The sequence below is a fragment of the Vombatus ursinus genome, unplaced genomic scaffold (assembly GCF_900497805.2).
Source record: "Vombatus ursinus unplaced genomic scaffold, bare-nosed wombat genome assembly UNPS02014794.1, whole genome shotgun sequence".
Lineage (NCBI taxonomy): Eukaryota > Metazoa > Chordata > Mammalia > Diprotodontia > Vombatidae > Vombatus > Vombatus ursinus.
This window is the reverse complement of record NW_020954572.1, coordinates 30,774,274-30,846,362: the sequence shown is the minus strand read 5'-3', so window position 1 is coordinate 30,846,362 and position 72,089 is coordinate 30,774,274. Positions and strand designations below refer to the sequence as shown.

The window sequence follows — 72,089 nt, the reverse complement described above, 5'->3', positions numbered from 1 at the left end:
AACTTGATCAAAGTTACATTCAACCGAAATGTTAACTAAGAGTAATTTAAGAAAATTGAAGCAAAATATATGATAGTTTTTTTCTGCGTATGTAAAGGAAAATATAGAATTGATGTAATTTGTCCACATATGGAGTATAAAGTGTTTTATTTTGAATTAGATACTATCTCACTTCACTTTTGTATGTATAGTTAGAGCCTAAAGTAATGTGAGGAAACAAGACAAATTATAAAAATAGTATGTGAAGTATTAAGTACCTAAAATTAACTGCCCAAAGCTGCAAGGGAAAGAGTAGGGACGTGAGACATTCCTTCCAGTTATGGCACTAGTGTGATCTAACAGCTGGACAACTTGTTGCAATCTGCCAAGGGCAAATGTCCCGAGACTCACAGAAAAGTGTGTGCATAGAAAGATTTTGTACTAAGACTCTTAGTACAGTTTCCAAAGGCCTCATCTCCCTGCAGGGAATAAAGGTAGAAAACTGCTGTGTTGTATGCAGAGTGTCCAGGAGTGGGAACCATTGCATTTCAGGGAAAATTGCTACCAAGGCTTTCTGTTTAGGAATAGGGGCCTAGGTTCCTTGAAGGAGCTTAGATGCCACATTAGAGGGCTTAAAAACGGACACCTTTAAAATAGAATAGATTGGGAGCTAGAGTGAACATTAGAGATCATCTAGTCAGATCCCCTCATGTTACAATTGAGAAAACTCAGTACTGAAAATGTTAAAGAATTTACCCAGAATCACACAGATACTCATCGGCAGAACTGGAATTTGAATTCAGAACATCAGACTACAAATCCAGCCCTCTTACCACTGTGCCAGAAAGCATCAAGATGAAACATTAACGTTCTTCCTCAAAACAGGTTCTAGAAGAAGTGTTTACCTAGATCCCCTCTCCCCTTCTTTTCCAACTAGTCCTGTCAGTGGTCCCTTCACAATGACTATAATTCATTTTCTCAGTCATCCAGGTTTGAAAAACATAGTTTAACTGTTCCCTTTCTCACCCTCAAATACTCAGGGTTTTTGTTTCTTCACAATTTCACCAGCTACTCTAGTTTGGTCCCTTTTCACCTTAGAATATTTCACCTGGAATATTTAGGAAAACTCTCAGCATAATTGACCATATAAATAACAAATCTAGCAGAAATTGTATGATTATCTCAAGAGATGCAGAAAAAGTTTTTGACAAAATGCAACACCCATTCCCATTTAAAACAGTGGAGAGCATAGGAATAAATGGAGCTTTCCTTAAAATCCTAAGTACTGTCTATCTAAAACCATCAGCAAGCATTATCTAATGGGGACAAATTAAAAACCTTCCCAATGAGATCAGGGGTGGAACAAGGATGCCCATTATCACCCCTATTATTCAGTATTGCACTAGAAATACTAACTAGCAGTAAGAGAAAAAAAGGAATGGAAGGAATTAGAATAGGCAAGAGGAAGCAAAACTATCACTTTTTGCAGATGATATGGTGGTATACTAAAGAATCAACTAAAAAACTAGTTAAAATAATTAAAAACTTTAACAAAGTTGCAAGATGTAAAAACAAACCCACATAAATCATCAGCATTTCTATATATTTCCAACAAAGTTCAGCAGCAAGAGATAGAGAAATTCCTTTTAAAATAACTATAGACAATATAAAATACTTGGGAGTCCACCTGCCAAGACAGACCCAGGAACTATATGAACACAATTACAAAACACTTCACACAAAGTCAGATTTAAACAGTTGGAAAAATATGAATTGCTCATGGGTAGACTGAGCCAATATAATAAAAATTCTACCTAAATTAATTTATTCAGTGACATACGAATCAAACTACCAAAAATTATTTTATAGAGCTAGAAAAAAATAAAATTCATCTGGAAGAGGAAAAAGTAAATGTCAAGGGAATTAATGAAAACATGTAAAGGAAGGTGACCTAGCCATACCAGTTCTCAAGCTATATTTTAAAGTGGTAATCATCAACACTATCTGGCACTGGTGAGGGAAGAGAATGGTGAATTAGTGGAATAGATTAAGTACACAAGACTCAGTAAATGGCCATATCAGTCTAGTATTTTGTAAACCCAAAGACCCAAGCTTTTGGAACAAGAACTCACTATTTGACAAAAACTGCTGGGGAAACTGCAAAACAGTATGGCAGAACTTAGGTATAGCCCAATATCTTACACCGTATACCAAGATAAGATCAAAATCAGTACATGATTTAAACATAAAGGGTGATACTATAAAGAAATTAGGAGAGTATGGAATAGTTTACCTGTTAGGCATATGGAGAAAGGAAGAATTTGTGACCAAATTATATGAAGAGCATTACTGGGTGCAAAATGGACAATTTTGATTATATTAAATTAAAAAGAGTTTGCACAAACAAAACCAATGCAACCAAGATTAGATGGAAAGCAGAAAGCTGGGACACAATTTTTATACCAAGTGTCTCTGATAAAAGCCTCATTTCTCAAATATATAGAGAAGTTAGTCAAGTTTAGAAGAATACAAGTCATTCCCCAGTCAATAAATGGTCAAAGGATATGAACAGTTTTCAGATGAAGAAATCAAAGCCATATAAAGAAATATGTTATATGAAAGTTATAAAGTTATATGAAGAAATGCTCTAAATCACTATTGAGTATAGAAATGCAAATTAAAACAGCTTTGAGGTACCACCTCACACCTATTAGGTTGGCTAATATTACACAGAAAAGGAAAATAAATGTTGGAGAGGATGTGGAAAATTTGGGATGCTAAGTGGAATTGTGAACTGATCCAACCATTCTGGAGAGCAATTTGAAACTATCCCCAAAGGGCTATAAAACTGTGTATACCCTTTATCCAGCAATACCACTACTAGGTCTGTATCCCAACAAGATCCAAAAAAGGGATAAAGGGGTGGAGGAGACCTATTTGTACAAAAATATTCCTAGTAGCTCCTTCTGTAGTAGCAAAGAATTGGAAATTGAACGGATGCCCATCAATTGAGGGATGGCTGAACAAATTATGGCATATAATTGTAACAGAATATTACTTTGCTATAAGAAGTGATAAACAGGATGCTTTCAGAAAAACATGGAAAGAATTGATGCAAAGTGAAGTGAGCAGAACCATGAAGACATACACAGTAATAGCAATACTATATGATGATCATTTGTGAATGACTTAGCTATTCTCAGCAATACAATGATCCAAGACAATTTCAAAGGACTCATGATGAAAAATGGTATCTGCCTCCAGAGGAAGGAGTCTGAATGCAGACTTTATTTTTTTTTCATGATTTTTTTCCCTTTGGGTCTGTGTCTTCTTTCACAACATGATTACCATGGTAATAATGTGTTTTGCATGGTTATACATGTATAACTTGTATCAAATTGCTTACTCTTCTTGGGAGAAGGGGGGTGAGGGAGGGAGAGAGAAAATTTGGAACTCAAAATTTAGAAAAATTGTTAAGAATTGTCTTTACATGTAATTGGGGGAAAATAAAATATTATTCAAATTCCAAAAAAAAAAATCCCTGGAATATTGTAATAGCTTCTTCCTAACTGGTCTCTCCAAGTCTCCCCTCTCAACCTTTCTGCACTCTGCTTGCCAGATTAACATTACTAAAACATTTCTTTCATTATGTAACTCTTTTGATTAAAAATCCTAAAAGGCTCCCTGAGGCATAAAGGATAAAGTTCAGCCATGGCATTCTATGTCCTTAAATCTGTCCATGTCTCTAACCCTATAGGGATATTGCACCAGTCAATTGCATAGAGAATGCCTTCTACCTTACTACATCCTTGCCCTTTTTTATGCCATTCTTTTCACAGGAGAAGTCCTGCTATTTTCCAAGACACAGGCCAAAATCTGACTCTTGACCATTCCGATTGAAAGTGATTTCTCTTCTAACCCTCAGTAGATAACATTTTTGGTGCCACTCATTTGATATTCATTTACTTCTTTCTATTATCTTAAAGTACATTTATCTTCTCTCTCAATTAGATTCAGGAGTTCTTGAAATTAAGAACCTTGTGACCTGCACAATACCTATTGCACATAGGAGATGCTTGGGTATTATTTTTGGTTACTTGTATATTCTAAGATAGCTTCATAGTCAATGTTGAATCGGTCTCAAAGAGTTGCAAAGGGTCTTTCTAATGTGGCTTTGTCTGATACCTAGAGGATGAAGTTAAGGTTAACCAGTGAAAAGGTGCCACAGTTTATCTTGTATCTCATTCTAATAAGTATTTTTGTTTTCTTTTGTTCAACCTTTGTGAGAAAAGTAGTATAAGATGCCCCCTCTGCTAAAGCTCAGTCTGTTTGTGACTGGTTGAATTTTGAGATATTAGGATCAGAGTGGGTCAGGCACTTAACGTGTCTCATTCTGCTAAATACAAATATAGATATTCTCAGCACTTAATGCTTAGCAGTTCAAGGATACATGATTTCATCGGAATGTATCTACCTCCATTAAGACTGTGACTCCTCTGTGCTTTAGTAAGTTTTCATGAATCACTGTGGTCAAAAATAAAATACCTAGTGACTAGCTTTCTGGTGATGAGCCTTGGAATTTAGGCTATCAGTCCTCCTACTGTAGATACAAAATTTGTTGCCCAGCAGTACTTGATGCCTGTCCAACTTGGTTCCAACTTTACGGGTTTTGTGTTCCATTGGCACTAACCTTTGAGAACCCAAGGTCTCATGAAGAGCCTTCACAGCACAACGAGGCATCAGAGGAGGACCTTAGTGGAGGGTTATTATCCCCTAGAAAAGAAGTTGGGCGGTACAACATGGGTCAAATATCTCAGACTCCAGGGAGTGTGGCCATGCCTTTAATGAGCACACCTCCCCAGCTTTCTTATATATTCCCTTACCTTGAGTTATCCTTGCAGTGTGGTATTTGTGACATGCCCCATATATGTGGATGTTTTGTGCCTGGGTGTGGGAGCACACTGAGGAGGAACCCGGTAACAGATGGTTTGAACTTAAAAGTTGTAGTCTCTATACATGAAACCTTTTAAAGGGCTTGGTAGGGTAAAGGGTAGGGGAGAGCAGAGAGCCCCATAGTCAAGTCCCTTGCCAGTCTTTTGTTTTCACACACTTGGAAAATGATATTGAGGGTCAAAGGCTTTGGGCTGATCTATTTGAAAGTTCCTGCTAGCCCTAAAACTTGAATCTCTTGAATCAGGCAATCTAATATTCAAGTGTACACCATGTGGTCAGCCCTATGCTACAAAAATGATCTCTGAGGCTGGAATGGAAATTGGTCCCTGCCTTTAAGCAGCTAAGGAGGGGAGAAGGGGAATGATGACAAATTCATCTGGATAAAAAAAAAAAACAACAATTCAAGGCAGTGAATGAGTGCTAAATGAGGGTTACATGTGATCATTGCTTGGGGAGGAGCGTTCACTCTTACCTGGAATAGTCATAGCAGGCTTCATCAAGCTGAGACCTGATCTGGGCTTTAAAGTTCAGGGAGAATTTGAATTTGGGGATGATGGGGAGCCATGGGAAACCTCCATGGGTTACTTAAATATTTTAAATAACAGATTGTATGTTTACCCTGACACAACACTACTTAAAAAAGAAACTAAAATTGTCAGTTTGCTGAGTGCAAGGGTATATGAAAAGGAGGGATAATAATATTTGTTGTATCTACCTCACAGGGTGATCGTGAGGAAAGCATTTTAGCAAATTATTTGCATTTAAATACTTCCTCAAAATGGTTTTAATAAAATCTTCAATTTCTTCCCCCTGGTCCAGTTCACACTGGGCCCAAATCTTAATATCTCCTGGAAGGAATTCAGAGGATGGAACTAATGAGGCAGCTGGAATGCTTTAAAAAAAAAAAACAACCAAAACTTTTATGATCTCCTTTTACTTTGTTTTAAAATTTAACCTTAATTTTTTTCAAATTCCTTGCCTTCTGTTTTCCCTTTAGAATAGTTCTGCTTCTGATATCCACGTTTAGGCAAAACTTTTGTGTTCTTTATTAGATTGGACTTAACTAGTTAAGTCTGAGGGAGGAATCATTAAAGAGTACTAACTTCTCCAAAGAAAGAGCCTACACTTATCACACTTGGCTCATATCAGCTCATTTAATGATTCGTAGCTCTCTACTCTCTACTACCAGTAACCTATGAGCAGCTTCCTGCCATCTTAGTATAACTATAAAGTATAGAAATGTAAGCTCGTTGAGAGCAAGGGCTGTTGAGCATATATCTTTGTTTTTACAGTTCCTGGTATGTGTTTAATAAATATTGTTTGCTGATGGATGGATGGATGGATGGAAAATGAAATTTTTGGATGCAGAAAAATTTACAGAACCAATTAGGTTGTCTTTGAGTATGACTTAAAGAGGACTTCCTTTTCTTCTTGCACCTCACCCAACCATGACAGAAAACTGATTAAAATATAGTTGTTTATAACAGTTCCAGTGTGTTTGTAACTGCTAGAAAGCTGTGCAGACCAGGGATGTGTGTGGTTGTCAGTAATATCATCCTGGGCTGTGGTCCTTTTGACAGAAGCACTCAACAAAATATCAGCATTTCTTCTACTGTGTGACGATCATAGTGACAAGATTTTCATGCAATCAAAATCACTACAAAATGTATTACTGCTTTTGGAGATTAGTTGTTGCAAGCATGGGTCATTGTAAAAGTAAATATTTTGGTGAAAAAAAATAATATAAGCTGCTTACCTTCTATGTATACCTAGTACAATGCTCTCTGTGTAGTAAATGAGTGCTCAATAAAAGTGGGTTAATGGTAGAAATACAGGTCAAACAAGGTCAGGGACTTGAAACTGGGTGCTGCAGTCACACAACTTTCCAGGGTTTGCTGGGATTTCTATTGGGAGAGGAAAGCACTCATAGACTTTACTGTTAGGACCTCTAATCCCCTGACCCCACATTGTCACCCTTGGTGGTCTCAAGACATTAGGGAAATTAAAATTTTCTCAAAAAGTTGATAGTTTTAATGTGATAAAATATTTTACATCATTTTTTGATTCTCATATCCAAGTCTTATCTGACTGATTTAAAATCCTATTCTTACATTCAAATCAAAGTCAAGCACTCAATCCATTATGCTACCTTGCCTGTTTTTTCCCTGATCTTTCAAAGAAAGTATTCTCTTCTCTTTTCAACTACTCTGTCTTCCCCCTTTGTTCTCTATCCCATTCCTGCTTTATACGTAGTCCAGTCAATATCCAATTGCTTTATCAGTTTCTCTTAAATGTTTAATTTCTCTCTCATTACTGGCTGCTTCCCTTGCAGCTACAAATATGCCCAAACTTCCTCTATTTTATGCCCAAGTCTACCCTAATTCTCCTGACTCCAAATCTAGTAATCTTCCCAATATACCATGTTGCCTCTTCTCTTAATTTATTCTTAAAAGGCAAACAAATCTCTTACCTATTACAACTTAAACTACTAACCTATCTCTCTCCTTTTCACAATGTTCTAGAAATAGTTATCCAAAAAGTTAGCCCCTATCAGTCTTATTCTAGCTATCACTGCTACACTGAAACTGCTTTCTTAAAGTCACCAAAGGTGTAGGTAACAATTCCAGTGTCCTTTGTCCTCATCTTCTTCAACCTCTGCAGTCTTCTAATGCCCCATTCTTCTTGAAACTCCCCTCTCTTGGCTTTTGTGACACAGTACTCCTTTCTCTTCTCCTGTTACCTTTGTTCTTTCTCTTTAGCTGTCTTCAATAAAAGGCTATTGGGGTGTTCCCCCAAGATTTGTTTCTCCACACTGTCTTCCTTTGGGATCTCATCTCCCATGGCTGGTTAGCCCTTCGTGGCCTCAAATATCACAGTGTATTAATAATTTCCACTTTATTATCTCCAGCCCTAATCTTTCCCAATCACTCCTGTTCCAACTGCTTGTTGGACACTTCCACCTAGTTGTTGGATAAGCAACTCAAAGATGGTGTGTCTCAAAATTTGTTTCTCTTGATTTCCCTTTTTCTGAGTAATCATAACACTATCTTAACATTTACTCAGGCTAAAAATATTGAAGTCATCTTTGACATTCCCTCTCTCTTATTCCCCATTGTCACACCAAATCATGTTGTTTTATTTCTGCAGGGTTTCACATCTGCCTTTGCTTCCATGGTCACCAATCCTAAAGATTGGGTGTTCATTAACTTTCACTTGGACTATCTCTAATAGACTTCTACTTTGCCACCCTGCCTTTAGTTTCTAATTTTCTAATATTCTAATCAGAATAAGAATATTCTTTCTAAAGTATAATATTGATCATATTAATACCCTGCTTGAAAGCAACCAGTGATTTCCTTAGCCACCAGGCTGCCTAAGGAGAAGGAGAACAGGAAAAGTGGCTCAAATTGAAAAAGAATGGGGCATTAGAAGACTGCAGAGGTTGAAGAAGATGAGGACAAAGGACACTGGAATTGTTACCTACACCTTTGGTGACTTTAAGAAAGCAGTTTCAGTGTAGCTCTCGTACTGATCAGTAGTGGAGTTAGGCTCAATGAAGGTCTGCTTCATCTTTGAGATCTACTCTCAAAAAAAGTAACAACAGCTATGAAGAAGGAGGAGGAGAAGAAGGAGAAGAAGTAGAAGGAGCAGTAATATTTTGAGACCCTGTTACTATTGGTATGGGTATTTTCTCTGCCACAAAATACTGTGACTTGCAGTGATCAAAAAATTCATCACACTGTGACCATCCTGGTAATAAACTTACTTCCAGAGCTTGCACTCAGGTGGTACAGTCTTTCAGTGCCTAGGGTCATGTACATGCTACAATGAGCCATCAGAAGACTCTAGTGGAAACTAAACGAGCAAAACAAATTAACTGGAGTGTGTTTAATGGAGATGCAGCTGTTTTTTTCCCTCCACTGAAACAAATGTACGGTAATGGGAGAGCTGGATTTAAATAGATTCCTTTTCATAATCCTACAGTAAAAATAACATAAAAAGGTCACATCAAGGCCATTTTGTGGTGCCATTTTTCTTGGGTTGAGAGGAAGGCATACTAGAAAAGGCATTGGGTTTTGAAGTCAAACAATCTGTACTGAAGTCTTAGCTCTGTCACTCCCTTTGTGATCCTGGGCAATTCACTTTATCTCTTGGATAGTTTCCTCCTTTGAAAAGCAAAGATTATGATCCTTGATGAGGCAGGATGGCGTAGTGGATAGAAAGCCTGAAAGCCAGGAATACCAGGGTTTCAGTCCTGCCTCTGATACATATTGGCTATGTGACCATGGGTAACTCTAATCAGCTCTGAGCTAACTTTCAGAGAAGGTGTCAACGTATTTGGTGGAGGGAGTTTCCTCACCTGGGAGTGATCTAAACCAATGAAAGCACAGGTCCAGGCCCTATCTTGCCCTATTTACTTCACAGGGCTGTGTGGAACAAGTATTTATAGGACCCTACAGTAGTTATATAAACATGAGTTGATATAAACCTTAGAAACATAATGGAAAATGGATAGGCTAGTCTTGGAATCAAGAAAACTTGTGTTCAAGTCCTTCCTTTGAATACTTACTGTGTGACTCTGGGTAAGTCACTTAGCTTTTTAGGTCTCTCAGCACTTCCAAAGGACTATAAATTGCCAATATTGATGAAATTACAGATCTAGACCAAAAGAACTACTGAACTTAAACTACAGAAAAATTCTTATGTTTTCTGTAATGTCCACATGTGGATATTTTAGTTTGTGTTCCTCGAAAGATACTAATGACCAGTTGCCATCCACAAAGCACTGAGTTCAATGATAATGCTCAGGTGCTTTATTAGGATCCTTCATTGTTTAATTTATGTGTTACTCATAGGAAAGAGATGAGTATAGGAACACTACCCTTAGGGAAAATGGAGGCTTGTGGTCACAGAGGAAGTTTGGGTCTGGGTAGGGTTAGATCTCAAAAATCTTGACTCATTGTCCTTTGCTCAAGTGGTAAAGAAATGACATGATTGTCATTTGGATACATACATTTAGAGATGCAAGGATCTTTGAATTCCAACTCTCTGGTTTTGCAGATGAGAATGCTGAGACTCAGAGAATTTAATTGACTTCCCCACGATCATAGAGACAACAGAAGGATACGCAGAAGTTGTTCCTGTAATGGCCTGTGGTTGGGTCCATTTACATCCCCAGAGGAAAAGAGAATGACTAATGTTAATTCAGGGTAGAATGTGCCAGTGCACTCTCCAGTCATGTTTATGAAATGGAGTGAGAAGTAGAACGCATATCCTTTGACTCCAAATCCAAGAGTCTCTGCTACATCATTCTGCCTCCAAGAGGAGTCTATAAAATAAGAAGACTGATTGTCTTTTTAATTATATTCAGAAGTATTTGCAATTTTCCCCTTTATATTCACTGGGGAAAAAAAACTAATGCAAAACACAATGATTTTTTCACATTGCACCTGAATAAAGATTTCTTTCTTTGTTATTGTTCAATAGATTATAAACTCCTTGAGGGCAAGGATTTTGGTTCTATGTATCCCCTGTAGGGCCTAGCACTGTGACTTAACCTAATAGATTTTTTTTTTTTTTTTTTTTTGCTTTTTGGTGAGGCAATCAGGGTTAAGTGACTTGCCCGGGGTCACACAGCTAGAAAGTGTCAAATGTCTGAGGCCACCTCATAGACATATAATAGATGTTTTCAAGTCATTGTCTTCTTCTGAGTTTGTGTCTTGAACTTCCCTGTCACCATAGTAACTTATTATGGTCAGGTTCTTTTTTGTTGTAGTTTGCCCATTTTCCCATATTTCTCAACTTTGGACTTTACATTAGAGTTGGGCTTTCCTCACCTCTGGGAAAGGGTAACTGGCCTGAGCTTCAAGCTTTTATGTCCTGCTGTTTTCACAGCTAGATCTAGGGGCCTGTAAGTTTTTAATGCTTCCAAAGTGGTATGATCCAGGCTTTGGTCTGGTCATTACCCTCCTGGTCTGTGGTCTAGCCATACCCATATAGGTCTCTTGGTTCTTTGTAATAACTGTACCTGCTTCTCTCCACCCTGAAACTGCAACTGGGAACTGAGTACTGGGTGATGGAGCTGCCAAATAGTAGGCAGTACTGTGTGTAGTACTAGCACAGGGGGTCTGCCTGTACTCTCTTTCTGACCAGATGTTCATTCTCTTTACTGACCCCTGGCATTAGATGCTATGTTGTGGCCACCTCCAAAGCCCATTGTTGTTACCATTTCTGCTATGCTGTGCCCTGGGCCAGCCCCCACCCGAGTGTCCACAGACCTCTCTTTCTGTTCTCCTAAGTTGCTGGACTGGGAAAAATAACTCAATGTGCCTTTTTGTTGGTTATGTTGCTCAGAATTAAGTTTGACATGCTTTTTAAAGTTATTTAGAGGAACAGGCTAGGAGAGCTCAGCAAATTTGCTTATTGCATTCAGGCATCTTGGTTCTGCCTCCCTCCACCAATGGGTCTTCAATAAATGTTTGAAGAATGAGTAAAGCAAAGAAAATTTACTGAATTGGTCATATCATTTGATCTAGAGATTCTGCTAGTGGGAACTTAATCTTGAGGTTATTGACAATAAGAAAAGATCCATATGTACAAAAATGTTTATAATAGCATCTAGACTAGATGGCTTCTAAGGATCCTTCTAGCTCTAAATCATTGATTCTATATGTGATAACAAAAAGCCAGAAACAAAATAATGTGCCCAATAAATGAGCAGATGGCAGAATGAATTCTGTTTTACCAATGTAATAGAGTATTATTACCACCCCATAAGGACAAAGATGAAGAACTCAGAAACTTGTGTGAAATAGTGAAGAAAATAGCTTCAAAAGAATAACATAATAATGGCCATGTAAATAAAACCAACATGGAGAGGCAACAAAACTCTGATCAAATGCATTGGTTAATAATAATTGTCTCTTGAAACTCCGAGCTTCCTTTAAGGATTTCTCAAATGCTATCTCCTTCAAGTGATTCCTGCTATCTCCTGATTCTGATGCTATCTCCTGATCACTCCAGTTCTTAAGTGTTGTGTTCACCCTACCTCAATCTTCTAGACAATTAATATGTATTTATGTTGTGTAAATCTTGTATTTACTTATCTGTGAACATACTGTTCCCTAAGGCAGAATATAAGTTCTTTGGCAGCAGAAGCTTTTATTTTTGTTTTTTTTTTTGTATCCCTAGTGCTTGATACATAATAAATGCATATTGACTGACTGGTCAATCAATGTTCATACCATCTTGCCAAAATCAAAAACACATTTCTAGTAGAAATCTACAATCTCTCCAAAGAAGAGATATGAAGGCACACCTCCCCCAACCTTCTTTGCATATGTGAGGGATTGTGAGTACAGAATATTGCCAATCACATTAAACTTTTTTCAATATTTTGGTTAATTTTGTTGAAATTTACTAAAAACAAAACCAAACAAAAAATCTCCTCCATAATCTGTGTTGTGGGGAATGCACTTTGTAAGGGTATTTGTTTAGGTATGCTTTGTGAAGAGTCTGTTGTGTGAAAACAAAATGTGTTATATAAATGTAGTTTTTTAAAAGAATGAGCAAAATTATTAGTTTTCTTCTTGGGCTCCATTTCTTACTCAGTTTGACCAAAGCCTTTGTTCAATAACATGACCAGAACACTTCAGATTTGTCTGCTTACTACTGCTGCATTCCAGAAGTCCACAGCTTCTGCCTCATTTTTTAAGTGGTCAAGGCTGTTTCATGTCCAGGTCACCTAGATGAGCTATTCCCTGGAATGATGTACATGCAATTACAGTTGGTACAAACAAAATGTCATGGTGAAGCATGTGTGTTATATATAGATTTGTAATGGGATGTGTAATCACAGAAGCAACACATAAAGATGAAAAGAGAACCGGAATCAAGTTCTATCAGGGCGTTTTACAACTAAGTGTTCCAATTATATCTATGGCCATGTAATTCACATGCTCTCATAATAGCTGAAGCATAAGATGGTGAGGAAGCAATCCAATCATGTTTAAAGTTTTAAGAAATATTTGTTTTTGTGATGAGTGGCTTCCAACTTCTTCAACAGTAAGTAAAATACAATGCAATAGCTACTGGTGCTTCCCTTGCTCCCCCTGCTGTCCATTCAGAGAAAAGCAGCATTCACGATCTTTCTGACTTACTGGTTCTGCCACCTGAGTCTAATTAAGACGTAGGCTTTTACAATTATTTTCACTTGCCTTTTGCAAAGAATAGACCTTTTGGAAGAAGTCACAGGTTATGCATATCAATCAATTGCTCAACTGCCATCAATGTTGTCCTTAATTATTCCTGGGCCAAAATATTCCTAAGACAGGAAGCATACCTGTTCCTTTGTTAATGGAAGGAATCTGAAAGGCACTTGTTTCGTTTTGGAAAAGCTATTAAGGACCACAGGTATTGTGCAATGAAATGTCTAAAGCTAGAGCTATTATTTTTTTCTTCTTTACTCCTCTACCTACAGTACTGAAGGATTTACAAAGCACTTTTCTCATGAGGTAGAAAGTGCTAGTATTATCTCCATTCTACAAATGAGGAAACAGAGACCCAAATTGAATGTTGTGTACAGAATCACACTGCTAATAAGAGTCTGTCAAGCCTTGAGAGAGTATGGCACAGTGATAAAAAATACAAGACTTGAAGCTAGATGATATAGGTTCAAATCATGGCTCTGTTACCTTCTTTTGCTGTGCTCTTAGACAAGTAACTTAATCTAGGTCTGTTACCCTATCTATTAAAACAAGGAAGCTGGACTAGATAACTCTCTAAGGTCCCAATCAGTTTAGCACTATGATGCTATCTATGACCTCTATTCTGTTGACTCTCAAGTTCAATGTTTTTCAATTTAATAAGTATTAATTGCCTACTATGTTCAATGTACAGTGCTAGATGCTAAGGAAATAAAGGGTTTTTTTTTAATCTTTTTTTTTTTAAAGAGGCAATCAGGGTTAAGTGACTTGCGCAGGGTCACACAGTTAGTAAGTGTCTAAATACAGATTAGAACTCAGATCCTCCTGACTCCAGGGCCAGTGCTGTATCCACTATACCACCTCACTGCCCCTGACATTAAGATTTTTTTAAAAGAGTCCCTACTCTCAAGGGGCTTACTATGTAGTGCTGCCTCTATTCTAAGTAATATCTCTCTAGAATAATAGTTTCCCCTATAATGGCATATTTGTTTTAGTGAAGGAATGAATGTACCTACAATTCCATTTAATGTAAGTAATTTTGAGTTCTAGTCAAGAAGCATTTATTAAGCCCTTACTATGTGCCAGGCACTGTGCTAAATGAGCGCTGGGGTCTAGTTCCTGTCCTACCATGAACCAAGTGTGGGACTTTGGATGAGTGATGGGCCTCAAGATTATCATTTGTAAAATAAGGGTGTCAAACTAGACCATCTCTAAATCTCCTTCCAGCTTTGACATAGTATACTTATCTCCATAAATGCTTTTACTTCACTGCTTTAAGATAGTGTTGCTTTGGACCATACTGAACTTAAAGGAGAGTTCCTACTAGACCTGTCTAGGAAGCCTTTCTCTGTGTGGAGACCTTTCTCGTAGGGTGCAAATTCTGTCTTTGCCAAAGGGGTTATATTTCTGTTACACCCTTCTTTGGCTAGCTAGTGTATGGCCTCTCCTGTTACTGCTCCCTTTTAAGCCTATTTACTGGTTCATTTTAGGCCAACAGGAACTCTAATCAGAGAACAGCTTTAATCTTTAGAGGCAAATAATCAGAAACAGAAAACTGAAAACAAACAAAAAAACACCTCAGCTCATAAAAACTCAGGATTTGGGGTGTTGAAAAACAAATCCTCTGGTATTCCAATAGGAGGGAGTTCCAGATTGCCTCATTAAAAGCAGGGTTCACGTCTTTCTAAATCCAGCACTTAGCACCATGCCTGGCACATAGGAGCTGCTTATTAAATGTGCTTTACTGTTTCTTTGTATTCTCAGCGCTTAATATAGTGCCTGGCACATAGTATGTGCTTGATAAATATTTATTGACTGACAATAAACCTCAGTAACATCCTCTGTGGTCTTCTTGTCCCTTGGGTTTTTATTCAGCATTGGGTAGTATTCTGCTTTCCTCAAAAGACAAGGTACACCCTATCAAAGAGACTCTTGACACTCGGAAACTAGTAATAATTCTGCTACTTATCTCCTGTGTGACAATGACCAAATAATTTCATCTGGGGAGTGGTGTTTTCTACCTATCACCGAGAAATTTTAAGAGGATTTAAGGAGGAGCATGTTCTAAGTTGCCCTATGTATACTCATACAAAATATTACTAAAGAGGAAGGAAAGCCCTTTGAAAGAACCTGCCTCCACAATAGAGCAGGGGAGTTCTGCAAGTATAGTGATAAGAATTTACTGAAATTCGTATTCTTTATAGTGAGGCTGTGTAGTCCATGTAAGTATCTAGCTTCAAACTAAGAGAAAGTCCTTTGTGTATATTCCTCTGGGAAAGGCAACAGGTCTCTACAAATGCCTAGGAGTCAGATGTGTGGGTGGCAGGGAGCAGAGGAAAATTTTCCATTCCTTTCTATTCCATATTCATGGGAAAGGGTTCATTCTTTCATTCAGGCACTGCTGTAACCATTATACTTCTAACCATAAGTGTCCCTGACAATGCAGCCCGAAAATATGAGACGGATCTTTTAGGTTTGTGGTGGTGGTGGTTTTTTTCCAATGACCCTGCTGGCCCTGATACCCGTTAAATGTTTCAAGAAATAACTATCGGAAGACCTGTAATATGCTGGCTATTTCCTTTAAGGAAGATTGATGGGGGGGGCATAAGCAATCTCAAAGGAACAAAAAGGGGAAGATGGGTTGCTGTCTGTATTTTCATGGGGAGGATCTTTGTGGATGAGATCACACATTCTTAAGTATATACCTTTTCCCAGCTGAGATAAAAAAAAAAAAATAAGTAGTGATGATAGGTATCAGATTAGAAATTAAAGAACCTTTCATATTGAACTTTCCTGGGTGAGCAGAAGCAAAAAAAATTTTTTTTCTTGAGAGCTTTATCTGGCTTAATACTGCTACCCATTATTTCTGACTTCCAAGGGAAATAAGTAAAACTGATCTACTTGAATTTTAATGTCAGAGCAACTACAGAAATGATATACTAACTATCATAGAAGAAACTCAATACTATGATTCATGTGACAATGGATAGGTAGTATGGAATGGTGGGAAAAGAACTGGACTTTGAGTCAAAAATCCTAGAATTTAGACATCCATGTCAGTTTCCTTATTTGTACAGTAGTAGGGATGATATTTGCATTACATTTACTTATGGGGTTGTTGTAGGGAAAACTGTAAAATCATGGACAAATTGTTTAACAGGTCACTCCCTATGTCACTCCCTAACTCAAAAAACTCCAGTAGCTCCCTATTACCTATAGGACCAAATATAAGCTTCTCTGTTTGGCATTTAAAGCTCTTCACAACCTGGCTTCCAAGCTGCTTTTATAAGCTTCTATTATACATTGCTTCTCATCATGTACCCTCTGATCCAATCAATCTGGTCTTCCTCCTATTCTTCAAACACAATACTCCATCTCCCTTTTCCTTTCCTTTGCATAGGCTGCATGTCCCCTATGCCTGGAATGCACCCACTTCTAACCTCTCCTCTTTGAATCTCTACTTCTCTTCTTTTAAAGTTCACTTCAAATGCCTGATTCCTTTAGCTTGTTAGTCCATCCTCCCAAATTATCTTGCACATATTTTACATATATTTATATATGCAAATATTTTCCTTCCCTACCCCCTTTTGAATATATGGCTCCTTGAAGATAAAGACTATTTAATTTTTTGTCTTTATGTCTTTAGCTCTTGATTGAATGATTTCTCAGTGCCCCAGGTAACTCTCTAAGAAATTAGTTCCAGGTGAATTGCTGATCTGCAGTGGAGGGAATTTCTATACTTCTCTAGGGAGTTTTCCCACATGGACCAAATCATAGGTCTAGGTCTTCATTTTCAAAACAAGAACATAAACAAAAAAAACCCTACATAGAATTATAAAGTATTAGAGTTGGTTAGCAATCTTAAAGGTCATTAAATCTAATCCATACCTGAAGCATGAATCACCTTTATATCATGCCCAGCAAAGACCATCTATAGCTTACGTTTAAAGATGTCTAGGGATGGGAAATTCATTACCTACTAAGGAGCCCATTTCATTACTACACAGTTCAAATTATTAAAAGGCTTTTCCACATATAAATTTGAGCTGTTATAATAGCAAGAAATAATTTTTAAGTTTTAAATGGTAACCAAATGAGTACTTCAGACATACTGGATACTCTAACAGATCAGTGATCTCATGTATTTGGATGATACCTCTAATTATGCAGGTTATGAATTTTGTTCACATAACAAATTCAGTTGTTTGAATTCAGTCAAAGGGCTGCACTTGAGGACCTAGAGGGCCACATGTGGCCTCAAGGCCGCAAGTTCCCCACCCCTGAGGCAAACTTTCAAATGGATATTATCTTCTCCAGGAGGCTTTGCAATATTCTGGTACTTGAAGCAACCAACACGATGCCAGGCACAAACACGAACATCTAGAAGATGATACCATCTATAGACAACCCCTCATGAATGAATGAAAGAAGCATTTATTAAGTGCTTACTATGCATCAGGCACTGTGCTAAGCACTGGGGATACAAATAAAAAAGCAAGACAATCCCTGCCCGCAAGAAACTTACATTTTAATATGGGAAGACAACACAAATAGAGGAGTAGTGGTCAGGGAGGAATCTGGGAATGCATAGGGATGGTGAATGGAGACAAAGGGCAACTCCCTAGCATATCCTTTCCCAGAGTGGTTATATTGATTTGATTACTGTACCCAGAACTAGAGGTGAAAAGCTGGGGTTAAGGGAAGTGGGAACATAGAACATGGGTGTGTGTGCACACAGTGTCATGGCATGAAAATGGTCAGAGAACAGCGTGCTGGGTCTGAGTCAGACTAGAGAATGCTTACCAATCAAGGATTTTGGGAGGGCTCAAGGCCAGGAGTTGAGCCTATGGCCTTGTAATTTTATGCCTTACCTGATACTAATGATCAGAGATCAGCAAACACATTTATTATATTGTCATAGTTTGTTTTTTTTTTTTTGGCTAGGCAATGGGGTTAAGTGACCTGCCCAGGGTCACACAGCAAGTGAGTATTTTGTGTCTGAGGCTGGATTTGAACTCAGGTGCTCCCGAGTCCAGGGCCGGTGCTCTATCCACTGTGCCACCTAGCTGCCCCCTATAGCTTTTAAATATATATTTTAAGTATATATATATTTAAGTATATATATAATATTAATAATAATAATATATAATATAAACACATATAAGGACTATATATATATAAGTATATATACAATTTTAAGTATATATTTGCTCCCTAGGTGGGAGGATGAGACAAAGTGAGCTCCATTCTTTGAGCATATGTAGTGTTCTGCATGTTGTATACCCATGTGGAGGTCTGGTGACCCTGTTTCTAGAAGTTCATGATGACATGGAATGGAGGGCCTTAGCCCTCCACTTCAGAGCATGGGAAAGTATGACTATATTTAGGTATTTTATGATTACATTTTAGTAATACATTATGACCCTTTCTACTAGAGGGTGAAGAAAAGGCCTTTTTGATTAGCTGCTGAGCCACAACTAAGTATGGATACAAAAGGCATTAATCAGTCATTTCAAGCTCTATTTGCCTGGTGGTGATCAAGTCCGTAAATGATATAAGCCTACAGGTGTGTGTGTGTGTGTGTGTGTGTGTGTGTGTGTGTGTGTGTGTGTGAAGATGAAATGGACTAGGCACTAGGCTATGATCTTCTGAGCTTTGAAAGGTCAAAAGAGCATGAGGAGCTCAGGACCTGTAGTCCATACCAGAATCAGCCAGGAGCTGAGCCTGGTGAGGAGTATAGTCCCAAGGACCAATCTGTGGGACTCAGCCTAGCAGCAGATTAACAGCAGCCAAGAAGCCATGTCCTACATACAGTAAGAGAGCAACTCATCCAGAAGCTATGCAGCATTCCAAACTGATCTTGCTGGGGCCAGTGCTTTGTTGCAATCTCTTTAAATCTGAGCCCAACATCCATGGGGACCAAGTTGGTAAAGGAGAGAGTGTGCCCCCAGTTTGGCGTGTGTATGTGTGTGTGTATTTCTCTCAGTAAATATTCCTTTGTAAAAAGCTAATTGAAGTTAATTGGTTAAATGATATTGGGGCATTAATTACTGGGTTAGTCAATTATATAGGAGAGGTACTAGCTGTAACAGGCAACTGCTACTGGGGAGAACACAACAGTATAGATAGCAATAAAAAGACAGTCCAAATCTACAGGGTTACCTCCAGGCCCCTGAGGGGGATATAGCCACCTGCCATCTTGGGGAACCAACCTCCTAGGGCACATGTAGGCTAGAAGAGCAAGTCTGGAATCTTTAAGTGCTATACATTCATGGAGATGAGTTTTTGAGAAGTCTTCATGATTGTGAGAGAGCTGGGATTAGAATCCAGTTATCCTACCACCCATTCCAGAGCTTGTTCTGTTAAATGATTCTGTTTTCATTATTAATAGAGTATATGAGGAGCCAAGAAGACCTGGATTCAAGTGCTGGCCCTGAAACATACTGTCTATGTGACCCTGGGCAAATCACTTAAATTCTCAACACCCTGCCACAGCTCTCTAAGAAGAAAAATTGCACAGTAAATGTTGGTCTACATTTGTAGAGGAAGTTTCCTCATGGGGAGTTCCAAATACCAATAAAATAACAGGTTAGGACCAAAACAAGGTGTTCATTTATTCCAAAAGCCATAAAATCCCAGAGTTCAAAGTGATCTTAGGAGGCATCTAACTCGTAGTCTCTTAATATCCCTAAAAACTTGACTATGTAACCTTTTCTTGATGACTCCCAGTGAATAGGAACTCACTACTGCCAGAGGCTGTCAATTCTACTTTTGGACAGCCCAAGTTCTTACGAAGTCTTTTCCTTGTGCTTAGCTGAAATCTGCCTCTGCAATTTCCATTAATTTCTGTTAATTCTCCCCTTGTGAGGCCGAATAGAACACATCTCATCCTTTCCCAACTTGATGACAACCCTTCACATTTTTTAATACAATGATCACATGTTCCTCCTCTTAGTCTTATTTTCTTTAAGCTTAATTTCCCTAGTTCCTTCAATGACATGGTTTTAGAGTCTCTCTACCATCTTGGATTCATATCTCTTGTCATATTCCAACTTATTACTATCCTTCCTAAAATAAGGCACCTAGAATTGTACACAATAATTTAGGCACAGATATAGTATAGCAAGAATATACCCTTCTTTGTTCTGAATACTATGATTGTATTGATTCATATTTGCATTAGTTTTTTAGGATGCCATGTCATACTGTAGACTTGTATTGAGCTTGCAATCCACTAATCCAGAGCCCTTATTATAGGATCCTTGGGTATTATATAGATCCTTATTACAGGATCATTGGATTTATAATTAAAAGAAACCTCAGAGATCATGAAGTCCAGCCCTCTACATGTACTACTTTACTGGCTATCTACTGTCTTGAGCTCTAAAAATTTGAGTCTCATTTTGATATTACAATTGTAACATTTTTTAAAAACTTCTATTTCATTAGTTCTGGGCCAGGTCTGACTCAGGCCAGTTTAGTGGTTCAGGCTTGGGAATGGAACACAATGAGACCATTTAACAACAGCAACAACAAAAAATTACTTAACAATAGCAAAGAGAAATATTCAGTAAGAATACAGCATTGAGTCAGTTGGGGGAAACTTTCCTGACTTACATTTGCTACAATGCTGTGCCTAGTCAGCAGGATGTGTCAAGGCTGAACAGCTCATGATTGCTTTTACACAATCAGAAAGCTAGTCCTTTTGAACAATTAAGTTTTGAAGACAGTTTCATTGACTCTAAGGGGAAAACTAGACTCGTCTGCATGGAATGATTGCTGCTCTTCCCATTCTATAGAGGTCATTCCATTCCATTCAAATTAAATAGGCATTTATTAAGCATCCACTGGGTGCTGTGCTAGGATGTGGGGAAGATAAAAAGCTTAAAGACAGTTCCTTCTTGGAGTCTTCATAAAGCTTTTCTGCCTCACAGCTGCTTCTGATGCTACCTCCTACAAATAAATATGCCACAGTTCTCTTTACCTCTCTAATGAACATTTATTTGGGTATCACCATGAGTGAATCATTTAATCTCTGAGTCTATTTTCTTATGTTTAAAATGGGGATAATGTGCACAGTACTTACCTAAAAGGGCTGTTGTAAGATAAATCGATTGATTCTCTAATTTCCATCTTCACCCACAAGTATTAGGTGACACAATGTAGAGTGCTGGGCCTGGAGTCAGAAAGATCAGAGTTTGAATCCTGCCTTAGACTCTATTAGTGAGTTAACTCTGGACAAGTCCCTTGACATCTTTGTGCTTCAATTTCCTCATTTGTAGATTGGGTATACTAATAGCACCTACCTCCCAGAGTTGTTGTGAGGATCAAATATGATAACATATGATATGTTTTACAAACCTTAAAGATGTAACATACAGGGCACATGCAAAACCAATTTACCATTACTTATGTTAACTAGTGCAATGTAATCACTAATAGGATTTATACTTCTCAATGCCAACAATCAAACTTTATTAATCAAATGCATACAAACATCAGTTAATATTTTCTATTAAGCAATACAAACATTAAGCCTACTAGGAACAAACTGCCAACCTAATTTTCCTAGAGTTAACCAGAAAGCATGCCTCATACTGGTAATCAATGACTAAGTTCCCTCTCCTCCCAGCCAGAAGCAGAGTTGATTCTCTCGGAAGTGGTTGCCTGGAAAATCAGCAAATCTGTCAATCAACACTGCACACAAAGGAATACTAACAGGGTTGATAGTTGTCAGCATATTTGAGTGAGGTGGGGATGGGCGTGGGGGAGGGACTGGGGGAGTGGGGGTGGTTAGAGACCCAAGGACAAACTGGAGGCTGAGGGTCTCTAATGGGTTTCTTATAGTTCTAGCTATGGGTGCTGGCTAGTTACACCCAAATTCTAATTGGTAAGTTAATGACCTAATTTGTTTACCAATTAATTTGACTGATGCTTGATGACATAAACTAAAGTTGATCGTTTACCAAATTTGTCATTGGTGGCAGTTATCTGGGGATCCCATATGTTTACTATTTGTTTATGAATACAAATAAGTTTTTTTTACTAACCTATACCACACAGATGCTTATCTTAATATTGAAAAACAAGTTATGAAAAACAAACATCAAAACATTGCACAAAAATAGTGGCCAAAAAGATAGAGTAATTTATTGCCAAGGTAGCAAACTTACTCTCACTACAAAAGGACTATATAAATGCTAGCTACAATTATGTGCTTTCAAAGTGCTTTACTCACAATAACTCTGTGAGGTAGAGATTGCAAGTAGTATTATTCCCATTCTATATATGAGGAAACTGAAGCCCACAGAAATTGTGCCTTACCCAGCATCAAATAACCAGGTTGTATCATATCTAGGATTTGAATTTAGCTCTCTCCTAACCCCCTAACTGGGGCAGCTAGGTGGTGAAAGTGGATGGGGCACTGGGCTTGGAATCAAGAAGACACATCTACCTGAATCCAAATCTGGCCTAACACACTTACTGGCTGTGTGACCCTAGGCAAGTCACTTAACCCTGTTGCCTCAGTTCCTTATCTGTAAAATGGGCTGAAGAAGGAAATAGCAAACCACTCCAGTATCTTGCCAAGAAAACAACTCAATGGGGCAGCTAGGTGGCGCAGTGGATAGAGTACCACCCCTGGAGTCAGTAGAACCTCAGTTCAAATTTGGCCTCAGACATGTTACTCACTAGCTGTGTGACCCTGGGCAAGTCACTTAACCCCAACTGCCTCACCAAAAAAAAAAACAAAAAAAGAAAACAACTCAATACTTCTCCTAATCTCAAATCTAGTATTCTTTTCACCAAATCTTTGTACTCCCATCTCCCTTTCCAAACTCTACTCTCTCTAAATATAATCTTAGCAGTAAACCTTTGCCCTTCAACTCTGCCTCACTGTTCCCCAACATATATAACATGTCCCCTGGTGACGAAGATCAGAGGTCTGTGTGAAGAACAGCATTCCCTTTAAATTATGTACTTAGAATTTACAAAATCTTAAATAATCCTTGCTCACCTTACAGGGCTATCTATGTAGTTTGACCTATGCTCCTGGCCATTTGCCAAATAGCTACTTCCTATAACAAGTGAGGTAGGTACAAAAAAAGGAATTTCTGTTGTGTGACCTAGGAATATTTGGAGGATGAAGGAGAGACATTTGTCTATTGCTCCTTTGACTTTTTCCTTTTTCAAAACTTCCTTTCACTGTTCTAAGGAAAAGTGTTTGGATTTAGTTAACTCCATGCTAGGATACAAACGATCCTTTCACTAGGACATATGCATTTTTCTTCTCTCTTTAATAAAATTATTTATCTTTTGTTTTTACAAAACCTGCATTTCACAATGTATCCCTCTTAATGCTCCAAGAGTCATCCCTTCTATAACAAAAAACAACAAAGAAAAAAGAAATAACTGTTCAGAAAAAGCAACCAAAGTGTCAGATAATTCTGATCTATGTAGTGTTCCACATCCACAGTCCCTCACCTAGCCAAAGAAGTGGGGAGGTAGAAAAATGCCTTCTCATATCTCACCTTTGGCCTAGTTGGTTTTTATAATTTCTCAATATAATTCAATGGACACCTCCATTTTCGAACAGGAATACTGTTGACCTGAGTGACTCTCTAATGTAAATTTATGTTTGTGTTGGAGGTGGAGCAAATACAGGAAGAAGCGAAGGAACTACTTATTGTCTTTTCCCTGACCAACTCAATCCTACCTATCCTTTTTTCCAGCTGAACTTCTCTGGGTCCTAATTTTCTGACCTCTAAAAGAAGGGAGTGAGCTTTAGATAACTCCCCAAGCTTCCTTCCAGTTCTATAGATATAATCCTGTGATTTCAGGCTTTGTTTCCTGGTCCGCTCCAACAGACCCTCAACCTCAAGAAGAGGTTTGTTCTCTTGTGTGTGTGTATGTGTTCTTGTTGTTGTTCATCCTTCATTTTCTTTTTTTAAATTAATTTATTTTGATTTATCAACAATCACTTCCATAAGCTTTTGAGTTTTAAATTTTTCTCCCCCTCTCTCCCCAAGACAGCAAGTAATCCGATAAAGGCTGTACATAAATACATTCCTATTAAAATATGTTTTCACATTAGTGATGTTGTAAGGAAGAATTAGAACTGATAGGAGAAACCACCAGAAAGAGGAAACAAAACACAACAGAAGAAAAAAAATAACAAATAGTATGCTTTAATCTGCATTCAAACTCCATGGTTCTTTCTTTGGATGTGGACAGCATTTTCCATCATGAGGACTTTGGAGATATCTTAGATCCTTGTATGGCTGAGAAGGGTTAAGTCTATCAATATTAGTCATCACACAATGTGGCTGTTACTGTGTACAACTTTCTCCAGGTTCTGCTCACTTCATTCACTTGTATGGTCTGATGGACCATACACGTCTTTCCAGGTATTTCTGAAGTCTGCCTGTTCATCATTTCTTATAGAACAATAGTATTATATTACATTTACATACCACAACTTGTTCAGCCATTCCCAATTGATGGGCATCCTCTCAATTTCCAATTCTTTGCCACCATTTGTATGATCTCTTTGGGATACAGCCCTAGAAGTGCTATTGCTGGGTCAAAGGGTATGTACATTTTTATAGCCCTTTGGGCATAGTTACAAATTGCTCTCCAAAATGGTTGGATCATTTCACAACTCCACCAACAATGCATTGGTGTCCCAATTTTTCCCATCTTCTCCAGCATTTATTATTTTCCTGTTTTGTCCTGTTGGCCAATCTGATAGGTGTGTGGTGGTACCTCAGAGTTGTTTTGATTTGCATTTCTCTAATCAATAGTGATTTAGAGCTTCTGGGATAAGAACTCACTCTTTGACAAAAACTGCTGGGAAAACTGGAAAAGAGTATGGCAGAAACTAGGCATAGACCAAAATCTCACACTGTATACCAAAATAAAGTCAAAATGGGTTCATGATTTAAAGGTTGATACTGTAAGCAAACTGGGAGAGCAAGGAATAGTTTACCTATCAGGTTTATGGAGAACAGAAGAACTCATGACCAAACAGGAGATAGAGAACATTACAAAATGCAAAATGGATCTTTGATTACATTAAATTGAAAAGTTTTTGCACAAAGCCAATGCAACCAAGATTAGAAGGAAAGTAGAGAATTGGGAAAGAATTTTTACAACCAGTCTCTCTGATAAGGGTCTTGTTTCTAAAATAGAGAATTAAGTCAAACTTATTAGAATACAAGTCATTCCCCAATTGATAAATGGTCAAAGGATATGAATAGGCAGTTCTCAGATGAAGAAATTAAAGCCATCTATAGGCTTGTTTTTTTATTGTAGGGATTCATAACCTGGGGTCCTGGCCAGCCAGTCAACAATAATAGTATTTATATAGCTTGGCGTTTTACAAATATCTCATTTGATCCTCATAGCTCTGGGAAGCAGGTGCTATTATTAGCCCTCATTTTACAGTTGAGGTAATTGAGGCAAACCGAGGTTAAGCAACTTGCTTAAGGACAACGGCTAGTCTCTGTGCACTGCGCCACCTAGCCGCCATTTATAGTAAGCACTTTCTAAGCAACTCTGTCAAGATCTGTGTTAAGTGCTGGGGACACAAAGAAAAGTTATCAAGAAGCTCACAGCCTAACTGGAGGAAACAGCTACGTACAAACCAAACCAAACAAACTCTCTCTGTCTGTCGATTAATCAGCAGAGGGAGCACTAGTATTAAGGGGGATTAGGGAAGACTTCTTGTAGACGGTGGTATTTTAGCTGGGACATGAATGAAGCCAGGGAGGCTAGGAGGCTGAGATGGGGAGTGGGGGTGGGGGGCATGCCAGGCATCCAGAACAGCCGGCGAAAATCCCCCCAGTCGGGAGACGGCGCTTCTAGAGGCAAGAGGCCAGTGTTGCTGTTTTGCTGAGAACCTGGGAGATAAGGTGTAACAAGATTGGAAAAAGAGGCTAAGAAAGACAGACTTTGACCTTGATTAAAAAAACAAACACGATGGTACTCTTATTTCAATGTAATTGGTTTTGTCTGTAATCCTGTGCATTTTATTTTACGCATTGGTAAAGATTATTCTGAGAAGGAAGCCACAGGCTTCAGCAGCCTCGCAAAAGGGACCAAGACATAAAAAGGGTAAAAGCCTCTCTGTTACCGGATGTAAAGCGCTCCGTGAACCTTACAGGGCTGTGTGTATGTAAGCTACGCTAAACTGGGAGCGCCAGGAGGCCTGCGCTGGGAGGACACGCCCCTGGTCCTCGACCAACGACCGCCTCCCTCCCGACCCCTGAGTACCGCGAACTCGGGGGCACCAGAACACCAGGACACCATCTTTACTTAATCCTTGAATCTTACTGCTAACAGAAACTGCCATTCCCGAGGCGCCGAAGCGTAAAAAGAAGCTCCGCTCTGGCCCGCCTCCCGTCCCACCCACAGGCCCTCCTGCACTACGTGACTCGCTCCCGCCGCTCGTCTTCCGGTACGATGGGAGGGAAAAAGGAAAAGAGGTCCTTTCCCCTTTTCCCCCACTTCTACTTCCGTCAGGTCAATCACAGGTCAATCTATTCTTTCCCCGCGCTGTTTGTTCTAGTAGCAGGACAACTTCCGGTGCAGGATGATGACATCAGTGAGCCGGCTGGCTGAGGCTGCCGGGACGCCGATAGGAGAGAGAGAGAGGCCGGTGCTTCCGGCGAGCCCACCCCCCGCCCCCAGGATGGTTGTCATGGCTGCCGTGCAGTGGGGTCTCGTCTCGGTCCTGCTGCTGTTGCTGCCCGCCTCTTCTCAGGGTTCGGAGGGGGCGGGGGCGGCCTCCGAGGGGCCGGGCGGGAGCGGGGGCGGTGTTGGGGAGCGCTTTAAAATCGAGGGGCGGGCGGTGGTGCCGGGAGTGAAGCCGCAGGACTGGATCGCCGGGGCCCGTGTGTTGGTGGACGGTGAGGAGCACGTCGGCTTTCTCAAGTGAGTGTCACGGCGGTGGGGAGGGGGACAGTGGGGGGCCAGGCCCCGAGCTGTGTCATGGCCGAGCCCCGTCCCGCAGCCCTCCCTAAGCGCTTGCGCCGTGCCAGGCGCTGCGCTAAGTGGGGTGGGGGGTCTCCAGGAGCTGAGCCGAACCCCTTGTCACAGGTAGGGGAAACCCCAAGGAGGGCGCGGGTGAAGCGGGCCTTCGGGCACAGCCTGACGGAAGCATCCCGAGGTGAGGCACACTAAGGGTTACCGCCTTTATCTGTCCTGTCCCCTAGGACAGGTATACTCGCCCCTGGGCTTAGCCAGTAGCGGATTAGTCCATATTTTTCACTCCATTCTCCCTCCCTTCTCCTGGTAAAACTGGCACCGTGTTAGGTTGGTCTGTATGCACAGGTCAACCTTAGATGCCACCTGCACTTCGTTTTTCTTAGGCTTTTTTAAATGGAGATTTTGCCTTCCATTCATGATATGCCTTCAAGCCCTCGTTGCAACTTTTCCATTTTCTCTGCTGAGAGATACTGAGCAAATGGGAATTATGAAGCTATTCCCAAGGGACATTTGTTGACTACACAGCTAGGCAGGCTAAGTACACTGCAGCAAAAATTAATGAGATCTCAAACCTCTAATCAAAACATCTTTTACTAGGAGCTGGGGGATGAGGGTTGGGAATGAATTGGCCTTTTTTCCACTTTTGAAACCGCAAGGGAAATTTACAGTAAAACCTGTCTCCTTGATTCTGGTCTTCTGAGTTTCTTCGATTTTATTTCACGGTTTTCCTTTTGTAGTGTTGGGATTTGAGGTCAAATCAGGAGGCTGCCTAAGATAATGGTAAATGAATGGCATGAGTACTCCTGTCAGATTTCTTAGTGCTCTGGTGCTTCAGTATCTTGCTTTTCCAGTATCATGAGGCAAGAAGGTAAAAAATAGATGTTTATGTCTCCTACTAAAAAAAAGAAAATACATAAGGTGAGAAAATTGGAAAACAAAATCTTCTGTAGAATTGCCTTTTTTTTTTTTAAACAGGCATGTAGTATAATATGAACAAAAAGGAGAAAAAAATCCTTATGCAGTGGAAAGCTAGCTCAGGAGTCAGCACCTGGATTCATATCCCTCCTTTGAGCTCTTCTGACTGTGTGACCTTTGGCAAATCACTTAACTTCCCTGGGCCCTAGTTTCCTCTTCTGGAAAATGAGAGCATTGCTAGAAGGCTTCTGAGTTGCCTTCCAGCTCTATTACTGTGGTCCTATGACCCTTTAACTAGACTTCAAAATATCTAGTTTTTGGCTGCTTTTCTCAGTGGATTTGACAACTCATTATTCTGCTGGAAGTCTGAAAGTGCCATTTTTTTTCCAGGATTAATTATAATTAGTAATTATTAGGTCAGGTTCTGGTGTAAGGTGCATTCTGACCTGGCCCAGGTGAGCCACCACCTAAGTGCCAACTGTCAGTGCTTTTTACAGGCTGTCACACATGTGTAGAAGCTGATTTTTTTTCTGACACATTTCTTTTCTATGCTCTGTACTTAAAAAGTAGGAAATAAATATAGGTGTTACTACTACTAGAGTTCTGTTTTGTTTTTTTAACCAGTTCATCATTAAATTTTTCCTCTCCTAGCAGAATCACCTTTGGCAGAGAGATTTGTTTCCTGTAGTACTTGATGGTTCTAATTTTCTTCTATTGTATTAATTTGCAGTTATTCTCCAGCTCTCTGCTAGATAGGTTAAACCTGAGAGAAATGTTTAAGAATGGGTGAAACTACTAGTATTCTGTTTTGATGTTTAGTTTGAAGTAGCAAGGAGAATACTTGTCCTGCCACTTATCAATGGATACTTTAGATATAGTTCATGCAAATATAGTATATGCAAATTGTTAAAATGTCAAATTTAATATGTAGTGATTAATCATATCCTAATACTTGGAGTCAATAAATATAGGCTGTATTTATTTTTTCAGCTCATAAAAACTTCCCCCCAATAGCTTTTTTTTAAATCCAGTTTTTATCATTTTTTGTTATTTTAAGATGAGTTCCATTCATCTTGTTATATTTAATTCACATCTGATTTTATATAGTTAACTACTGAACGTGTCCATTAATTATTTGACCTTTATATTTGTATAATGCTTTTTAGGTTTCTAAATACTTTTATCACACCATTTGAACCTTGAAACAACTCTATGAGGTAGGCAGAATGTATACTTTGTCCCCATTTTACAAATGAGAGAACTGAAGCTTAGAGTATTAAGTGATTTTCTCAAGGTCGGTCACTTAGCAAAGACATGGAGCTGAAACTAGAACTCAAATCTTAAGACTCCTTCCTGATCCAGCATTCATTTTACTATAACATGCTAAACACCACACAGGTCTAGTCTTCTGGAAGTTATGGATTTGAGAATATGAGGGCTAGTATGTGACAACAAGAGTTTTCTTGGTGCCCCTTGCTCTACAGAATAGGACTGTATCATTGCTTCTTTGGTAGATCCTCTCACTTCCCAGCTGCCAGAAGAAACAGGGCTGGTTTTCCCCTCTCTGCTGTATTTGGCTGTACTTCAGGGAATTCAACTTATTTTCGGGCCATGGCCCTCCTCTCTTTGACAAGATTCCCAGCTGCCACAGTGGCCCAAATCATTGGAATTATTTGTGATTTTCAGTTACCTATCCAGTAGAACAGATAACCATAGTTAACCAATCCCTTTCATGTGATAGGCATTTACAAAGTCCTTTCTGATACTTATCCTCCTGAGAAGTAGATGATATTATTTATTCTTATTTTGTAACTGGAGAAACTTGAATGGTTGAGCAGGTATGTTACTTGTTTTTGTCAGTTCATTTTGGTATGAGTTTTGAAATAGCTTTGAGATAGAAATTTTTTAAATGTTTCTGAGTTCAAGTAGAGAATAAGTTATTGAATAAAAGTAATTGAAGATGATTTTTATTTTTCCAGGACAGATGGAAGTTTTGTGGTTCATGACATACCTTCTGGTTCTTATGTTGTAGAAGTTATATCCCCAGCTTATAGGTTTGACCCTGTTCGGGTGGATATCACTTCAAAAGGAAAAATGAGGTGAGATTTCCTGGTATTATTTCTTCTAAGGGCTTTTGAACATTTCATTATATCCTTATAGGTTTTTATTAAGATCCATGCAATGTTCCCCATTCCTACTCTAGATTTTTGAAAACAAAAAAACCATGAAATTATAAAGTTGAACTATCTTCTATTTTGGTTTAAACTGAATTTTTGTGTGTGTATGTGTGTGTTCAAGTGTTATTTATCAGGTTAAAAAGCAGGGAAGATCTGAAGTTACTCAAAACTTATTTGTTGAACTTTTAGTTAGAATGTCGTTATTTCCTTTACACCTTCAATAACCACCTTTCTTTTTTAATCGTATGTTAATTTACTCCTTATTGTTGTGATGTTATTTGTTAAAATTGAAAATAAAAGATATACTTATTTGTACTTTGAAAATAATTATCAGCTGTTTGCAAGGGGCAAATACTACCAATGCCCATAGTGAGTATTTAATGTTTTGTTGCCTTAGAGATTACTCCAGCCCTTCCCTTAATCTGGACTATTTAATTGATGACAGAAATTTAAAGTTTCTGGGATAAGCTGGAAACCCTCACACAGTTAATTACCCAGCATTTTAAAAATAGATCTTAATTAGGGAACAAAAATAGGAGAAAGAAAAGTGTGATGGCTGAAGTGAGTAATACAGTGTTCCTAGGTATTGGACCTTGTTTGTAAGTTTAGGCTTTTGGTTTTCTTTGGTTTCACTTCTCTGACTAGCTGATTGTCTCATTTCTGACCAATAAACATATGGACAAGTTTCTAAATAACAGTATCTTATCTGAGAAGCAGCATAGTGTTGTGCACAGAAAACCTGCCTTAGGGTAAGAAAGACCTTGGTTCCAGCTGTGACTTTGGCACTTACTGACTGTGTCACGTTGGGCAAAAATCTCAGTTTTCTGACTGAAAAATCATTTGACTTCTCTGTCTCAGGCAACTCTTTAAGTTGCAAAATAGTTAAATATCTGCATTAATAAAGTAAGTATTCCAGCTGGAAGCTCCTTATCCTAATTAAATCATAAGTCTGGTCCAAAACAAAAAAGTTTTAACCGTTTTTGAGCTGCAATGCCGCATTAGTTTTTTATTGATGTATTTTTGGCACATCCCTTCCCAATAAATAACCTCCAGAACCTTACCATTTAAAAAAGACAGCTAAACAAAATAATCTAATATAGTTATTGTAGCTGACAGCACATGTAACTTTCCATTTTATACTTTATTGTTTCTTTTTAATAATTTTATTTTAATATTATCAGCATAAGGGTCTCTGAGTGGAGGAACTTCCTCTGCCATTGCAGATTGGCATGTGTTCGCCAGCTTATAGTATTAAATAGTTAATTTGGGCACTGAGAAAGTCGTGCTGTTTCTAGTGGGAAATGAAGGGTATGATTTCCATTTGGAACCAATTTTGTCCATTATATTTGGCCGTAGTTTAATTACCTCTGTCTTCATTTACATTTACTTCATTACTATGTAATGTAGCAATTGTGTATATTCTTTTGATTCTGATTTCTTTGTTCTGCATGAATTTGTTCGAATCTTACCATGGTTCTCTGAATTCATATTCGTTGTTCTTTACAGCACAGTGTATCTCATCGTACTTATATTATGTGTCAATATGTTAGTTACTTCCCAGTTGTTGAGCACATAATTTGTTTCCAGTTTTTTGGTATCAATCACAGATAGACAAAATTACTTTTTCTTTAAATATAAAGTACAGAGGCTGAAGAAAAAACTTTATGTACTGCTACTATACTTACCTGAATATTTTAGTATGATGTGAAATATTCTTAATACCATGTCTTTCAAAATAACTACATTGGTGATTTTAAGGGATTTTATCTATTTGAGAATTTGAAGAATGCTTCTTGAATTCTGAGGTTAGTAGTTGCACTGTTATTTCTGTCCTTGGACCTTGTTCTGGTGTTTAAGTGCCTTAATAAAAACCTTTAATTTTAGTGAAACATTAGTCCTTGGTAATGAGAGGAAAATTCCTGTAAGATGATATTTATTCCAGCCATTTCAAGGTAGACTCTTCTCTGGTAACAGGTTAGAAAATGTTGGGACTAATAATATGTTTATATCAGTAGTTTCAAGAGGCATCTAGAGGTTTTGGGGATAGATAAAGGGAGAGATGTCAAGTTTAAATTGAAAATGGAAGAGAAATCAGATTATGAATGGAGAAAGGAGGCGAAAGCAAGGACAGTCAGAAAAAAGATATTTGGAAAAGGTGACCAAATGTTCAGATTTTGAGTGGCCTGCATCTAGAAGAAACTGTTCTTATAAATTATCTAGGTGGACTCTAAAAGGTGCTACATGTAGCTACAGAAAAACTAAATTATATTAGTTGGTTTTTTAAAAAATTTCCATATTGAAGCTAAGTTTGTTCGGACTACTTCACTTTGCCTGTAGCTTGTGACCTTTCCTAGTAATTGGAGTTGTCCTGGGAACATATTATCTTATAGTTCCTCAAGCTTTAAAGAAGCTTTTGCAGCAGAAGCGTTTGAAGCCAAAGGATTCCCACCTTTGGTTGTCATTTCCTTGTGTTTTTTCCTCTTGGAGCAGATACTATGGTTATGTCATGGAAATCAGGTCTGAGGATAGCAGCTTCTACAAGGTCAACCCGTACTCATGTGAAATACTCATAACCAAAAAATCCTAACCTATAAACTCCTGTCAAATATTACTATCATAGCTTTTGCAAAACAAATCAGATTTAAATTTTTCAGCCATAGTTGATCTACAGCAAGGACATCTTTTAAAAATAATCTTATTGTTGCACCATTCTATGAGATTTCTTGATCAACGAAGTTAATTATATCCTCATTAGCAAAGCAGCCTTTACATGGATTGTTAGTTTTAGAGTATGGATTCTGTGGCTGTTGATTATTTTATCAAATATTGGCTAAAATGAAGGCTTATTGGTTGAGGCTTAGAAATCTTTTAGACTTTTTTTTATGTGTGTACATAATGGTATTTGTGTTAACAGTATTTTACCATGTCATTCGCTGCCTGTATTTTATGGTTCCATCACTGTGATAAATCTGAGGGGTTAAGCATATAGAAATGATTATATATTGTGTTGATTTGCATTAGAGTAAATGTTAACATATGCTTGAAATTTTGTTTACAAATGATGGCATCTGGGTAGAAATAAATAAACTTAATTTTCCCATTCCTGAATGTTCTTTCTTGGATTTTAAAGCTTTTTTGTAATATTGCATTGAAGATCAGGTACATCTATGATCTTACATGATGAGATAAATTACCTATGGTACTAAAATATTAAATATAAATATGGAATTATAAAACTTTAGAATTGGAAGGAACCCGAGAGATTTAGTTCAGTTTCTACATTTTATGTATGAGAAAAAGGTCCAAAAAGTTTAAATGACTTGCCAAGGGTACATAACTACTTACACTGTGGATTGTAAGCATTTGAAGAGACCCTAAAGTCCATGGAGAAAAAAACGTTACATTTTAAGATGAGGAATTTGAACACCAAAAATATGCTATAACTCACCTAAGATCACAAAGCTAATTAATTACGATTGAGACCAAAATCTATGTCTCCTAACTTGTTCCATTGTTCTTTACAATGTATGCTGAATGATTTGGTACTTTTAAAAAAGGTTGCTTTAATACAGATTTTAAAAATCAGAAGTGTGGGTGTGAAAACACTTGCAAAGAGTTTACTATATAAATGTAAGGCATTATTAATATCAATGCTTTTTGAACTAGTGATATTTTTGTAGAATTATTCAGTTGTTTCTTATTGTTGTTGTTTCACCAGAGCAAGATATGTTAATTACATTAAGACATCAGAAGTGGTCAGGTTACCCTATCCTCTTCAGATGAAATCTTCTGGTCCACCTTCCTACTTTATAAAAAGGGAGTCCTGGGGTTGGACGGATTTTCTGATGAATCCAATGGTATGTATTATGACAAAACTGAAACATCTTTATTAATTCTGAGCTAGTTTTTAGGTTACAATTTTCAGAAGTGAATGTTTCTCAGCAATCAGTTAGATAGACAACCAAGGTTAAATTTTTTGGAAGTAAGAGATGATTTCAAAGAGTGTTGACTGAGGAAAAACAGTGAGTTGGGGATGAGAAGTGAAAAGATTATGTTGAGAATTACTTTGCATGAAAAGTGGCATAGTGGTTGGAAATATGCTTGTTTTTGTAGAAGCTTAAGAGTTGGAAAGGGACCTTAGAGATAGGCTAGGCCAACCTTCTACACCATTCAGGAATCCCTTCTACAGCATTCCTGGCAGGTGGTCATCCGGCCTCTGATTGAATACTGCCAGTGAGGGGGAGCACACTGCTTCACAAGGCAATCTGTAACATTGTAAGAGAGCTCTGATTGTTAGTTTTTCATCTCACCAAACAGAAATCAGCTACCCTGTAACTCCTACCCTAGTTCTGCTTTTTCACATGACAGCATTCCACAATTTGAAGAGAGCTATCATCTTTCTCTTTAGTTGACTCTTTTCCAGGCCAAACTTCCTCAGTCATTTCTTCAGTCATTTTTTTCATACAGCACAGTTTCCTGATCCTTTATTATCCTGGTCACCTTCCTCTTCAGTTTTTGTCAGTGTCCTTCTTAAAATGTAGCAACAAAAATAAGACAGAAATACTCTGTGTGGTCTGATAAGCATATGGTGAAATTGGACCTATTTTGTGATACGATAGTATACTTTTATTAATTCAGCAAAAATTGCATCAGCTTTTCTCAGTTGAGGCCATCTCCAGTTGTCCTGATCTATATCTGGCCAGTGGATCCAGATGGCTTTGGAGGAGAAAGTGAGGCTGGTAACTTTGCACAGTCTTCCCTCACTTAAATCCAATTCACTTGTGTGTCATGGCATCACCTCCCTGATGTCGTGGTCCTCTTCGAGAATGAAGGACAAACAGCAGCAGCTTTTTTAGCAGCTGGATTGTACTGTTGGCTCATATTGAGCTTGTAGTCAACCAGACTCATGTCTTTTTTACATAAACTGTTGCCAGGTCAAATGTCCCTCATCCTGTACATAGGATCATAGATTTAGAGGCCATCTAGACTAACTCTCTCATTTTATGGATGAAGCACAAAGATCCAGAGAAGATAAATGACTAGCTAGTAACTGGAACAGAATTTGAACCCACCCCAGGTCTTTCTGACTGCAAGTCCAGCAATCTCTCCAGTACACTTTGTTGCCTTCTTATACATGTTGCTTATATATATATATATATATACACACACACATGTATATATATACATACATTATATATGTGTGTGTGAGTGTGTGTGTATACATATATATATGTATACACACACAGCAGTGCAAAGTTGGACTAGATGAGTTCAAAGGTCATTTCTAACTCTTAAGATGCTATGATTTTACATTTATCTCTGCCAAATTCATCTCACTGATTTTTTTTTTTATCCATCATTTAAGGGTTCAAGATAATTTTGATTATTGACTGTCTTATATGTAGTTTGAGGTATCCCTCTCAATTTTGTATCACTTGCAGATTTGATAAGCCTCTTTCTAAAGACCTTCTAATAAGAGGTAACCCGCTACTTCCATGAGGAACCCGTGTCCATACTTGGGACCAAACATAATAAATCTGGTCAGTCTTCTCCATAACAGCCTTTCACATACTTGGAGACTGTCATCATCTCCCTTGGCTTCCCACCTCTCCCCTGCCCCTTGGCTTTCCTCTGGGCTAACTGTTCTCATCTGCTTCAACGGATCCTGTGGTTTCCTCATTGCCCAGTCACTCTCTTATGTGGGAACTCCAGCTAGTCTCTGCCCTTCTTTAAATGTGACATCGAACACTGAGCGTGGTAGTCCAGATGTATGGAGTCATGGACAAAATAGAGCATAACCATTACTTACCTTATTTTGGGTGCTGTAGGATGTAGGATCAAGATGAGGGACACATGGGTGTGTTTGTGGGCAGTAAGGAATGAGCCAGTAGAGAGGGATAGATTGAAAATAAATGAGAGAGGTGTGGGCAAAACACAGAATCTTAGAGGCATTCCAAATTGCCATCAAGCCATTAACTCTTTTGGCCTTGCCATCCAACCGTTTCTAAGTCTATCATGTGTAACCAGCCTGCATTTTTCTATCTTGTGCACAGTGATAGCTTGAGTATTTTACTCAAATGCAGTGTTTCAATCTATGACTAGAGTGTTCTTTGAGCAGTCCACCTAAAAATGAAACAAAGTTAATGTGACATAACCTGCATTTTTTTTTGTAAATAAGTTTTATTGATATCTTTTGTTTTTACATCACAGTAATTTCTACATTGATTGTCCCCCTCCAATTAAACTCTCCCTCTTCTAACAAGAAAAATAGTTAAACAAAAAACTTGTACATTGACTACATATGACAGTGTGTGCAGTGTTTTCTTTTGTAATCCTCTGAATCCTGAGAGGAAAGATGTATTTTTTGTTCTCCAGAATTTTTATTGATATTTCAGTTACTCAGCTTGGTTTCCTCTAGTAATCTTTTCATGTACATTGTTATAGTCTTTGTTTTCTTGGTTCTGTTTATTTTATTTAATCTGTTTCAGTTCATAGAAATTTCTCCATGTTTCTCTGAATTTCATATATTTGCCATTTCTTACTCCACAATATTCCGTTACCATATTCATATACCATATGACTTCTATAGCCTTTCCTCAATCAACAGACCAACATTTTCTTTCCGTTTCTTTGTTATCATAAAAAGTACTTACTATAAATATTTTTATATATCCTGGACCTTTCTGTTTTGTCAGGTCTTTGGGCATATATGCCTCATGGTGAATTACTTGGTCAGAAAGCATCATGACTTGCTCTTTGCTTACTTTTTTCCTACATATATCTTAATATTTTCTTTAATAATAACCTTCTAGAATTTTGCTAAGAATTTAAATTAAGCTCATAGGCCTATGGTTTGCTTTCTCCCCATTCTTCTCTTTTGGGGAAAATGGGACAACATTGCTCCTTCCCTGTACTATAGCACATCTCACTGACAGGGGTTATCCTACTTATTGATGTTCTTTCAGCATCCTATAATGTAAGTTATTTTAAACCTTGGTGATTTGAATTCATTGAGGGCAGCTAGTTGCTCTCCAACTCCTTAATTATCTTGGATTTTTCCTCCCTGCAAACATTTTTGTTCCTTTCCAGTCCAAAGATCATCCTGAAAGAGAAAACAGAAGGAAAATCAGTTTGCATTTTCAGGGTGGATCATTATCATCATCTGTCTGCCTTGAATCATCCATTCTTTTAATTTCCTTTTGCCCCTCAAATAGTGAATAAACTTTTATTGTTGTCCTTGACATTGCATTCATTGCCACTCGAAGTTCATTTTTGGCTTTAAAGAATAGCTTCTAACTGCTGTTCTTATAGCAACATGCTACTCTTTGTATTCAGTATTAGTTACTTGTTCTTGCCTCTGTCTTCTGTGCATATCTTTTTAAAAATTTAGGTGGTGAAGCACTTGTGCAGCCACAACAGTTTTGGTTTTTTTGTGTGTTTTTAAAGCAGCTGCTTCTCTTTGTTTGCAGATTATTTTGTCTTGTGTGCCAGAATTTCAGTCTTGGGTTTCCTGTCCCTCTTGGGTCAGCCAGTTTTTTCTGTAAAATATTAAGCCACTGAATCTTGTTTGCTGTTTCTCTGAACTCATTTTGAATCTGCTCCTCTGAAATCTAGTATGCACATCCAACCCATATCTGGCTTTCTTCTCCTTTATATGTACTCTACAAAAAACTGTTCCCCTCCCTAAGTACACAGCATTTCTGCTTTAGTAATTAGTTCTTTCTTGTTAGAATTAGTCTCAGAATGGCAGTTCCCTTTATTTCTTCCTCCATAGGCTCATTCTCCCCTTAGTTGCTCTTTCATTTTTTATGAAGTGATATTGCTTGAAAAGTTTTATCTTTCTCATTGTACTTTCTTAGTCTGTGTTCATTAGATAACTTCCTTATTTAGCCACTCTTAGTTCTTTGGGTTTCTCCAATGTTTATTTTTTATTGGGATCATTTGCAAAGGTTTAATTAGAGTTCCCTGTCCCTCTTTAGTGTTTTTACACATAGGATTATAAATATTTTTTTTTCTCTGAACTTATTGAGTTTAGGGTACATGTCCAGCCTGTACTCAACATTTCATTCCTTTAATATTTTAAGTGTCAGGTATAGCCACTTTCCCCCAAGTTTCCATTAATTCCATGTCATCACTATGTTTTGCTTTTGTTGGAATTAAATCCTGAATAAAAATTCCTTGATGCTTTCTCCATTTTGTAAATTGGAATTTCTAGCAAGTTAAGAATTTTTTACATAGCATTTTAGATCTGGAGAGGTAACTAAGTGATCATATAGTACAGTCCTTTCATTTTACGGATGAGGAAGCTGAGGCCCTGTGAGTTGACCATGGTCACATAGCAAGTTACTGGTACATCCCAGACTAGACTCTGATTCTTTATATGACATCATGTTGCCTACAACCACTTTTTTTTTTAAAGCAGTATGAAACCAGTTACCAGGGTAGTTAAGGTTCCTCATCACAAGTAGATTGTCATTGCACCAGTTTTGCTTATCTTTTAATTTATATCCTAAGTATCTTTAATTTTATGAGGTTGTATATATTTCCCTTTCTCTCAGTGACACTAAATATCAAAACAAATCCAATGATGATGATTTTGGGGAAAGTCTTACTACATTTCAGAATATAACAAATTTAATTTTTTTGTTTTTATTTAAAACTTTTTGTTCTTTCAGTTTGCATAGAAAAAAGCACATTTACAAACTTTATTGAGTTATGGAATAGAATGAACTTGGAATTATATGTGTTGTAAAAGCAATCAGTTAAACATTAAGGCAGTCTGCTGTAGTTAGCTTTCTATTTTGGGACCATTCAGACACATCCCATGTGACTTATTACCTCTCTGTGGAACAGCCCTATGGGCCGGAGCTTTCTGTGTTCACTGAGCTGAGAGATTAAATCTAAGGTAGAGATAGCAGGTAGTGCTAATGATGAAGGGTTATTTCATAAGTTGTTCATTTTAATAACCTTCTTAGAGTGTTTGTGTAAGTAGAGTGTTGTCAAGTTTTCAGAGGAATGACCAAATAAATCCTAAGTGCTATTTGTTAACTTGGAACACAATAACAGGATATTGAAGCAGTAAAGTTGGGGTTTGGAAAATTAATTTCTAAGAGTCTCTGACATTGCATTAGTTCCCATAGGTCATAGATAAAATGGAAAGTACTCCTCTGTCAATATCATAGTCCATATCTTTACTCTTTCCACTGATCCATCCTCTTTTCCTGCCCCTTCACCCATTAGCAGATTTCAGGAGCCACTATATTGTAGGTTTTTCTTCTGTAGAGAAAATATTATTATCTGAGCCACCTTAATGAATTAGTCCATGTTTAATAGCATGCGCCATAATAAATTGATTTGTTTGTTTGTTTTAGGCAGTTAGGGTTAAGTGACTTGCCCAGGGTCACACAGCTAGTAAGTGTCAAGTGTTTGGTCTGAGGTCACATTTGAACTCAGTTCCTCCTGACTTCAGGGCTGGTGCTCTATCCACTGCGCCACCTAGCTGCCCCCACCATAATAAATTGAAATGGCCTTGCTATTAGTAAACAGAATTCTACTCTCTTTAGATCTAATACTACACTCAGCAACCCAGCTCACCTTTATACAAAGTGGAGAATTTGATTCATCAAATACTTTTTGCTATCACGTGAAGAATACTATGTTAGTACTAGGAAAGGTACAGAGATGAATAAAACAGTTCCTGGTGGGCATGGTGGTGCCCAGGTATTCTGCTACTGGGGGTTGCTGAGGCTGGTGGGTCACTTGAGTTTGGGAGTTCTGAGCTACAGTAGGACTAAAGTAGATCAGGTGTCCATGAGTCTGTCGCCGATATAATGAGTTTTGAGGAGTAGAGAATCATAAGGCTGCCAGAGGAGGAATGGAAAAATGAAGCAGGTTACAGCTTCTGTGCCAGCAAGTATTGAGATCCAGCCTGGGCTGTTGTGTAGTTGTAGTAGTAATGGCAGCAGTAGCAGTAGAAGAATAGCTGACATCAACATAGCCCTTTAGAGTTTTTGAAACATTGTACTTAACATTAACTCATTTGACCCTCACAATAACCCTATGAGGTATATACATGTGCCATAGGGGGACAAATAAATATGATATGAATTAAAATTTTACAAATGATGTAAGGTGAGGGATTCCACGTTGGGGAATTAGTGAGAGCTCCATGGTGCAGGCCTTTGCATTGGAGAGGAATAGTTAGGATGCCAAGCAAATAATATAAAATAGCCGGGTAGGAGTACAGTGATGTGTACAGTGATCAGGGGCCAGAAAGAAAAAATTAGAAGGGTCCATTGGAGGGAAAGTATGTATCCAGCAATGTCTTGCTTTCTTCCCCCATTATTTTCCATACCTTTAATTTGACGTCATAGGTAGAATAAATTGGAGAACTTGGGAGTATGGGCAGAGCCAGGGCCAAGCTCCCATGGATATTCTTTTGCTCTCAAGACTGTACTAGTGATTTCTACCTCTGTTTTTATTTGATATTATTTCAAGAAATGTCATAAAATTCTTAAAATTATTTTGAATAATCTAATAATTGCTGATGTTCATATTTTGTCTTAAACTTTAAAGCACATTACATATGTTATCTCATTTGATTGTGAAGTAGCTTCATAAGGTGGACCTCCATTTTACAGATGAGAAACCTGAAGCTCACAGAGGTTTAAGTGACTTGCAATAGTCAGGATATCTAGTATATCTCAAGGGTAATATTTGAACCCCAGTTTTCTCACTCCCATGTCTAATGATTTTCTACTATAACATGTTCCCACTAACATATAGGACTATTAGGAGGCAAAGTGTTCCCAACAATCTAAACACAAATTATTGACTAAAAGATTGTAGTCATCGCTCTACGACATGAGGCACCCACATATCAGTTACCAAATGTCAAAAGATATACTTTGTTATATCAGCAAAGGTATTTGGAAAAGTGCCTTGGAAAGAAATTTAATAATTATCCAAGTCAATTAGTTTTTGTCTTGAAAATAATCTTCTGAGAGGTTGTGGGCTGCTGGTTTTATTCTGTACATTTATGCTGTTTTGATTCCTATGTTACTTTATACATATAATTGTTAAGTTGCTTCAGTTAGAAGAATTTTATGAATTCTTTTTTTAATCTTCTCCAGGTTATGATGATGGTACTTCCATTACTGATATTTGTGCTTCTGCCGAAAGTTGTCAACACAAGTGATCCTGACATGAGACGGGTAAGGAAATTGCTCAGTTGAAACTCTTTGACTGTGTCCATTTATTCACATTTAGACCGCCAAAAAAGGATATTGGGTTTTTACTTCATCCTTACCTGCTCACAAATTAGCCTGACCTGTAGACCAGGCTTATACATTATTGTGTTCTTGGCAGGCAGGTAAAAAGGAACCAGAAAAGGAGAGTTAGAGATAGGAAGAAAACCAGGAAACTGTGATTGATCAGTTAGCAAATTTTAACTGCTTTCTGTGGGCCAGGTGTTGTGCTGGGACTGGGGATATAGATACAGAAAATAAAACATTTCTTACTCTCAAGGAGCTTACATTGTCAGATGACAACATGTGCATATATGAACCAGATACTTAAATTCAAGGTAGTTAGGGTCAGGGATGTCAGTAGTAATTGGGGAATCAGGAAAGGCTTCATGTAGAATGTGGTGTTTGTGCTATGTCTTGAAGAAAAAAAAGGGGTTCTGTGAGTCAGAGTTGCATTCCAGGCATGGGAGATAGCCAGTGCAAAGTCATGGAGAGGGAGAATTGAGTGCTATGTTTGAGGGTCGAAGAGCAGGCCAATTCAGCTAGACTTTTAGAGTACAGGAAGAGAAGTAATTATATAATGAGCCTGGAAAGATAGGTTGATGACCCGGTTGTAAAGGACTTTAAAAGCCAAAGAAAGTATGGTTATATTCATGTCATGAAAATCATGAGGAGGGAAGGGTAGTCATCAGTGTCAAGTGCTTGTGGAGAGGTCAGGGAAGTTGAGAACTGAGAACATGTTCATTGGTTTTTGGTGATTAAAAGGTTATTGGTGACCTTTTGAAGAGGCCATTTTCAGTATAGTACTGGAGGTGGAAGATAAGACTGGGGTAGGGATGGAGTGATGGAAAAGTGGAGATGTGGTAATGATACCAATTCACAGGGTTGTTGTGGGAACATTAAAGTGCCATCCACCTAAGAGGCTGCCCTGGATAGAGAAGAACTGAGTTCATATCCTCTCCCATATGCTTCCTTGCCCTTCGGTGAGCCGTCTGATCTCCATCAGCCTTAGTTTCCTCATGTATAAAAGTGAAGATAATAGCATTTACTTTACTGTGATGTGAGGAACACATACGAGGAGTGCTCTGCAAACCTTAAAGCATTATATAAATGGTAACTCTTGTGTAAATGTGAGCTGTAGTGGTTGTTAGTCCAGATAAGGCTGTAGGGGCAGACAGGTAAAACAAGAAGCAAGCAGCCATTTGCTTCTTGATATTTTAAGAGCTGGTGCTTCTGTCTTCTTATATATTCACACTGTCTTGTTTTTTAGTTTTCAGTCAGGTCTTTCTTCCCTCATCGGTATGATGCTTAATAGAAAAGGAAGAGATGCCATTTAACTGGAAGCTGCAAGTTAAAAGCAGACTCCTCTGTGGTCTGGGGAGTACCTCAGAGCTTTTTTTTTGAAGTACCCTTTGCTTTGGGGGCAGAGAGTCTGCCATTGAGCATTGAGAGTGTTCTTCTTACATGGTTAAGGTTTTTGTTTTTAAACAAAATTCAGTTGATTTAACCTTGGTTACTTGCTAAATGAAGACAGACTTTAAAAGAGCTAGGGTTTGTTGCTTAAAACCTTTTGGATCACTTTAAAAGGGAATTTATTGTAGCAAAAAGATTTTAAAATTGATTGGGCCATAATCTCATTTCTTGGGCAGTAATTAAGGTCATTTCCACACATATACATAATACTTCTGAATATTTATTACATTTCTGGCCTACTTTGTTGGATTTTGGTCATGCAACATATTGCAGTAATGATACGTCATGGTTCTGTTTTGTCATAGTTTTGTTTTATAATGAGCAAGCTTATTCCAAATTTGCACTATTAATTAGAATCTTATTTTTTAACATACTCTCCAAAAAAACTATGTAAAATTTAAATGAAGAAAAAATGACCTTTAGTAAGCAGTACATTAGATTAGAATAATGACTTAATATTTCCTAGATTACTAACTCAATGTAGGGGAAGAAGGGATGATTAAAGGATAACTATTTCCTATACTCCCTTATCCTGACTTGTTTCTATTACAGATTTCTTGATGCCTCTTTTTTCAAATGACCAAGATGAGGTCACTCAGAATGCAGGATTTTAGGATTTAAAGCTGGAAGGAACTTTAGAGATCCCCTCGTACATTCCTCTCATTTTAACGATGAAGAAGCTGAGATCCAGAGAAGCTCTACATAGTCATAAATTTCTTCCTTTCTTGTATGAAATTTGTAAAGAGATAACTTCCAAATACCAGTTACCTTTTTAGCATCAGATTTACATGTTAATAGATTTAAAATAATTATGTACATACAGAGAACACATAGTTAAAATACTAGTTGAATCAAATCAGCAGATATTTATTGTGTACCTACTATATGCTTAATGTTAGAGGGCCTAAAAGAAGCATAAAATATGACTAATGACTTGGAGTGAATCAATGTATCTCGACTTTGATTGTTTTGAAAAATTATTAGTTTATATGAACATTGGCTTTCTGTGAAAGTATTATTTGATCTTATGGCGCCATTATTTAATGAAATATTATTGCTTTCATCTGTTTAGTTTGAGTGTTCTGTTAGGTTAAAAAAATTTTTTTTGATAACTATTTCCATTATAATTGGTTCCCTTTGTCATTCTGTGTATTTTATGCATTTAAAAACATTGTTCTGAGGAGTCTGTAGACACCGATAAGGAGTTCAGATACACATGAAAGTTAAGAATTCATGCTTTAGTAGAAGATGTCAAAAATTGAGTAAACCTAAAAACTTGTGGTGTGTGTCTCACATTGTTGTTCTGTGTCTTCCTGCAGGAGATGGAGCAGTCAATGAACATGTTGAATTCCAACCATGAGCTGCCTGATGTTTCAGAGTTTATGACAAGACTCTTCTCTTCAAAGTCCTCGAGCAAGTCCAGCAGTGGCAGCAGTAAGACAGGCAAAAGCGGGGCTGGCAAAAGGAGGTAGTCAGGGTGTCCAAAGCTGGCATTTGCACAAACACTCGACGACACTGGGTGGCATCCAAGTCTTGAGGGAGAACTTCACAAAGCAACTACTGTAAACTTGAACCAGCCTGAAAGTTGATCTCTTGCAACTGTTGTATGTGATGTAACTTTTTAGCTCATTTAAACTGTTTGGTACTTGGTACGCTGAAGATAACCCAGATCCCATCCTTTACCATATGAGGTCAACATTGATGTCACTGAATTAATTACAGTGCCCTGTAGAGAATGACATAAATAAACTAAATTATATGAAGTGCTATACATTATGTATAATAAAATAAGTCTTAATCCAGAGACACAATATGTTATCTATTTTTTGCTCTTTTGTTAATGTTCCCTTATTCTTGGTAATGCAACTTTCTTTGCAGCGTGCGTTTTGGGTATTAAGCTCCTTTCTTCTGAAAAGTGATAGTACTGGAGGAAGAAGAAGATTTGTTCAAATTTTTTAGGTTAGGATATACAGTGCTTTTGAGCATGAGAATAGGTATTTGTGTATCCATGTTTTCCAAAATCCTTAGGGATACTGAATTATCTATGCACTGTTAAAATATGAAAAACCCTCCATGATTTAGGCTAGCATTAATAGCAGTGCTGCTTATGTAATTTAAATGTACTCTCTTTAGTGCCGTTTTGAAAAATGAACGTAGGTATCAGGGTAAATGTATATCAGAAGTTTAAATCTGATACACTTTAAAAAGAAAAGTTTTGTTGATGCTGTTTTCTTTTTTTATACTCACTTCCAAATGATTTCCTCCACTGCCTCCCCAGTAGAACAAATAATAGTCAAGCAAAACAAATCAATATACTGGCTGTATTTGAAAATGTAATGCCTTATTCTGTGCCTTTAGTTAACTCTCTCTCTGCCAAGAGACAGGAGGCATGTTTCACCAGAAGTCCTTTCAAGTCACAATTGGACACTGCATTCATCAGAGTTATGAAGTCCTTCAAAGTTATTTTCCTTTGTTGTTGTGGTTAGTCTATAAATTATCATTCTAGTTCTTTCTTTGCATCAATTCATAGTTTTCCTTAGTTTCTTCAAATTCTTCATATAATTTTTTTGTACAACACTATTCCATTATAGTCTTCTTAAATGTGTGTGTGTGTACACACATATATATATTTATATTTATTTTGCATGCGTTTATAATGTGTCCCTCCCACAGCCCCATTTCACACACACTTCCCCCCACTCCTATGAATAAAATCAACAAATAAAACCCTCATCATAAACATGCATAGTTGTTCTGCAAGACAAATTCCCAGATTGACCACGCCCCAAAATATATGTCTCTCTGAATTTCAAGTTCGTCATCTCTCTGACAGGAAGTGAGTGACATGTTTCATTTTCAGTCCCCTGAACCAGTGGTTTGTCATTGCGTTGATCAGAGTCATAAAGTCTTTAAAAGTTGTTTTTCTCTGTAATGTGATTGTATAAATTGTTTAAGTTCAGCTCACTTTGCTCTGCATCAGTTCATAGAGGTCTTCCCAGTTCTATCTGAAACTGTTCATTTTGTCATTTCTTGTGGAACAATAGTAATCCATTACATTTTTGAAATATTTGGTTAGCCATTCCTCAATAGGACACAGCCCCTTAATTTAATTTCCAGCTTTTAGCTCTTTAGAAAGAGCTACTATAAATATTTTTGTGCATATCGGTACTTTGCTTCTTTATTGGATCTCTGGGCTATTAAGCCTAGGAATGGTATAGCTGGGTCCAAGGGTATGCACAGTTTAGTAACCTTCAGAGCATAGTTCCAAATTGCTTTCCACATTACATTTTTGTACTATAGTGGATGGGAACCTATTTTCCTTCTAAGTCATTACTACACAAACTGCTGCTACGAAAGTATTTTATATAGGTATGAGACCTTTCCCTCTGTCTTGGATTATATTGGGATAGATGATTAGTAGTGGTGTTGCTAGAGCAAAGGTTATGTACAATTCAGTGACTTTTAAAATATAATTCCAAATTGTTTCCCAGAATCATTGGCCATTTCACAGCTCCAGTAACAGTGTATTCAACTTCCTGAGTTTTCACTAATTCCCAATGATGTGATAACCTGTTCATTTGTATTTATTGATTCCTCAGTGTCTTAGATACCCTGAGTTTTAATATTAGAAAGGACTTTCTGCTTTTTCCTTTTATCATTCACATTCCTTTTGTGCTTTTACTACGTATGTTAAGTAAGGTATGTGCATATGCATATCTTAAATCCTTTGAAATCTGAGAGGCTGCATGGAAGTGCTGCCTTTCCTCAAAATTTGATAAGGACCAGGAGAATGTATTTTCCATTGTGCTGTATACCTTCCATCTAGTTCACCTGGGTTTCTAGTCCAATAAACATTTATTAAGACCCTACTATGTGCCAGGCACTGTGCTAAGCACTGGGAATACAGTTAATAAAAAGGTAGTATTTGCCGTCAAGGAGCTTACAATTACAATCTAAAGGGGGAGACCACACAAAAAAGGAGATGGGAAAGAGATAAGACATCAACAAGTAAGACTGCAGTTCTATGTCTGAACTATTTGTCTAAATAAATATTTAAGTACCTTCTATGTGTCAGGCACTGTCCTATGCAATTGAGACATAAAGACAAAAGTAAGAGTCTGTCCTCAAAGAGCTTACATTCTACTTTGGGGGATGCAACATGCTGATGGACAAATATAGGCTATATACAAAATAAACGACTGGAGGAGGATAGATGGAACGTGGAAAGGCCTTCTTGAAGAGGGTACTTGAACTAATCTTTGAAGGAACTAGGAAATTTCAAGGGGCAGTGTGGAGGAAAAGCATTCCAAGCACAGTGGGACAGCCTGTCTAAAGGCATGAAAGTGGAAGATGGAGTGTGGTGTATGGGTTACAGCAAGTAGGCCAGTTTGGCTGGAACATTGAGTGGGTGATGAGTGACATATTATCTGGCAAGGGAGTCTAGTGCCAGAGTGTGAAGGACTTTAAATGCCAAACAGAAGAATTTGTATTTATCCTTGAGGCAATGGGGAGCCACTGGAGCTTATTGAGCAGGTCAGGTGTGGAGTGGTCAGAACTGTACTTCAGGAATATTAATTTGGAGGCTAATTGGGGGATGGATTGGAGAGAGGTGAGATTGGAAGCAAGGTCCTAACCTCTCCCTCCACATAAGTACTTCCATTCAGTCAATCTCTATCTCTCTCTCTCACACACACACACACACACACACACAATGCCAATAGTTGGGGTAATCATAGACTGAGGTTTTTAAAAGAATGAGCAGTGTTTTCAAACTGGGTACCCAAGGTGTCTGATATGGCTTCCCCTCCAGGCTCATTCTCCCAACCCCTTCTCTTTACTGGAGGGTTGGGCCCCCAGAGGGAGAGAGACTATTGCTTTTCTCAGGATTTTAGAGGAAACTTTAAAAGTTGTGTGGCTTCTAACCCTATCATGAGCCCCCATCTGTTGTGTATACCTCATATTGATTAATCAGTTGATATCAATTAGCTTTTGCAAAAGAATGAGAAGGTATAGCACAAACAGGGGTGCAATCTTCATTCCCCACACAATCAGTTCCAGGGCCGAATGAGCTCACACCCATTTACCTCCACAGAGGTAAGTGGAGGTGCCTATGGAGAGAACAAATGTGACTGCCCCTGCGAGTTTTTTCCTCCCCTTGTCAAAGTGCCAAGCAGGTTCACTTCTTGGGTAGCATAGCTGGTGAACAAATCATTGTCATGCTCCTCTGGGCTAACTCCTTGCCAGATACAATTTCTCTGCTGCCTATCTGGGTCAGCCAGGTTGCTCCTTAGCCTTGGCTCCTCCCTGGACTCAGCTACTGCTGTTACCAGCTCTGGTGGCCTCTGCTACTGGACTGAGTTACTGAGGGGATTTCTGATGACTTGTCCAGCTTTTCTGAGTTCACAAGATACTCTGGTCCATTTGTTTCATTTACCTAAGATCAGGAAAGAATAAACATAAAAGGAAACGGGCATCATATGCTCAGGGACGTATGGTGATGTGGTGGGGTTGATAATAATGATAATAACTAGTATTTATATAGTACTTTTTGCAATAACAAAAATTTGCAAAAAAGATTGGCAAAATGCTTTACATTTATTGTCTCATTTGAGATTCAACAGCCATGTGGAGTAGATGCTATTCTACCTTCTGTCTTCACTTTACAGATGAGGAAGCTGAGACTGAGAGGTCAAGTGGCTTACTCAGAGCCACACAGCTAGTAAGAGTCTAATGCAAGAACCAACCTCAGGTCTTGCTGACTCCAAGTTCAGTGCTCTATCCACTGTGCTACTTAGCCAATGCCACGTGCCCACCCTCACCAAGATCAGAGTTACAGAGAAGTGAGCTTAAGATTGTCCCCTTGAACCTTTTGTCCAAATATTCTGTTCCAGCTTAACCTCTCCTGTATTAACAGTACTTCTGAGTCCTTATGAGACCTTATAAGACCTTTCATTGTCATAAAATACAGCTCCTCTCCCCTTCCTGCTTTCCTCCTGCCCCAGTTATATATGGTTGGAAACAGGCTTCCCTCAAGTTGCACGTTTTGTGTTGAAACCCGTCAGGGAATATTTTGCATGTTTGATATAACAAATCCATGCATGCTCTAAGGACTGAGCACTCATCATCTACACTTTTAAAGAAATAACCCTCGGGAAGAGTATTCTTTTAGCTGGAGGACTTGTGGGGATCTATTCAACACAGCTTCCACAGCATTCTCATGTTTTTGATCACTGCTTCTTGCTGGCTAGTCAGGCCATGTTAGTCTGGAGTCCAACAGTGGATCTTTAAAAACAGAACATTTGTTTTATAAACCATTGACTAATGAAATGAAAGCAGAAGTTCAAAGGAGATCAATGCCTTGGGAGGGCAGATTAGGTCAAACAATTTTCATAATTTGGGACATCTAATAAAATTAAACATTCTTGAAGGCCAGGATGAAATAGAAAAGTATTGTATGTCATAATGACTTAATGCGAGAGCCTTCCCTGTCTTGATTGTCTCTCATTTATCCCAGGTAGCTAGGTGGCACAGTGCATAGAGCAGTAGATTCGGAGGCAGGAAGACGGGTAATTCAAATCCTGCCTCAGATACTTATTAGCTGAGTGACCCTAAGCAAGTTGTTTAACCTCTCTGCCTCTGCTCATCTGTAAAGTAATGATGATATTAACAGCACCTACCCTCCACAGTTACTGTGAGGATAAAATGAGATCATATTTATCAAGCACTAGACAAATGCTAGCTATTATTATCCTGCGTATATCTTGTTTATGTATAGTTGTTTGCATACCGTGAGCTCCTTGAGAGCAATGACTTTTACCGTTCTTTGTGTCCCCAGAGCTTAGCACAGGGCCTGATGCATAGTAGGTATTTAATATATGTTTATTTTATACTCCAATTAACTGACCACATAAAAACACAAAAGCTTCTAGATATAAAATGCAAAAGCTAAAACCTTCTCATAAGACCCTCTGAAGTAACGTATTTCTGAATATATGCATTCTTTCCCATGATTTTATATTACAGAAATTGTATTATACAAAGTAAATATTAAAACAAAAACGTTGGATCTTTTCAGGAAACATATGAGGGTAGAGTACTGTACCCAAACTCAGAGAGTCAAGGCCTGAATTCCATTTCTGCTACTTTTCCAGCTGTGTGACCTTTTGTTTTGTTTAGGCAATCGGGGTTAAGTGACTTGCCCAGGGTCACACAGCTAGTAAGTGTCAAGTGTCTGAGGCTGAATTTGAACTCAGGTCTTCCTGACTCCAAGGCCAGAGCTCTGTGCACTGTGCCACCTAGCTGCCCTGCTGTGTGACCTTTTGGAGAGCCATTTCCCCTCTTCTGGCCTCATTTGGTTCCCTCGTTTGTGAAAAACCATTGCACAAGATGATGGCTCAGGTTCTTTTTAGCACCAAAGCCTAGGATTCTATGATCCTCTTTATCAGAGTATTATCATACCTATGGGCATATAACATATTAAGGAGCTTTGGGGGTATACTCTCCCTTTTAAATCCCTGTATTTTGTCTTCTTTGCTTAGTGCATATAAAAGTGACCTTACAACCCTTCACTCCTGGCCCCAGGGGAGACTAAAGGCTTTGATAATTTTACTTTCATACACCTGCATCCCCTTTCCAATACAGTCCTTCATTCCTCATTATTGTCATCGAGTCATAGGGTTGGATTTGCACAGTGATGTTCCCTGATTGATGCCTTTTGTTGGCACAATCAGGTTATATATGGAGCCCCCACATTTTCAAGAAGTTCTCCAAGATTTAAAAATTTCAACACAACTTGGGTCTAGATGAGAGATTTGAGCAAAAGGCCCATGGTTGATACTGCTCTAGTAAAGCAAGTGGCCATTAGGAGAGGGTATGGCTGTCCTCACCTACTTTTTAGTATACAAAACAGTTTTGATAACTCTGAGAAAAGCATCTAGTAATAAAAGAAAATGTTTTCATTTAAGTTACCACTCATATATTTTCCTTTTTTTGTTAGGCAATTGGTGTTAGATGACTTGCCCAAAGTCACACAGCTAGTGAGTGTTATGTGTCTGAGGCTGGATTTGAACTCAGGTCCTCCTGACTCCAGGGCCAGTGCTCTATCCACTGTGCCACCTTGCTGCCCTCACATATTTTCTATATAATTTTTAAAAGAATTGCTTTGTCACAAGATAACCTAGTAAACATTTTTTTCAATTTTTCGAATACTTTAACACTTAAATCTCATTTGATCTTCATGCCAAGCATGTACAGGAAAACATTCCTATCTCCATTTTGTAATAATGAAACAAACTATGACTCAGAAAGGATAGGTTAGTGACTTACCTACATAGCTAGTAAGTACCAGAGATGGGATTCAAACTCAGGTCTTCCTGATTTCAAATCCAGCCCTCTATCAATTGTAATGCCTTGTCTCTGTATAAGAGCCAATAATCCATAATACCCAGTGATTTAATCACTATTTTTCATTCAGTCATATTAGTTTTTTTAATTTTTAAAAATTTATTTAATTTTTAATTTATGGAATAAAATAAGCATTTCTATAACATAGTATAATAAAAAGATGATTGCACATGAAACTGCAAATCTGTTATGTCCAACTTGCTACTTCTTTTAAATATATACTAAAGGAATCATGTACTTTTCTTTTTTTTCTTCCCTCCTCCCTCACCCTAGAGATGGCTACAAATTTTTAGTTTTTAACTAGACATATACATTTTTGCAAAGCAGGAATCAAGTTATTGTTTATTCTGTCTTTTAAATTTAATATTCCATTTGTATATTTACATGTATTAACATAAACCACATGCTAGTCATTTTTAACAGATATTTAATTTTTCTAAATATTAATTTTTTGCATATCATATTGTACTAATTGGATTGTGTCTCCTAATACCACATAGTTTCTTTAGACTGGAAAGTCACATTAATCCAAAAGAGATTCCTGCCCCCGCCCCCCCCCCCAGTTTGGATGGTTGGACCTCTGTGAATAAAAATTGCTCATTCACCAGATTATGGCATCTCAATACCAGTTCTTCGAATTTGTCCACCACTGTATATATTTTGAACAAGTGCTTCAGATGACTAAACTGCATCTAGTATTAAGAAGGAAATAAGCATTTATTAAGTGCTTACTGTGTGTCAGACACGTTAAGTGCTGGGAATACAAATACAAGCTTATGGGCCGCTACATGGCACCATAGTGCACAGAACGCTGGGCCTGGAGTCAGGAAGACTCATCTTCCTGAGTTCAAATCCAGCTGTGTGACCCTGGACAAGTCACTTCACCCTGTTTGCCTCAGTTCCCTCATCTGTAAAGTGAGCTGGAGAAGGAAATGGCAAACCATTCTAGTATTGCTGGGGTCAAGAAGAGCCAGACACAACTGGATATGACTAAATAAAAGTTTTATGAGTTGAAGAGGATAAAACTAAGAAAATATGTAGACATTTGGAGATGGAGGTGCGATTGAAAAAGGACTGTTGATTTGAGAAATTTGAAAAGTTGTGACTTTCTTTCTTTCTTGGGCTAGGCAATGGTGGGGGGAGTTAAGTGACTTGCCCAGGTGTTATGTGTCTGAGGCCGGATTTGAAGTCAGGTACTCCTGAATCCAGGGCCGGTGCTCTATCCACTGTGCCACCTAGCTGCCCCAAGTTGTGACTTTCTGAGTAAAAGGCGAGTCACTGAAAGTCAAGAGGCTCTCTTTTAAACCCTTGAACCACAACTACTTTAGGACATGTGCAAGAGAAGACCCAGCAGCAGAAGAGGAAGCCAAGAATTGAACACACAGCAGCAATGCTTGAAAACTACTCCATTGGAACTGTGGCAGTGGCAGTCAGTGGAGGGAAGGCTTTACTAAGTTGATTCCCAATTAGTTGGAGAAAATTATCTCCATTGGCCAAGAGTTCCAAGGATGGCTATTATGATTCCCCCTTGTTCAGCTCAAAATGGCAAAAGCTTCAGAAAGGGGAAACTTTTCAAAAAGGCTTGTTGCTCTCAGCTGTTCCCTCTGACTTGAGCAGGAAAAGCAGAGGAGATTTGCTACTGCTTTTATAACCTAGAGACAGAGGAGTGTTACTATGAGCTCCATTCTGAAGCATCCTGGGGGAGTGAATAGCTGGGTGGTCTGGTCTCTATTGCCAAGTCTGTTGAATTGCTATTCACATTAAGAGCTACCATTTTCTAAATGCCCTTATAAGCTCCTCCATTTGACTGTAAGCTGCTTGGGGGCAGGGACTATCTTTTGCCTTTCTTTTTTTAATTTTGGCCCCTTCCTCTCTCTCTTCACCCCTCCCAGTACATAGCAGAATGCCTAGCACATAGTTGGTACTTAATAAATGTTTATTGATTGATTGTTGGTTAATCAAATAATGGCATTACATAGCATTTATCTAGTATTTTACAAACATTATCTCATTTTATCCTCATAAAAACCTTAAGAGGTAGATGCTATAATTATCCCCATTTTACAGATTTGGAAGCTGAAGTAGACAAAAGCAAATGACTTGCCCAGTGTCAGCTAATAAGTGACTCAGGACAGATTTTAAGTCAGGTGTTCCTGACTCCAGGTGTAGCATTCTATGCACTAAACCACCACTTGCCTCTTTGAAAGAACTTTAAAGGCTAGGTTCTAGTATAGAAGAGAAGAGATTTCCTTCAGCTAAAGAGTAGTTAAAATTAACAGTAAAGAAGTGAGCACAGAAGCAGTTCTGTGTGGTGCGAATGTTTCTGAATGAATCAATAACAATCTAAGAGACCTGAGTTACCCTAAACACATGAGTTTTACTCTTTCATGTGTTTCTATTCTAGGTTCCTATCAGTACATGATCATTCTTCACCACAGCTGTTAAATGTATAGGTGGAAAAGTGTGATATGTGTGTGTGTACATATATATAGTGATGCATTTTATTATTTATGTATTTGTCTTAATATATTAATCTCTATGCTATAATTATTTCTTTTACCTTATTAAATAAATGGTTATGTTTAAGATCCCAAAGTGTCATTCTCTGTGAGTAGCTGGTTGTGTAAATAGAAAACATACTGGGGGCTGAAAGGTTTGAGTTATGAGCAGGGGAAATATAATTTTGCTCAAAATGGGTTACCCCAGGACCTCAAGAGAACTTGAATGTAACTGTGTGGTGGTAGTCTATCTCTGAGAACTAAGACTTACTAGTATGAGGGCAAGTTGGAGAACTGAGCCAAATCTAGAGAGAAAGTTGCATGTCTTACACCTAAGTGAGAGAGGGGAGGCCTCAAGTTTTACACAGTGTGAGTGGTGACTATGTCCCATGTAACACGTTTGTCTTGTTACATTTTGGGGTCATTGAAATAGATCACATACTACTCAATTAACCACCATTACACAGACATAAAGACAAGAGATGGAAGCCCAAGTTTAAGGAAGAGTAAATATAAGAGCTTGGCTGGAACATAGCATGTGGAAGAGAGTTATGCAAAGCAGTATTTTTAAAAAGTCTATGAAGGTTTTATATGCTTGCTGAGTTCATATTTGATCCTAGAGATCAATAGAAAGCCACTGAAGATGCTTAAGTAGGGGCATGACATGGTCATATTTGTGCTTTAGGAAGATTATTTTGGCAGCTGTGTGGGCTATAAGGGGAGAGACTAGAAATGGAGAGATTAATTAGAAAGTCTATAGAATAGATAATAGAAATAAATAGAAAGTCTATATTAATTAGAAAGTCTTTGGACTATAATAGTCCAAAGAAGAGACAATGAAAGGCTGAACTAGAGTGAGTGGAACAAAGGAGACAGATGCAAGAGACGATGTAGAAGTAAAATCATCAAAGGCACTAGGCAACTAACTGGCTATGGAAAGTGAGAAGGAAGAGTTGGATATAGCTCTGAACTTATGAACTTGAGTAAACAGAAGGATAATGTCATCCTCAGCAGAAATGGGGGGTTTGGAGGAGGAGAGGATTTGGTTGTTGTTTTTTTTTTTTTTTGAGGAAGTAGGAGGGGATGGATAATAACAGGTTGAGTTTGAGACACTTTTGAGCTATCCAAGTGGAGATGTATACCATGTAATTGGTCATGTGGCACTGGAGTTTAGGAGAGATTTGGGATGGAGATATCTGTATCTATGCCTATACATATAGATGTGTAGATAATGTATATATAGATATGTATATACATATACATATGTATGTATATGTGTATATATGTATATATGTATATATATTTAGGAGTCAGCTACAGAGAGATGATAACGGAACCTATCACTGAGAATATAGTGAGAAAAGAAATGAGATGTCTTTGGTTAAGGGGTGAAACATAGATGATCTAGTAAGTGAGACTCAGATGGAATCATCAGTAGGAGTAGAACCAGGAGAAAACAAAATGTAAACAAAATTAGTTGACTTAAGGAGAGTAAGCTGGTATTTTTTCTTCCCCACCACTGAACCTTAGTCCCCTGAGCCAATTAAACATTAAGAATAGTTTCAATACCTTCTCGGAAAAAAACAAACTAAAAACCACCAAACAACTTAGACTACATGACAGATATTGCTTCTACCACAGGAATAGTGTAGACAGGTTTTGAGGCATAGACTAGGGCAGAAGAAGGAAGCTTATGGTAGATGGCCTCTATTTTATTAGTAATATGATGCAAGGCCCTCTTCTGAAAGGAGAGGGGAAGGAGTGATAAGAAAAGAAAGGAAAAGTTTAGAACAGTTGCTGTGGAGTACAGTAATTTATTAGGGAAGAATAAAAGATACAGCAGTGAGGGTCTAATTGAGATTAGATAATATAACTTTGCAGTAGATCTAGTCAGCATAGTTATGGGACTTTCTTAATTGGCCCTCAGCAACACACAAGTAGAAACAAATAAGGAAGATGGTAATGGTAACCTAGAGTTGGAGTTTGGCAAGGCATGAGTGGAAATAGGACAAGAGAGCAAAGGATTTGAAGGTAGAAGACAGTGTATAGTGTAATTTGTTTAGGTTTTATTGTCAGATACTTGCTGTTTTTGCAATTCCTCACTATCATAAATAACATTTCTTTGAATATCTTTGCACAAATTAGCTTTTTTCTTTTTTAGTTATTTCTTTGGAGTATATCCTCAGAAATAGACTCATCAGGTAAAAATAAGAAGAGTTTTAAAAATCTCTTGTAACACATTGTTAGATTATTATCCAAAATAATATTTATATATAAATATAAATTTATATAATAAATACAAATATTACAATAATAATATTCTCCAGAAAGATATTTACAAAGTCACCAACAACACCTAAGTGTGTCTTTTTTCCCACATTCCTGTCATTGCGTTTCCTAATTTTAGTTTATTTTTGCTATTTTAACATTCAGAGGTTATGCCAATGAGCTTTTTTTTTTCTTTTTGGTGAGGCAATCGGGGTTAAGTGATTTGCCCAGGGTCACACAGCTAGTAAGTGTCATGTGTCTGAAATTGGATTTGAAGTCAGGTACTCCTGACTCCAAGGCCAGAGCTCTATCATATGCCAATGAGCTTTGACAAGTCTTATCACACTGGAAGCCTTGAAGTGCAGGCTCAATGATGGACTATGTCTACCATCTTAAGACCAGACTTAGTGTGGAGAGAGGTTTATCACAAGGGATTGGTCTCCAGTGATTAATTTTCTTTTTGGCCAAAGAAATTCACGCAAATATGGTGGTAGTTACCTATCTCCCTATCCATTCCCCTCTCTGCCTCAACTCCTATAAATCTCCTTGCCCTTCCAAAAGCCAGATGTACTACCCTTTGCTCCAAAGACAGTAACCTGAAGATCATTAGGTATGTGGAATTCAGATGTGGTTCAGAACTTATTGGAAGAAGTGGAGTCCGATAATCAAGTCTATCATAGAATGTAATGACTTTGGAGCAATCCTGAAACCTGGCTATTGGCTTATGGGGCAAGGTAGAGCATAGGAAGGAAGGACATGGGTTAGTGGAGTGCACCAAATGGCTATGTTTGGGGGAGGTGCAACCCTTTTATCTAATTGCTTTTTCAGAGGAAAATGGGTAGTCCTAGTCAGGAGGAAAACTTCCCAAGATGGAGATGGAGGAAACAGTCATAAATATGAGGTGCTATTATGTATGTGAAGCCACACAATAGTAGTCAAAGATGGATTTTGTAGTTAAAGAAGGACTTTGAAGGAAGTGACCAAAGTAAAGTGGGCAGAATCCTGGGGAACCCATAAAACAAACCGTGGGCCACAGACCTTGCTATCTCTGTGAGAGAGGCACAAGGAAGGGGCTTGGTTGGGTGCTCCTTTTGATCAAAAAACCTTTGTGGTGTGTCTAGACCCACGTCAGTCACTGCTGCCTTTGTTCATATACATAGATGGTCATTTATTCTCCTGGACCAAGTTAATGGTCTGTCCTAGTTGGTGGGTGAAAAAAAGAGGCTGAGGTCCCCATCCTCTGCATATGGGACCTGAGAGCTTTGTCACCATATTTTCCCTCCTCTTATACATCCATGAAAATAAGAGTTTCCAGGTCTGAGATCTGGAGGGACTGCAATGGATTTGAGTTCTTGTTCTAAGAATTTCAAGTGAAGAGACAGGTTAACATGTAGATCTAATCAGAAAAATTCCTACTTGGTGATTTCTAATGCATGTCTTCAGAGAGAGACACCCCCAGCTTGTTTTGGAGATGTGCAAGGTGTCTTTAAATCTGTGGTCGATCCACACATCCATTTAGCTTGAACAAATGCCTGATGAGTCAGTAGCCAGGAAAGCTTCTGTCTCCCATTTTCTTTCCTGGGTTCCTTCTGTGGGAGTGAGTGGACTGGTGAAATATGTGTGCAGGCTAGTATTCTGCCCTTGTTTATAAGACCTCTTGAGCAGAGTAAGAATGGTGGGGAAGAAAAAGTACCAACTTATTCTTCTTGTATCAACTAATAGCCCATTGCTGAGCTATTTATTCCGAGTCAGGCAAATGGCCTGGAATTTTAAAAAACAAAACCAAAAAACCTCACTTGAACTGTGGTAAATTTTGTGATTAAATGCTTGGCTACACTTAAGGTAGGGAGTATAAGTAGATATCCTTTCTGATTTGTTATCACTTGTTCTTGGCCTCCATCATCATCTGGAGTATTCACTGAGGCCTGATATATATATATCAAAAAAAGCTGAGTATGATATGTGCTGGGTAGTAGGGTTTTCCCCCTTGAAACTGAGTCTCTGGCCCACAATCATGCCAGAAAACTGGATTGTGGAGGCGGAGAGGGACTACCGACATTCTGGAATCTCCCACTTCTTTCTCTTTTTCTTACGCTATTAGTTTTCCTATGTTTGCACCTCAGAAAAACCCAGTGTCTAGGGTGTATGTGGATACTTTCAGTGTCTTCCTTCTGGTCTTTTCCTTAGCTTGGGCAGTGCCATAGGTGCCACGAAGATTGCCACTTCCCACTTTGTCCCTCTAGAAGCTGCCAAGAGCTCTCAGTTGAGGGGTAAAGTGCCTTTAACTTTGACCCTGCATTCAGGCTGTACAGTGTCACAAAAGGCTAAAGGAATCTTTTTGTTATCAGTGTTTAGGTACTGAAAAGCCCTTGTTCTGGAGTCAGAGAACCTGGATTAAAATCTTACCTGTGATGCTTACTACATGTGTGACCTTGGCAAGACACTTAACCACTCTGGGTCTCTATTTCCTCATGTGTAAAATGAAGAAGTTGAACTAGAAAATTTCTAGATGATTCCAGCTGCAGTCTGTTGACTGGACTCCATCATGGCCCCAGGAAACCTCTTAACCAAGAAACTCATTATCTTGTTAAATTGTCTCAGCCTCAGTATTCTCTGATCCTCTGAAAGGAGGGCTGAAGGGTGGAGTAAAGAACTCCTCTTAGAGCCTCTATTTAAAGAATGCTCAGAGGCTAGCCATCTCTTCATTCCCTCCTTTGCATCAGACTGCATCATGCCCCCACGTTGGGTACCTTTCCTCAACACCTTTCAACTTCCCCTTGTGTGTTGTCTTCCCTCACCAAATTATAGGCTTCTTGAGGTCAGGGACTGTCTTTTTCATATTTGTATCCCCAGGGCTTAGCACAATGCCTGCTGCATAGTAGGCACTTAATAAATAGTTATTGACTTTTTGGAACTAAAGTCCTGGCTAACTCTAAATTCATGATCCTAGTAAATGGATGGAGGAGTAGAAATTCTGTTCGCTGTTGCACATATAGACAGTTAAATGCTTTGTGAAAGAACGAATGAATATAACAGGTATGGCCTTTAGATTTTCTTCTTGTTTCAAACCCATTGCTTTGGTTCCATTAGCAAAATGTTGAAATTATGTATGCTTGAGTTGGAAATAAAGTTCTTGTAGTTTTCTCTCAGTTTATTCAGTTAGTTACAGAATTTTATTTTCAGATACCCCATAATTCATTTGAACCAATGGGGTAACCTGTGTTTTTCAGGTGGGGTAGTGTCAGAGGCAAATTCTTGTAGTAGAAGCTTCATCATTATTCTTTGCCACTTGTCTAGTTGTGATCAGAAACCCATGTTTAATTGATGTTTTGTGTGTTCCTAGGCTCATGATCTCCTGCCTGAATGTGAGACATGAGTTTTTGGAGCTGCTTCTGGTGGTGGTGGTGGGGCTGAAATTCATGAGGCCCTCTTGCCTGTCCTAATAAGACAGACAGATTTGGAGTGGGTTTGTTTACTCTCTGCTTACAGGTTGAAAGTCTATAGACGCTGCAAGAGTTTTGGGGCAGGAAAGGCAGCATGATATAAAAAGAACATTAGATCTGGAGTCAGAAGACCTGGATTTGAATCTCACCTCCAACACATTAGTGGTGTGAACATGGGCAAGTAACATCATTTCTCTGAGCTTCTGTTTCCTTATCTACAAAATGGGCATAGCAATATCTCTAGTATCTCTCTTGAAAGGCTGTTGTGAGGACCAAATGAGATAATACATGTAAAGTGCTGTGTAAACCTCAAAGTGCCTCATAGAATCTTGAGTAGGAAGATATCTTAAAGGTCAATTATACTTATCCTATGCAGAAATCTCCCCTATATAATTTCTGATGGGTAGAGTCATTCCACCTCTATTCGAGCTCATCACTGGTAGAGAACTCACTATTTAACAAAGAAGGCCATTTCATTTTTCGGACAACTCAAGTTAGGTAGTTATTTCTATTGAATCTAAATTTTTTCCCCTATAACTGTTGGGACTAATTCTGCTGCCTAATGCCACATCGAATAAGTCTTATCCCTCTTCCACTGACTATTAAATATGTGGAGATAGCTGTTGTCTCCCTGCTAAGTCTTGTCTAGGCTAAACATTCCCAGTTCCTTCAATTACTCCTCAAGTGACGTGGTTTAAAGTTCCCTCCTTCTCCTAGTTGCCTTCGTCTGGACGTGCTCTGATTTGCTGAAATTCCTCTTAAATTGTGGTCCATATTGCTTAATGTAATGTTCCAGATGTGGTCTGGCTGGTGCAGAAAGTAGTGGGGATTCTGGATTATATATGTCTTTTAATGTAGCTCACAATCACATGTTGGTTAGATCAAAAGTTGAGTATGAGTCTTCATATATCTCGTGAAAGGGGGTTGTACATGACAAAAAGAGAACCCCCAAGGAAGGGAGGCTGTCATTTTGTAGGTGGACTCTCTCTTTGTGTGTGTGTCAGAGTCTGGAAGATAGGAGATAGGTTTTCCCTACAGTGAGGACAACATTTCCTATGAGTTCTAGGGATCTTCTAGCAACTGGAGAGCTTGTGGTCAATATCACCTCAGGACACTTTCTTCTATTTTACTTTGACTCTGCCTGTGTGTAATATCAGGGATATGTTAGAGGTTCTCCTGCCTAAAGGAACAGTATGGCTAGATGACCTTTCAAGGTCTCTTTCAAGCCCAGAAGTCTAATTTTTGGGAAGGGAGAATTCTATTGTGGAGTCCCAAGAAATCCATTTCCCTCCATATTCTGGACATCTCAGAGGTTGATATGAAATCTTCCAGTGGGCGGAAAGCATCCTCTGAGATGGTGTATATCTTATCCAAACAGTTTGGCATCGCATAGTATGATGTGATATTGTTACTAGAAGTTGGTCTATAGTATGACTGCTGACTGAAAATGGTGCTGAAAGATTTGCCTTGACTTTGACTTTGTTGGGGAGGATCTTCCCCCCGATATACCATCAGTATATGTGGCACCTCAGCAGCTTCCTTATCCTCTACTTCACTCCTCTTCTATCCCTGACCCACCACCAACATGGTCACCCAAGCAATTATAAACTCTCAGTTAAACTTAGTGATCTTAATGACAATGAAAAATAGGGTGGGCATGAGGACTACTTTACTGAAGATAACATAGCACTAGCTCCAAGTCTGCTTGCATTAGGATATGGTTATAGATCATGAGAAACAGCATGGCACAGTGGATAAGTCAGTGGATTTGGAGTAAGGAAGACCTGAATTCAAATCCTGCCTCATATATTTATTAGCTATGTGACTTTGAGCAAATCACTTAACCTCTGTAGGACTCAGTTTCTTCATCTGTTAAAGGAGGAAGTTGGGTTCAATGGCCTCTAAAGTCCCTTTTACTTCCAAATCTGTGATTTCATGATTTTTTTGGGGGGGCAAGATGGGGGAGGCTATTGGGGTTACGTGAATTGTCCAGGGTCACACGACAAGTAAATGTCTGAGGCCAGATTTGAACTCAGGATTTCCTAACTCCAGAGTCAGTGCTCTATCTACTGGATTCCATGATCTTACGATAAAAGCTAGTATTTTTATATTGCTTTAAGGTTCACAAAGTACTTTACATATTATCTTGTTTGACCCCCAGAACAAACCTGTGAGGTAGGTATGATTATATTCCCATTTTATGGATGAGGAAACTGAGACTGAGACAGGTTAAATGACTTGTCCAGTGTCACACAGCTAGCAAGGATCTGAGACAGGATTTGAACTCAGGTCTTCCTCACTCCAAGTCTAGCATTCTATTTACTGTACCATCTAGGTGCCTTATAATTTTATAGTCTGTATATGATAGTCACAAGTTCACTACCAAGGACAAAGACAATGACCTCTCCATGAAGAATCTTACCAAGCTGTAATACAAGGTCATTTCCTAAGGTGGTTGGTGATGATGGTTTGGTTTGGTGACATGATGGTTTCCTCAGAAGCAAACCTTAGCTACAAAAAGGTAATTTTGGGGGGATGATATAAAACACAAGGCTCACAAGTGCAAGTATGTTTGACTGATAGTTAAATCCATTCAGTAGGATTCATCTTACTTTTTTTAAATAACCACAATCATAGAGTCATGCTTCCAGTAAGGATAGCACTGGGAATGAATTCTATTTCTAGTATATGTAGACCATCCCATCTCTAGCATGGTTTTGTCCTTGTTGGTTTTGATGAGAATGTTGGGAAGGGCAGGTCTTTTTTCCCGGTGACATTCTTCTGGAATGTCTCAACCACTCCTGGCAGTTCAGTTTTGTGTGGATTACCATACTCACACATCCATTTCAGAATATGAGCTTAGTAGGTCAAAGATTTATTTGTACACTTGAATGTAGTGTGGAGCCAAGATGTGCATCCAATTGTGCCAAAATAAATACTTGCTAATGAGTCAGGGCTTCTATCATTGTAAGTTTTGTGAATGGGATCTCAAGGAAGGGGGCTTTTAGAAAGGAATAGTCACCAGTCCATCAACAGCCCTTTCCAGAGTGAGATCTCCTTTTTGATATTCTCAGTCTCTTTTTGTTCTACCTTGTGTTGTATATATATTTTTGCACGTTGTCTCTCCCATTAGATGGAGGAGAGAGTGAGGCTGATGACTTTGCACAGCTTACCCTCACTTAAATTCAATTCACTTGCAAGTCGTCACCCTCCTGATGTCATTGGCCCTCTTTGAGAACAGAAGGATGAACAACAACAACCTGTAAATTCCTTGAGGGCAGGGATTGTCTTTTGCCTCTTTTTGTATCCCCAGCTCTTAGCACTGTGCCCAGTACATGGCAGGCACTCAATAAATACTTATTAATTGATTGATTGATTGATACTGGGCCCAAACCTCAGAGCATGTGTTGTTCAGGTTTTTTTTTTTGGAGCTCTGGATATCTCACTTGATTGTACGAGGATGAGAATTGAGCTGGTAGATGCAGCTGGTCAGTGGACAGATGGGAAAGGAATTTAGTTGCTTTTCTTATTTTGGTATTAAGTGCTTGAGGCACAAAAAGGAGGAATAGAAGGCGAGGCCAGTCAGTTTTTTAGCTTTCCAAGCAATGTTTACCAGATATTTTAGGTTTCCCTATTAAAACACTAGACATAAAACAATAGGTTTCCCTATTAAAACATTCAAACATTCATTTTTATTTATGTATCCCCAGCAGTTTGCCTGGTGCTTTGCACACAGGAAGTGCTTTATGAATGTGTACTGAATCGAATTAAATATGTCTGAGAAAACAGAGTACCTACATCCTCCTTCTGACTTTTAACTTTGCAAAACAGAAAGAAATGAAGAATTTTTTAAGAATGGGGTCAGCTCTGTGCATATGCTGCCCAGTGCAAAGGTTGGCCAGTTCCATCTCTCTCCTCTCAATAAAGACCAAATTGTTCAGTAGATAGCAACACTGATACCAGGAGAGTAGGCTATGTAGAGTGGTGGATAGAATGTAGGACTTAGAATCAACTAGACATAATTTCAAATCCTTCCTCAGACACTTTCTAGCTGTGTGATTTTGGCTCTGTGCCACATTTTTTTCTTATCTGTAAAGTGAGGGAGTTGAATTTAGTGGTTCTTTTAGCTCTAAATCCGCAATTCTTTAAGGTAGACAGCTGCCTAGACCGTCACATGGAAGAGTGTGAAACAAAAGGGTGTGTTTTCATCTGGCTTTTTATAAATATATATTATTTATAGCATTAGAAGATTATATTCAATGCATGTCAGAATTTAGTGATAAGCTATATGAATTCAAATAAAGACTCAAAGGCTTTTGTGGTCAATAATACAATGGGGGTATAATTCTTAGACTTATCTTAGGAAATACAAATATATTATCCTGGTTCTTCAATAAGTGGTCAGATAACTAAGGTAGGGTAATGAGTGCTTTATCCCAGGGTATCAACATTTAGAGGGTGCTGACATTTATAGGCATTCAGTAGTTCAGAAAACTTGTGGTCTACTTAAGTGCTCTTCCTCTTTCTGGTGGCTACACCACAGGCAAGATATTCCTCAACCTAGCCACTTCCCCCACACCATATGTCCACCTTCCAAGGTCCCACAGCCCCCTGGATCCATTTCATGACATTTGCTTCAGGCACAAAAATGGGTAGCTACTGCTCTGCTGGTGATGGTGGGTGGAAGGGATTCTTGTAGTGAAAGAGAGGGTATACCACACATCTCAGGGCAAAGATCAGTTTTTAAGTTAACCTTGCCTTCAAAACTGCCACCATACTAATGAATAGGTTGAACCACTAGTAAATGACCTCTCAAGCAAGCTCATAGACACTTCTTTTTTTTTTCTTTGAGTGCAATCAACTTCTATGTATTTGCTTGAATTTCTCTTTTTTTTTCCTCTGCAGAGCAAATATAATGGTACAGTGTAAGAAAATAGTTAAAAAAAAAAAACCAAACAACTCACATTCCTTTGCTATAATTCCAGTTATTTACAGTGGATCCCTGAGATCTGGTAAGTTAAATTCCAGATCTTTAGCAGCAGAGATTTAAATACAGACTTTATAGTTACACTGAGCCAAACATCAGCGTGTCCTTTACAAGAAAATCACGAGGGACAGAGCACAAAAGCCAAGGATGTTTACAAAGTACCTGTTCAATCAAACATCAACCAAAATGATCCCCACCCCCAAAAGAAAAAAAAAACTACCCCAAGCAATAATCCATCAAACCTGCAAGCCACATAAAAACAGAAGCCAAGACATTAGCAGTGAAACAACTTCTAGCAAGGGACTGGAGGAGGTGGTACATCTTTTCCACTAAATACATATAGACTGGGAGTTTGGGTTTGCAACACTTAAGCTCTGAATCCAATCCCCTTCCCAACCCGTGATGTTGCTTTAATGTGGTGAAGGAAGATTACTTGTTCTAATTACTCTAACAGGACACCTGTATCAAGAAAGTCAGGTTTCCCCTTGTTGGTTACTTTTTGTTTTATTTTGTTCATGCAGGTCAGCAAGAGTAGGCTTGCTACCCTTTCATGAGAGCCACTGAGAAATACACTGAGGCACAGAGAAAGCTCTGGATATCATAGAAAGCCAAAGGGGAGAGTGTGGGGCTTGTGCTAAGAATTGGCTCCTTAATCTCATAAAATACATACAAAAGAAGTGCCACAGTCAGGTAAAATCTGTCAAGTAAGTGGTTTGTCTTTATGCCTTCAGCCTCTTAGTAATAGGTTCCCCTGCTAGGGAACTCTCCTTTCTTCAGGCACCCAAAGTCATCAAACTAGCTAAACTTGTGAGACACGTGGATCAGTATTATTTGCTTTATGGTTCTTTATTCCTTCAGTAGCTTTCTGAACTCTTTGTTACTTTAATATTCTTTTGACATTTGGTCTTTCATCCCCACCACCTCAGTCACCTTTTTAACTTTAATACTGTTCATTGTAGAATTGCCAACAGAATTGATGTATGAAAGGTTAGCAGAGTATAATGGGAAGAATTTTGGTTTGAAGAAGGAGGCCTGGGTTTGAATCTCACTTTTGACACTTACTAGTGTAAGTAGCAGCAAGTAGCTCTTGTGATTTTCAAAAGGTGGATTACTCTAGCTATGAGACTTGTCATTTAATCTTTGAGTCTCAGCTTCCTTATCATACAATGGGAATAGTGATACTTAACACTACCTACCTCATAGGATAATTGTGAGGAAAATGCTTTGCAAATCTTAGATCACTCTAGAAATGAGAGCTATTATTCCTGGTGTTAAGCTGGAGATGATTTAGAAATAGTTTTGGTTTGATTTTAATAACCTCCCAATCTTTTAATTGAACTGTGCATATTCCTGTTTTTTCTCCTTGTTAGTATGGGTTGTCACATTAAGAGGTGGACTTTAGTTTAAAAGGTGAATTTTTGACTTTAAATACTAGAGATAGATTAAATGAGTCCTTATCTCTTATCTGCCTCTGAATTTCTTAATTTAAGACATGAACTTGGATAGGGAGGGCCAAAATTATGCATAAGGGTGGTTCAGTAGTCACCTATGCGGTATAATTTGAGGGACACCAGGAAGATTCTTGCTCACCTCAAATATCTGCCTATATACGTATCACATGGACTGAAATTCTACCATTAAAATCTCTTTCTTTTAGAGAGATTTGTCCTCTTCCTGCATATAAACACTTAAAGGAAGACTAACACTTAAAGTCATCTGCACCTTGAGAACAAAGACTGTCTTTTGCTCTTTTGGGGGGGTGTAGTATCTCCAGAGCTTAGTAGTATTTCTGGCGCATAGTAGGCACTTAACAAATGTTTATTGACTGACTGACAGTATCTTGATGTGATTTAGTTTATCCCTGCTTTCAGAGAAAAGTAGTACTCGCCTTATAAAATGAAACTCAAAAGGATCCATTAGTGGAGGCACTAAAAATAAATTTTTACTTCCCAATTTTGTCTAGGACTAGACCTGCGGGAAAGATGGAAAGCATGACATATGAAGAAAGGTTAAAAAAATTGATATTCTTTAGCCAGAAGAAGAGAAAGTTGAGAGAAGGGCTAGGAATGGTCTGTACTCAGCAAAGGGATGTTGTATAACTATTCTGCATCTTCACTAAGAGAAAAATAAGAACAATGGTCTTAAAATGTAGCAAAAAGGTACTAATTTAGTAAAAAAAAGAAACTAATTTCTAAGGGCAAAGGATGGTTAAAAATAATAATAGTTGATATTTATACAGCTCTTTAAAATTTGCAAAGCACTTTACGTATATAATCTCTTTTGAGCCTCACAAAACCCCATGTGAGGTAGGTAATACTAATAGATATTATTATTTCTATTTTACAGACATGGAAACTGAGGCTTGGGGAGGTCTAGTGACTTTGCCCATAGTCACACTGCTAGTAAGTGTTGGGGCAGGATTCAAACTCAGGTTTTCCCTCCTGGACTCCAAGACCATCCACCAAACCATGTTTTTTCATCAAACAAAACAAAACTGGGATGGGTAACTATGGAACTTTTTAATACTAAAGAAGAGGCCCTTCTCTTGGTATGGTAATGACCAAGTTGGAGGCCCCTATCAGATGTAGAATCCAGATTTTTTTAAAGCCAGTTGTGAAGAATTGAGGACCTGTTTGGTAGGTCCCAAGAAATTAGGTGTATCATGGAACTGAGATGCAAAGTTTCATTTGGAAGATAAGAACATGAAGAAATAGCACAGTGCCAGGCACATTGTAGGTGCTCAATGAATACTTATTGATTGATTCATAAATGAAAAAAATACATTCTTTTCAGGAAGTTAAACCCCACTCCTGTTTGCAAGGGACACTGACTTCTACTTCATCAGGTTTCACTGGTATGAGGTACTCATGATGTATACACATTGCACATAACCCTATGGAATGACCCAAAAGTGGATGGATAGTTTCCATCTGATTCCTTTTGTCTGCAGCAGATAGTCATCTTGGCTCGATGGGTACCCCTCGAATCAGTGGTACATATCACAAGGGGTTCCTTCTCTTCCAAATGACTACTCACATCAATGGCCTATCTGACAGTAGTATAAATGTCTTGGTCAGCCTTCATTATGGCCAAGAGCGATCCATAGAGAGTGCCTGCAGCTGTTGGCATCCCTTCTAATGTCAAGGCAGATATCTCTTGGGCCTGTCTTCTCTTTGAGTTAGTTCTCAGGTACATAAAGTGACAGTTTTGTTTTTGAAGTGAAAGAAAGCCAATGCTGTAGGTCCACCAATTCCAGAAGGCCCTGTCTGCAATAGCTACCATGCCACTTCATGGCAGATTGCTGTTCCCTTGCCAATACCGCTTCTCATCCCCCTTTTTTTTTCTTCCACCGGCAGAGGAGCAGCATCTTAAAGGTCTTCCTGAAAGTTTTATTGCACAGGGCATAGCAGATGGGGTTGACAGTGCTATTCACATAGCATAGCCAATAGCCCAGGTGCCACAGGGTGACAGGGATGCACTTGCTACAGAAGGTAGACACCAGCACCATGATGTTATAGGGGGTCCATGTGATGATGAAAGCCAGAAGGATGGCACTCAGAGTTTGGGCCGCTTTCCTCTCTTTCACCAGGACCATTCTCTTCCTCTTGGTCATTTGGTTGCTGAGGTTGGAATCCATGCCTTTTGTGGAAGGTTCCTTGGATACAGGGACTGAGCAAGGCATGATTTTCACCTTATGACAGCCATTGTTGGTCTCCTGGGTCCCATCAGCCTTCACTACCAACCGGAATTTGTATGCTGCACATTTTTTGTTTTTGGGCTCACGGATGGTAGTTGGGGACAGGAAGTATTTCTGCATCTTATAGTTATCATTCACAGGATTCTCTTTCACAAGAGCTTTCTTGGTCTCTTCAGCACTAAATTCCTCCTTTGGACTTTCCTTTGCCTGGCTTTTGTAGGCCATTCGGAAGACTGGGTCAGTGGTGGGCTTGTCCTCATCCTCTGAGGAGGCGTAACTGCTACAAGTGGTAAGCTGTTCTTCTTTGGCCCAGTCACTGTTTGTACCAGTGGGTTGGGAAGGCTTCCCAGTGGCAGAGGTGCTCCTGCTTGAGGATGACCAGGAAGCCTGGCATCTCTCCCTCTTGGCCAGGGTTGGCCGTTGGCAGCTGAAGCAGGACTTAAGCAGGGTCTTTCGTGTAGACTTGTTTGTCTCAAACTCAGCCACAGATACAGAGCCCTGGAGCTCAGCCAGGTCCTTCGTTCGCCTTTCAGTTTCCCGGTAGATACGGCAATAGAGGATAGTCATGACAGACACTGGGATATAGAAGGCAGCAATGGCAGTGCCGAAGGTGATGGTGGGCTCAGAGAGGAACTGGATTTGGCATTCGCCTGGTGGGACTGTTCTCTCCCCAACCAAATACTGCCAGCAGAGAATAGCTGGAGCCCATAGGATAAAGGAGATTAACCAGGCCAGACCAATCATGATCCCTGCCCGTTTTGGAGTACGCTTGGCCCTGTAGGTCAGAGGCCTAGTAATAGAGAAGTAGCGGTCAAAGCTGATCACCAGAAGGTTCATGACAGAAGCATTACTTGCCACGTAGTCCAGGGCAAGCCACAGGTCACAGGCCAGGCTTCCCAGAGCCCAGTGCCCCATGAGGATATAAGTGGTGTAGAGGTTCATAGAGAAGATCCCAATGATTAGGTCAGCAAAAGCCAAGCTCAGCAGGTAATAGTTGTTGACTGTCTTGAGCTGACTATTAACTTTGAAAGACAGCATGACCAAGATGTTACCTACGATGGTGCCTAGGCTTACTATGGCCGTCACTGTTGCTATAGTGATGACTTCCCACAAACTATGTCTTGATAGAGGCTGGTGATTTACTGGAGTGCCATTGGCAATGGTTTCATTGGGGTAAGTATCTCCTTCCATTCTGATTGGAATTTATGTCAGGTTCTTAGGTTCTTCACAGGCAACTTCCATGTGTCATTCATTCTCAGCTTTTCAGATGTGACCTAGGGAGGGAAGAAGGGAGGGAGGGAGAGAGAGAGAGAGAGGGAGAGAGAGAGATCATTAGCTTCATTCACTCATCAACATCAAGTTTTTGCCATTCTCAACTTAATTTTTTTTATTTTGTGCCCAAATTTCTGAATTATCAAAAGTCTGAATGTTAAAAATTTCATACCCTTATTCTTCCTAGGGCTGGTAGTGCTTAAGCATTAGAGTCATGTATGGGATTGCTGCCCTTAAGTGATACCAGCAGGAGATGATATAGGAGGTAAAAGAAGATAAGGAAAAAGGCAAAGGAGCAGAAGAAAGGGGAAGTGAGGAGGAGAGTGAATAGCAGTGAGGGGAAAGAGGAGAGAAATTCATTAGATCATATAGTTTTTGAGGGCAGAAGTCATATCTTTTCAAGTTTGAGCAAAATCCCTAGAAGAGGGTTAAACCCTAAACAAAATTATGGTAAAGATGTAATTTATCTTTGGTACTTTCCCATCTCTCCTGTTCTCTGAAATCCTTTCTCTAACCCTCCACCCTCCAAGTGCCCATCTTACTCTCAGCTAATTTTCTCCTATGGTTTAATACTTCTCAGGGAATATTTGCATTTCAGTAGGTGACTTTTAAAGACTTTCTAGTCTAAGACTCGAATGAATTTCTTTTTTCTTTAAAAAATAATTAATTATTTATTTTTAGTTTTCAACATTCACTTCCATAAGATTTTGAGTTTTAAATTTTCTCCCCTTTCTTCTCCTCCCCTCTCTCCAAGATGGCGGGCATTCTGATATAGGCTGGACTTATACATTCATATTAAGCATATTTTCACATTAGTCATGATGTAAAGAAGAATTAGAACCAATGGGAGAGAAAGAACCATGAGAAAGAAGAAACAAAACAAAATAACAAAAGAAAAGGAGAGCAAATAGTATGCTTCCATATGCATTCAGACTCCATAGCTCTTTCTCTGGATGTGGATAGCATTTTCCATTGTGAGTCTTTTGGAATTGTTTTAGATCCTTGCATTGCTGAGAAGAGCGAAGTCTATCAAAGTCAGTAATTGAATAACATGGCTGTTACTGTGTACAATTTTCTCCTGGTTTTACTCATTTCACTCAGCATCAGTTCATATAAGTCTTTCCAGGTTTTTCTGAAGTTGGCCTGCTCATCATTTCTTACAGTACAATAGTATTCCATTACATTCATATACCACAACTTGTTCAGCCAAGGAATGAATTTCTAATGGTGGAATTTGACACCTTGATATCCTTACAGGCAGGCTCTCTCTCTCTCTCTCTCTCTCTCTCTCTCTCAGCATTTTGTTAGGAGTTCTTAGCATCATTCAGGTCACAGTACCTAGTCATCAACATAAGGCTGACCCCTGGTCACGTATGTGAGGGTCCTTGTAAAGTATTCTTTGAAGATGATGATGGCGTGTAGTAACTGTTAAGTTGGTAAAATGTTGCATATTCTTCCTGCTCCAATCTGATAGAAATCAATTTTCTATCAGATATTTCTGTGTAGATGACTTATTGGCACCCCATGCTCAATATCTTTAAAACTGACCATCCCTTCTTCTTGACTTTCCAATCTCTGTTAATGGTACTACTTTCCTCCCAGACATCCAAGTTTAAGATCATAGGATCACAGTTTTAGAGATGGAAGGGACCTCAGAGATCATCTAGTCCATCTCCTCATTTTGTAAATAAGAAATTGAACCCCAAAAAGGTAAAGTCTCTTGCCTAAGGTCATATAAATAGCAGTAGCTGGATTGGAACCCAGATCCTCTGACTCAAAATATAAGATTTTTTCCATTTTCCTATGTTGCTTCCTACTGTGCAAACTAGTTTAATGGAATAAACTGTGATTAAAGCCACAGAGTTGGGAAACCTTTGAATTATCTCTTATTGCTCCATCTCTTTTTGCCTATTCTTTCCTAATCAGTACCCCACAGAATGTTTCTTATGCCTGCCCCCTTCCTCTCCATTCCTACTGCCACCACTACAGGCCTCTATCAATTCACACCTGTATTACTGCAACAGGCTCCTAGTTGTTCATCCTGATTTCTGGTTCTCCCTCCCTGTACCTATTCTACTCATAGTTGTCAGTTTGAACTCCCTAAAACACCACTTAATTATGTCATACCCCTACTCAAAAATATTCAGGGGTTGGTTCTATGTTACTTACAGTATGAAATTTAATCTCTACTTTTTATATTTTTTACTCTCCTACATCATAAGGTTTCTATTCAACCTCCCTATCTATCCAACTTCCCACTCCCATTCAACCTAATTTCACAGAGATAAAAAAGGAACTCAGCAACCATTTGGTCTAACCCATATAGGAAAGGAATTCCCTCTACCTGACATGTGGTCATCCAGGCTCTGCTTGAAGACCTCCAAGGAAGGAATTCCCTACTTCTGGAGGCAGCCCATTCCCCTTTTGCACAGTTTTTAATTGTTAGGAAGTTCTCCTTAACATTAAGCCCAAACTGGCCTTTTTGCAAATTCTACCCATTGCTCATGATTCTGCCATATAGGATCAAAAAGAACAAGTGTAAATATCCATAGTTCTATCAAATGATTTCCTACAACTCCCCAAGTATG

General features: G+C 38.6%; 2 protein-coding genes across 2 annotated transcripts; one reads left to right on the top strand and one right to left on the bottom strand.

Moving 5' to 3' along the window:
* Nucleotides 1–26,737: 26,737 nt before the first annotated feature.
* EMC7 (ER membrane protein complex subunit 7) lies at nt 26,738–44,744 on the top strand. Its single transcript, XM_027869855.1, has 5 exons — nt 26,738–27,068; nt 30,017–30,136; nt 33,933–34,071; nt 41,347–41,427; nt 44,253–44,744. Exons 1-5 carry the CDS (start codon nt 26,827–26,829, stop codon nt 44,403–44,405), a joined length of 735 nt encoding a protein of 244 aa, XP_027725656.1. The 5' UTR covers nt 26,738–26,826; the 3' UTR covers nt 44,406–44,744.
* Nucleotides 44,745–67,857: 23,113 nt separating this feature from the next.
* Nucleotides 67,858–69,420, bottom strand: CHRM5 (cholinergic receptor muscarinic 5). The gene has a single exon (XM_027870202.1). It carries the CDS (start codon nt 69,418–69,420, stop codon nt 67,858–67,860), a length of 1,563 nt encoding a protein of 520 aa, XP_027726003.1.
* Between the last annotated feature and the right edge of the window lie 2,669 nt (nt 69,421–72,089).

Coding starts and splice junctions, on each gene's coding strand:
- EMC7 (XM_027869855.1), top strand. CDS start 26,827: ATGGTTGTCATGGCTGCCGTGCAGTGGGGTCTCGTCTCGGTCCTGCTG. Junction 30,137..33,932: donor ACTTCAAAAGGAAAAATGAG/GTGAGATTTCCT, acceptor TTGTTTCACCAG/AGCAAGATATGTTAATTACA. Junction 34,072..41,346: donor ATTTTCTGATGAATCCAATG/GTATGTATTATG, acceptor AATCTTCTCCAG/GTTATGATGATGGTACTTCC.
- CHRM5 (XM_027870202.1), bottom strand. CDS start 69,420: ATGGAAGGAGATACTTACCCCAATGAAACCATTGCCAATGGCACTCCA.